The sequence below is a fragment of the Pinus tabuliformis genome, chromosome 2_2, assembly GCF_031772625.1.
Source record: "Pinus tabuliformis cultivar Carrire ecotype Pingquan chromosome 2_2, CPIR1, whole genome shotgun sequence".
Taxonomy (NCBI): Eukaryota; Viridiplantae; Streptophyta; class Pinopsida; order Pinales; family Pinaceae; genus Pinus; species Pinus tabuliformis.
The window spans coordinates 1,257,665,157-1,257,737,245 of NC_142300.1; the positions used below are offsets into that span (position 1 = coordinate 1,257,665,157).

Here is a 72,089-nt window from a genome sequence, read left to right on the forward strand (position 1 = left end):
CAGAGATGTGATCTTCATATGCAACATCTTTACATAATCTGAACCTTTGGCACAAAATATTGATAGACTTTGTATTTCTCTGAACTTTGACAGCAATGGCGGATTCTGAGAACATGTAGAGCAACTAATAAATATAAGCAGCAGCTGGGAATCAGATCGAAACGTCCCGGCCAGAATACCAGCAGAAGCTACTTGGAATGTGGCGTGGTGTGTATAAAGAAATACGAAAAAGATGTTGAGAGAAAAAAATGGCACTGATAGTTATAGATAAAATAAATGTAGGATTTATGAGATAAAGAACCACCCTCTATCACGCTCACATGCAGTTTTACCGCGTAAAATGACACGTTTTTTTCTTTTTCTTTTTTTTCCCTCCCATTTCTATTTTTAAATATGCGGGAGTGTCAAGAGTGAAGGTACAAAAGTCAAACCACTCTGGAGACTTTTGTCACCCGTGCTTGGCATGGCTGGTTTTTTTGGCCACATAATCGACAGCTATGTAAAATTGAAATTTTAATCGTTGGAATTGAAAGTAAATCTGCAAGGCAATATCTATGGGCTCCCTTAAGAAAGAATTGTTTCTTTCTCACCAATCTTTCATTATTGATGAAAGAATTATATTTATAAAAAAATATATAATATTTTGAGTTACAATTGCCACCAACCTTTTATCATTCATAAAAGAATAATATTTCTTAAAAAAATATAAGATTTCGAGTTATTCAATTTTAATTATTTAATGAAAGAATTATATTTATTAAAAAAATATAATATTTTGAGTTACTCAATTTAAAGAGGAAAAATTTTAATTATTTAAATTTATGTGATGTTTTAAATTTTTATATTATTTTTGTTTGTGAGGTAATGTGTTTTAAATGATTGACATGTTTAATTTGTGGTGTTATCTCAAAATCAGACCCTGATAGGCTGCTGGTCAGGTTGATTCTAAGTAACTATTTCAAACCTACTTTAGGCTGAGGCCTAGCCTCCTCAACCTGAGAGGGCTCTCTCTTGATGGATTAATGATTTTGATTAAAGATAAGATGGCTAACTCTTATAGAACAACTGTGCTGGAAACACATTAAACAACTATCCATTGGGCTTATGGAGTCAACAACACCTCAATATAATAGTGAACTTAACCTTACATAGAAGTCAGGGCATTCAGCATTTAGACATTCAGAACATCAACTCATATGGGACCACACAGTTTATAAATGTATACAGGAAATCAGAGCACATTCAGTGAATTCTGAGTGATTATACATCTATACCACTGTAAGAATTAAGAAAAGGACAACATCACATATTCTGAACATAAGAAATCCTTCATGAATCCTGAGAAGTAAAGTCAAAATTATATTACTGAAAATGAGTCTTACATAAGCCAAATACAAGCTTTCTTATAAAGTTTTCCAACCCTGATTACATTTCTGTTTCAGCTATATATAGAGCTCTTATTCTAACTGATCAAGATTCCTCCTCCAGCATGAGGGGAATTCGAAAACTACTTCTAATGAAACCTATTAACCCTTTAACTAACTAATAAATACAACAAAGTGTTGACTGGAGTTTTTTTTAGAGATCTAAATCAACTATGACTCTAACTCCATATTACCTGCATGATGGCTTTAATTAAGATGATTCCTCGTTCTTTGACATCTGGTTCCCTTCTAGTTTAGTTGTGATGGTCTTCAAGGCTCCATAGTTGTCTTCAATGACACATGTTTTCCAATGCCCTGAAAGATAGGAAACTACCCCTGTTTACTGGTCTTTAGTTTTCCCCAAAATATTCGAATGCAAATAAGCATGTCTTTTATCCTTTAATTACCCAAAATGGAGCAGACTGCCACGTCCTTAATGCGTTGTAAGCTTTTTCCCATGTACATGTGTGCAGGCAAAAGTTTCTTGTAAACTGTTTGATATATCCTGAACTGTGGTAAATGTGCTCACTTTACGGCAAAAATTTAAAGTTGGATTTGAATATATATTTTCTCCACCTGTCTTGACCTGGTTGACTGTTGATAGCTTCAGATGATGCCTTGTATGCCTTTTAGACGTTTCCCTTTCAAAATTCCCGCTTATAATTCAAAACTGCTTGATTTTCGTTGGAATCATCACTTTCAGCAGTTTCGTAGCGCGCTACGAAACTGCTGAGTTATTCAAAACAGCTTGTTTTTAACCTGAGACCTTTATTAGCCAAGTGCTTGATTTCCAAAAACTTCTTTAGATTTTCCACAGGTCGAATAGGAATTTATATTTCTTCAGAAAGATAAGATCAAGCAAACTTGTCAAAAATTTTGAAACAAAATCTTACTTGAAATGAAAACTCATTTAGCAGGTCCTTTAAGCTGGCTTAGCTGTGCCTTCAGATCTTCAATTTGTTTCTTCATAGCCTTATTCCCAGCTCTCAGTTGCATATTGATCCTTCTGATGTACTTGGCTTCTTTGATCGCTGGTACTGTCCAGGTGTGAAATTGTGAATGGCCATCAACCACTGAATTCAACTGGGCTTCTACAGTTTCATTCCCTTTCCATAGAGCTTTATAATACTTTGCGTGTATGACTGCATGTCTTCTAGCAGCTTTCTTCAATTTGGCGATCTCATGCTTGGCTGATTCTAATTGGCTCTTTATAGCTGCTATATTATCTTCTTGAGATGTGATGACTGTTTTGCCTGCGTTTTTCTGTGTCTCTTCCCCTGTTTCCTCTGTTCTTGGCAGTACTTCCTGTACTTGCTGGAATCTCCTTGTCATAGGTCTTCTAGGTTTAAAAACGAACTCTTCAGCTGGCTCATCAAATTTAAGCCTTTTTGAGGCCTTGGATTTCTTGGTGCTTTCTTGTTCTGACTGTATTAACTCGATTTGAACTGGTAGAGACTGCTCAAATTCAATAGCCTGTAATAAGTCATTTAAACTTGCCTTGGACACTGGACTTTCTTCGACTGCTATTGCTTTACCTTTTTCCTTATTCATCTGGCTTCTTGTTCTTATCCTTGAGACTACTTCAGATGTGCTTGTTTCAGGTACAGTCTTTTTACCATGAGCTTTTTCCTTAGTTGATTGCTGAGGTTGATCTTGGATGACGAGTGGCTTCACTTGTTTTCTTACTTGTGACTTTGGAACTCTTTTAGCTCTTACTTCTGTTTGGAGCTCAGCTATTGTAGAATCTCTAGCAGGTTGAGGAGTGAGGCCAGTCTGGCTTTTGAAGCCAGCCATAAAAATAAATGAATTCCAATCTCTGTCTACCTTTTGGAGCCCATCTAAAACCAGTAGTTTGATCAAACCATGATGAAACAAAGAGGTTTCACAATCCTCTTTCCTCAGCTGTACCTTATCACACATCTTACTCAAACTACGGAACAGATAAAAAGGTAAGTCTATGGAGACCTTCCCGGTGAAATGCAGAAGGAGTTTAAAATGGTAAGAGTAAACCTTGTTATACCTTCCTTTACAAGTCAGATATTTTTGTATGCAGGTGAGTAAGTGAGCATAATATTCTTTGACATAATTCCTGGGCACTGCCTTACTTAAATCTTCATTTACAAATTCATCCTTCAAAAACTCCTTACAAGGATTCATGTCAAATTTGAAGTTTTTAAACCATTCCTCTTGTCCTCGTGGGATCTCTGTCACAGTAGATATCACTTCTGGCGAAACCTACAATTCTAACATGGCTACTTTTGAATTCAAGCCTGTGAAGTTAAGTGCAAATTCTTTAGTTACCTGTGCGTGTCCTCCTTGTAACTTTTTGCAAAACTTCCAGCACCCGGCCTTTTTAAATGCTTTCTTCACCTCTTCATTTCTCAGCGTTATATCCAGGCCTTCAGGCTCAGTCCTTAGAGGTTTGCCGGATCTGTGCTTCTTTTTCTCCATTGATTCTTCCAAATCCTCGCAAGCAATAACTACCAGCTCCGGTTGGAATTGTGTTTCAGCTTCTATTTGAATTCAGCCTCGCTTGATTATCAGCCTCGCTTGAATATCAGCCTCGCTTGAATTTTAAATTTTTCCGTTTAAAATCTTTCAAGATGTAACCTTGCAGATTTGTCATTCATGCAAGACTTATGGCCATCATCAAGATTTATGCACGGTTGTCTTTCTTGGGAATGATAATTCGTGCGTATCAACAGATCTAGTGGTGGTGATAGTGGCAATGAGTGGTAAAATGTGGTAAGAGAGGTACATGAGCTGACATGAGAAGACACGGCCTATGACTCACCTAACGGACTTGACATTTCGGGAAAGATTCGCTGCGAAAGGTACGAATCCATGATTTCGCAGCGCGGTCAGTTTTAAATTTGAATGATGCGCTGCGAAACTGCCTAATCATGATTGCGCTGCGAAACTGCCTAATCATGATTTCGCTGCGAAATTACAAAAAGACACGGTGGCTGACATAAGATAACAGGTGGCTATAAAACAATGGTAGATGGAGGGGGACCAATGGGAGTTGAGAACAACTTGACTCAAAAACTCTTCAAAACTTCAGATTCTAAGGGAAGAAAATTAAAACAAAACTAAACTAGCACTGACCTTTGTCATCGGGCTAGGATGAAAAGTTACATATATCAATTTTAGTTCTAAGTGATAACATGTGGTTTGAATGATTTGTTTTTTTGGCAATGAGGGGTTTCGAACTAGTGGTATTTTCACTATAAAATCACTTTATCACTCTCCATTTTAGCTTATAAGATTTTTTATATTAAATGTTAAAAATATTAATATTTTATGAATTTTGATTTTTCTAGGTAACAAATATATTTAGGTTTAATTTCAAATATTGTTATGTATATACATATTTCTTTTATATTTCATATTGGGTTGTAAATATATATATGTGACAATTATATATATATATACATATATATATATAATGTCTTATTATTTTATTAAAAAAATTCAATTAAATATAAGTGATTAAATAGCTTGCGGTATAGGTTTTTTAATCATTTAATATAAAAAACAATTATAACATAAAATTGAATGATTATTTTTTTTATATTTTTTTTTATAAAATTAGTACTTGATATATTTGAGTTCTCGCTGATTTGGTTTCATTTTTAAATGTCATCTATATACATACACAATAATTTTAAAAACATCTCATTGCTCTCACCAAGTGTAAATTTTATGGGTTTAATAAGTAAACTTATGATATAATATGTATGTTCATAAAATTTTCAATATATATATATATAAATACTTTCCAAAATCTTTTCATTAAACTCTTTATACACATATTATGAAATTAAGAACAATTTTTTAAATAGAAAATATTTTTAATATATTTAAAATATTTTTAACTATGCTATATAAAAATGATTATTAACATCCACTAACAGCTAAATAGTCTTTTAAACCTAAGAGGTAAATGATTACCCATACCTTTTTATAATTTTCATGAAAATAGGGACATAGAGACTCATCAAGGAATAGCCTACATTTTACATTTCACATTTATAATTTCACATTTATAATTTTTGGACTTTTGGATTTTCATTGTGGTTCTTTTAGTTTTTCTGATTCTAAATTTTGATTGTTTCTTTTTCTAATTTTCTACATTGAAATTTTCATATACAAAAATGTGGAGAGTACAACACTAAAATATCATCACAATATATAATAGATAATACATTGTTTAAAAATTTAAAATTCTCAATATAAATCTGTATCATAACACATTTACAAATATATTTTTTTTATTCACCGTGAATCCAAAACTCTATGGGCAAAATTAAACATCTTAATTTTGATAACATAAAAATATTTTTTCACCTAATTTTAATACAAATAATTTTATTTTTTTCTTTTAACCATATATTTTTTCAGAGAGAAAAACATAATGATATTATATTAAGGGAATATAATAGGCAGATACATATAAAGCCATATGCTTCCGACCGACAGAATGGCCAGAAAGAGATGGGACTAATGCTGAATAGATCAGACGCGATACATTCCAGATGTGCAAAACAGAATAACATGAGCGCTATGACAGTCAACCAAAAAGGAGAGGGCCTTATGTAGAAAAGATCCAGCATAAACCACAAATATATACATTAATATAAATAATTATTTTAATTATTCAATAAATATACACAATTATGCAACAGCCATTCGGTAGAGTTGAAACCAAATGCCCCATTATCTCACGCATGGGCAGCAGCCATTCACTAGAATTGAGGCCAAATGCCTCACTCTCTTCCCCTTCATAATCAATCCGTGATGTTTTCAGAGAATGAATATTCAATAAAATTAATTAAATTAATTAATTAATGTTTTGAGGATTTGATTTGGATGGGTTATTATATAATTAACCTATTTATTATGAAATTAACTTAATTTAAGTTAAAATAGACACCTAAATGCTAATAAATAAATTCAATGAAAAACTATTTGACAATGACATCCACAACTAACTAATCTCTGTATAATAAAGTTCTCAGATAGTTTTTTCAATGTGAAAAGGTGGAACGAATGGGTTGCAACAAGGTTGAGGAAGGGTGGGAATGGGATGACAATTTTTTCAACGTAAATGAAGGGCGCCCATAGGAAGTCCCTTGCAGATGTACATTCAGATTGACAATAAACATAAATGCAGTGCTGGAAAAGGAATGACCGCGTGGACTGTCGCTTTCATATTACAACGATTATCATAATTTAACACAGCTATCAAGTAGCTGGCTTGTCTTTTCTTGAATCTTGTACAAAACGACAGCGGCATCTTATGCAGAAAAAACGCGTTAGAGTTTGTTCGGAGAAAGTTCTTCACCTCGCAAATCCCACATAATTATGCCCATTAGTGGCATTCCTTTAGTATTTATTGATGCACACCGCATCACAAACCTATTACCTTCTGCAGCAACTCCACCCCCCATATTCCTTCCCAACTCCTTTTATTTATTCCTTGTTCTGCATATCCTTTGAATCTACCATTGCTGTAAATCTTCAGGGAAGAAATAGATCGACTATCAAAAATTCCTGCCAGCGGATCAGATTAAATCAGAGACATTGAATATGAAGAGTAGAATGCCGTTTTCCAGTGTGGCCAGATTGGTGATTGCGATGATGAGAAAGGGATTTGCAGCGAAACAATTGCAAAAAATGATGCTGAGAATCCATGATCTGGAGAGGGCACTTTTCAGAAGATTGGAAACCACAAGAGTGGCTTATGATCGCGTGCTGTTAAATTATGATGATCATTGCGAGTTTTCTTGCAGTAGCAGTCCAGTGAAGGGTCATGAAAAGAGATCATGGGATGATCATTTCCATTTTCTTCTCTGCAGAGCTCTGCCCTGCGTTTGTCCCACTGCCCATGATGACCAAAATGGGAGCCACGAGAGTATTGATGATCATCAACAACAATTACAATGTTGTTGTGTTGATGAGACGCCCAAGGCCCCCATGGATGATCTCTGCTCTCCTCGAGTAGATAGACAAGCAGAGGAGTTTATTACAGCGTTTTACAGACAGATGCGGCTACAGCGTCAAGATTCTTTTCTGCAATACCAGGAAATGTTAGCAAGAGCCACCTAGCTCACCTTTTTGTTTTTGGCAGTGCCAGTCATGGATGGAATGCGTAATAAAACACTACAATTTTTGCAAGGGGTGCATTCTTATGATGGTCTTTTTTCTGGTTCAATTTTACCTCCAGTTTTCGTCCTCTCGATACTCTAGCTTGAAGAATCTCTTTGAAATTTTTATAAAAATGTTGATAATTTATAAAGTTTACATCAGTTGATTGGTATACAGGTGACACTTAATTTTATTAAATTTTAAGTTCAAGTCAATCTTATGAAAGGATTGAGAGTGGACGCCAAAGGAAAATGGCATAATCTCACATAATCTTGGTAAAAGTTATCTTGTTTTTTTGGACACCATCTAACATTAACACAATGACAATATCCAATATGAATGTATTGCCGTTGACAAATGATTTTAACAGTAATATTAATGCTAATCTAGATTTAAACACAAAAAACCAACAAAAGAAAGAGAAAAATGGTAGTTTGCTATTACCACGAACATAATTCAATGACAGTATCCTATATGAATATTTTGTTGTTGACAAGTGATTTCAACAGTCTAATATTTATGCTAATCCAGATTTAAACACAATCTGAACCTAAAAAAGAGAGAAAATGGGCAGTTTGCTATTACGATAGACCATCTAAACCGAAGAAAAAAGAAGAGAAAAATGGCAGTTCGCTATTACCATGGACTCCGTACTAAAAAAAAAAATCGCTGTTTGCTATTACCATGGACAGAATTAGTCTGTAAAAGTGAAAATGCAGAAAAATGGCCGTTTGCTATTACCATGGACAGAATTAGTCTGTAAAAGTGAAAATGGAGAATAATGGCCGTTGCTATTAACATGGACAGAATTAGTCTGTAAAAGTGAAAATGGTGATTTCGTACTCTTAATGTAATTTAAGTTTGCAATTTCAACGCTTCAGTGCAATTTAGGGAATTTGATGGGAATGATTTGGGTGTAGATTTATTTTATTTTATTTTATTTTTATTTTTATTTTTATTTTTATTATTTTTATTTATATTATTTATATGTTTTGAGTTTTTCCTATTAAAATTTGGTAATAATTTTTTTTTAATTGTAAATTTTATGATTTAAAAATAAATTGGATTTTATAAATTATATAAATTATATAATTTAAACTTGTGATTCTTTTTTTTTTATTTCTAATCAAATTTAAGAAAAAAGTTAAAGGCATGTAGATAATTGCGAAAATTTAATTATCTTTATCTCAATTACAAATTAAAAAAGAATCCATTTTTTTTTTTAAAGAAAAAAAAAAAACCAACTACTTTCTATTAAATAAAAAGATGTTTATACATATCATGCATATAACCTATGTGTCATTATAACCCCATATAACATATCACTGATATTTAGCATCATACAGAAAAATCTAAGAACAACAAGGCTAAAGGCACCAAAATTGTGTAAAAAAACAAGAAACAGGGAACACAACCAAAGAAGCCCATAGGGATCACCATATATAGCCCAATAGCAGGCAACCACTTAGTAAAATGTCAGTGTCAAAAGATACTCTGACTGACCAAATATAAACCAGAAGTTACTCTCATCGGCAAGGAAAACAACAACATTGTAAGATACTCTAACCGACAAAATGCCTAGAGATGCTTTTACATGCCTGTCATAACAAATCAGAGTAAGAAGTTACCAGCTCTGGACCTCTCTAGTCCAATTTCCATGTGGCTTCATAGCCCCCTCTTCCATAGCTAGTAAGTGCCTTCTTTATCCCTCCAGCATGTGGAGCTCCGCCTCGACCAACTCCAAATCCGCTCGTAGGTGCACCATCGAAAGCGTCAACCGTCGCCCCCCATTTGTCATCCATACTAAATTTGGGAACCCATTGGGAGCCCCGAGAGAGGCTTTGTAGTCTCCACTCAATCACATTTTAAAAGGCATGGTCAACGCATCATATCCTAAAACAAAACTACCAGAGGCACCAAAATTGAAACCCCCATCGCCAAAAGGATACGCCACCATAGGTCCATTTCCACAACCAGACACTTCGTTGGGACTCTGCCCATCATAGTCAATGCCCATTGGTCCCTTTAGGCCATAGCTAGCATAAAACACTCTCGCATTGACAACACTCGCAATTGCTCCCCCCCACAAGTTCTAGGGACGCAAAGCAAGCGAAAACCCAAGTCTAGCCGCCAAAAAGGGGGCTTGCCCACCCCATAACCTCCATTGAGAGGAGGCATCAAGACCCCAACAAATTCACCCATAACATATTTGCCACTAGGACCCACCACCATAAACCTCATGCATGTAGCCACCAGACGTGCCAACCACATAATTGCCAAGAGTCCGAGCATGTCCCATGGTCCCAAGAAATGTAACAAATAACAACAATTTAAGAGCAATTGACCTCCTAATATTCCAAAATATTCCAAAATTTACAGCGCTTATAAGTTCAACATTAAATTTGTACTTTCAATATTAAAAATGACATAAAATTTTATCGCAAAATTTGTACCATTTTTTTAAATAAATATAGGCTCAAAAGACTAAAAAAAATGTCCCTTCTCCCACAACCACTAAAAAAGACAACCAATATTTAATAAGCCATAGATCCATAAGTCCATTAATGCCATCGAGTTGTATATGCCAATCACTAAATAATATACTTATTCTAACAATTAACATGCCACATTAAAACTGGAAAATAAGTATCATCGTGAAGAGAGTGCATTGCAATTTTATTAGCAGTGAACCTTTTTGGCAATAGAAATGACTTAATGTTGCTTTTTAATTTCTTTTAAGTAGCATATTAATAGTTTGGTCGGGACTTGGGAGTCTAGACACGCTTTGGAAGAGTATTACTTAAAACCTTTACGGATGATATTTGAATTAAAAAGTTTCTCATTAACCAGTGATTATTTTTGTATTTATAAAAATGTAAGTAAGCCAAAAACGCGTGTATGTATTTCATTTAAATATATGAAATTTTTAATTTGTTTTTTTAATTAATTATTAATATAAAATTAGGTTGTACTTAAAGTTAAACGTTATTACCTATTAATATTATTAGTTAATATATTTATTAATATTAATAGTTAATATATATGGTAAAAATAATGAATTATATTACTTAAATATAATAAGGTTATTTTTTATAGCTAATGTTTAAATAGTTGATCATGTTCGAATTTAGTTAATTTTGTGTTTACCATATTTAACACTAGTTAATTTTATTCACTCATAGTTGTCTTCACTCAACACAATTTAACCATATTCAATTATAATCACCTATAGTTGACTTCAAACATTGTCAACCATAGTGAATAAGTTTATCCTTGGTGTGTCACAATCAACTATTATCAACCATTATGTTCCACCAAGATATCTATCATGCAACAAGAGGAATCAAATCCCCATGAAAATTTTCCTCATATTATTATTCCAAAATTATTAAATTTAATATTATTGATATAATAATAATAATAATAATCTTTTAATATTAATATTATATTTAATGATTATAACAAAATTTAGAATAAAACTATATAAAATTGATATTTTTAAATATTACAACTTTGATGTGCAAATATTTATGTCTTTAAAGATTTTAATATATCTATAAGATTGACCCCCTTAATCAGTATGTTTGGATTGACATCTCTGACTCTAATACCAATAGAATCTTCCTTGCAACTTGCTACTTTGCTCCCTTCAACTCTACTTCCTATAAGAAGAACAACCTAAATAAGGATTGTCCCTTCATTAACTTAGAGCGTGATATCCACAACCTAAGGAATGAGGGAAACATTCTCTTGCTTGGGGACTTTAATGCCCATACTGCCAATAACCAAGCCACTCTATTAAGTAATACCTCTAACCCTAACCCCTTATGGCTTGATGAGGATTGTGTTATGGCTAGTAGATTCCAAAGAAATTCTGAAGACATTACCGAGAACTTTTTTGGCACTGAGCTAATTAAGCTTTGATGTTCCTAAGACCTGATTATGTGTAATCGGATCAATAGGTGGCCTTCCTCTGGTCAGATGACTTGTATTGATGGGCGTGGTAGTAGTGTTGTGGACTATGTGATATATGATACCCAGGTTATCCACCGTATTGTTAATTTTGACCTCTTAAATGACCATGAGCCTGACTCTGACAATAAACCTCTCTCCTTAACCCTTAACTGTGATATGTACACCAACCACAGGCATACGAAAGATGAGAGTCCTAGACACATGTGTTTTGACAAAAGTAAAACAAATCTCTTCTTAAAATTTTTAATGAGGGATCTAGGTTCCTTAACATATAATGACAAGATTGATCACATATACACAACTTTACTACTATCCTCTCCACTACCATTAACAACTTCTTTTTATTTATGTAATAAACCCAATAGGGTCGAGTCATAGTCATAGTTAGTTAAAGAGTCAATAAATCTCACATTAATAATTATAAGTGGTTAACCCGCATTTAAGAAAGGGACCACAGTTAGTTGCAAACAACCCATAATCAATAAATAAAGTGGTTATGCCATGTTATGCAAAGGACCACTAGTCGTTAGGTTGTTGAAGGTCATTTAGCTATAAATAGTCGTAGTTAGAAGGGAAAGATCATCGAGTCTTATTTTGTAATCGAGCTCTGCTCTACTGGAGGTTGCCCCCTCGAAGAGGCAAGTGAACATTGCATTTATCTTTGAATAATAAAATACTTGTTGTTTTTTTCATTTTTTCTATGTTCTAAGTTGTATTTCTTCGCATATTTGATATTCTGGAATTTCTCGCAGGTCAAGAGCATAACAAGTGGTATCAGAGCACTTTCCAAGGCTGATGGTACCTCCACTTTTGTAGAATGTTTTTTAGGCTAGAGACGTGTTCTGGTGTATTTAAACCACGGGATCTGTCATTTTGCGCATAAACCTGCGGATTTGGGGAGGCATGCACGCAGGAAATACAAGAGGTGGTCACGTTTGTTGGACTCCCTTATATCCCTTGTGGGTGCCCCTTCAAGTAGGAGCACATTAGACAGAACCGCGCACAGACTGCACTTCCACGTACCCTCTGGGTATATCGGAAGCCCCCTAGGCTCACCTGAAACCTCACCTTAGATAAGCCGTCAGTCGTCTTGCTACTACAATACACTGAGAACAACACTCGGGGAGATTACTCGCACGTACGATAGGGTAGTCGAGTAGTACAACTAAGGGTACAGTTGATCCTCCTTAGTTAGTGCCCTGAAAGATTGGGTCGAGTACTATTGTTGGACCCTTATGTATATTGTGATCTGTAGCACCTTACACTCCTTTGTGACCACAGTTCCCTCGGCGTTCTGAAGATTTTCCATTGCCTTATCCGCCATATCAGATCCACTAGTTGGGGTTCTACCACAGTACAATTTAGATTTAGCAGTTGGGATTCTACTGCCGCAGTACAATTCAGATCTAGCAGTTGGGGTTCTGTCGCCGTAGTACAACCACATTCAACATTTGGGGTTTCGCGGGTAGATCTGACTCTTTGTGAAATGAGACTTGTTGCTACTATAGTCTGGGCCTGATTTTCGTAGGACATTGGACATGATCAAGTTTTCTGCAATTTGGCCACTACAGTATTGATCCATGGGAGTAAAACTCAGTTCGGAGTAAAAACAATAAAAATAAAAAAGTCGGAATCCTCCCCTGGATGCTTACAATAGACTTAGCCCATAAGATTTAGGACGATGAGCTGATCGCATTGGTACCATTCACTGGTCAGCCTCAATTTTCAGAATTTTTTCGAAGTGACTTCAAGTGACCAGGATCCTGTGTATGGTAGAAACTAGAGCTCAAGTCATGGCCAATGAGAAGATCGAGCGCCTTGAAACAAGGTTGGATTCGTTTAAGGAACACCTGGACAACATTTCAAAAATGCTTGAAGAATTCACCAAGAGCATGACGAGGTATCATCAAGAGGCATATAGTATTGATGAACACCTCAAAGGAGAATCTAACCATCATATTCACTTCCATGGAAATCACCAGCATTCCCACCCTCGACCACCCAAGCTGGACATGTATACATTTGATGTCTTGAATCCGGCACTATGGGTAGCACAAATGGAACAATATTTCACCCTAAATGATATCCATGATGATCAAACTAAACTACGTGTGGGAGCCCTTTACTTGGACCAAGAAAGATGGCAATGGTGGCAGTGGCATCATAAATGTTATCGTGGGAACATAACGTGGCACATGTTCTCAAAAGCCCTTTGTGATCGCTTTGATAAAGAATCTAATTTTTTGGGTCATCTCACTAAGATCCAATAGACAAGCACAGTAAAAGACTACATTGTAGCCTTTGAGACATTGGCTTTCAGAACGGAAGGTCTAGGAGATGAATTCTACTTGGAGTGTTTCATCAGTGGTCTCAAAGAAGCCATCCAAGCGCATGTCCGGATGCAACACCCACCTACATGGATAGACGCTTGCAAAAAACCTGCCGAGGTAGAACTTGCCTTCGCTGCCTAGTCTACTAGTCCAAATTTCGTAGCCAAGGGGTGTTCCACCCAGGCTCAGGGCCCTACCTAAACACTTAAGGTTCAAAAGGTGTCTCCAACAGAAATGGTTGAACGAAGAAAACAAGGATTGTGCTACTACTGTGATGACAAATACTCCTCGGGGCATAAATGCAAGGAACCAAAATTCTTTCGAATTGATGTTATTGATCACAACTCATATGAGGAAGCCCAACCCTTTGGGGGCCCAAATGACGAAGTTGAGGAAACCCAACAGGATAATTATCTCACAGCTACGCCAGATGAACTAGTTATCTCGCTACATGCTTTGGCAGGCATTTTTGCGCCACAAACTCTCAAAGTCAGAGGCTTTCTTAAACATCACCCTGTAGTGGTATTGATTGATAGTGGCAACACTCATAACTTTATCCCTAAGCGAGTCGCTGAACCTGTTCATTATTTTGTAAGGGCAGTCTCTAATTTCCAAGTCCTTATTGCTGATGGGGGGACAATGAAATGTGAAGGTTGCTGTGAAAAATATTAAACTTCAGATGGGAGACTACCACCTAAAGACCCACCTGTTTGTGATTAACATGGGTGCTTGTGACATTGTCTTGGGTGCTGAATGGCTTCGCACACTATGTCCAATCACAATGGATTTCCAGGAGTTATATATGAGCTTTAAACAGAATGACCACATTCATACACTACGTGTACTCCAGGCAGGTGCTCCTTCTATCATCAACTCGCATGGAATGGAAAAGTTGTTGAAAAAAGACCATCGTGGAGTCATCGCCCAGTTTAATACCATCCAAGCCATAGAATCCACTACTCTTCATATTCATCTTGAGATGCAACAGGTCTTAAACCGCTACCAACAGGTATTTGACAAACCTAAAGAGCTTCCACCCTCTAGAGGTGAACAAGACCATAACATTCTTTTGGTCCCAGGGGCCCACCTGCCTAATGTGCACCCATATTGATATCCTTTTGCCCAAAAAATGAAATTGAAAAAATCATCAAGGAACTCCTTGAAGTAGGTGTTATTCGTCCTAACATCATCCCTTATTCATCACCAATGGTCATGGTGATAAAGAAAGACGGGGAATGGTGCATGTGTTAGGACTTTAGAGCCCTTAACAAGCTCACTGTCAAAGAAAAATTTGCTATTCTAGTTGTTGATGATCTGCTTGATGAACTACATGGTGCTCAATTCTTTACAACCTAGATCTTTGCTCTAACTATCACCAAATACGCATGAAAGAAGTAGACATTCCCAAGACTGCTTTTCGAACTCATGAAGGCCATTATGAATTCTTGGTCATGTCATTTGGTCTCTGTAATGCTCCATATACTTTTCAAAGCCTCATGAATCACCTGTTGAAACCATACCTTCGAAAAGTTGTCCTCGTTTTCTTTGATGACATTCTCATCTATAACCTAACCTGGGAAAAACATCTTCATCATGTAGACCTGATCTTGCAACTGATCTGGAATCACAAATTATTTGTCAAATTGTCCAAGTGCTCTTTTGGCGTGGAAGAAGTCAAGTATTTGGGACACATTGTGGGTCGTGAAGGTGTCAGGGTTGATCCCAAAAAGATATAGGCAATGCAAGATTGGCCCCAACCAAAAACCTTGAAGAGTTTTAGGGGATTCTTGGGTCTCACTGGCTACTATCGCAAATTTGTCTGCAATTATGGTCGCATTGCTAGACCACTCACTAACCTTCTCAAGAAAAATTCATTCCTCTAGACTAATGCAGCACAACAGGCATTTGTGGCTCTCAAACAGGCCATGTGTTCTACTCCAATATTGGCACTACCCGACTTCACCAAATCTTTTGTGATTGAATGTGATGCTTCAGGTACTGGTATTGGTGTTGTCTTAATGCAGGAAGGTCGACCCTTGGCTTTCACCAACCAACAACTGAGTGGGAAACATCTGGGACAATCTACTTATGAGAAAGAGATGATGGCCATATTACACGCAGTAGATACCTAGCGACCATACTCATTGGGGCAACATTTCCAAATCTGCACAGTCCATGAAAGCCTCAAATATTTTTTGGAGCAACGTCTATCCTCACCGCAACAAAATAAATGGCTAGCCAAAATTTTGGGATATGATTATGAGATAATTTACAAGAAAGGGCGTGACAATGTAGTAGCGGATGCGTTACCGCGCCAATTTGAGGATGAAAGCACCCTGATATCAATATCTCTTCCCATTCCATATTGGATTGAAGAAGCCCGCAAGGAATGGTTTTCACACCCCTCTCTCTCCCAACTTATTAATAACTTGAGAGCAGATCCTAATTCCTCAGTTGGAAACTCTTGGAAGGATGAGATTCTTCGCTACAAGGATCGAGTAGTTATATCACTGACATCCACCCTCAAAACTCGCATTTTGGAAAAGTTGTACTCATCTTCCACTGCAGGGCATGAAGGCTTTCAGAAGACTTATGCTCGCACTTGTCATTCTTTCTTTTGGACACGCATGAAAAATGACATTCTTACTTTTGTAGCTGAATGTGATGTGTGTCAATGCCACAAAGGAGAAACAGTCAAGTTACCAGGAACCTTACAACCATTGCCAATCCCTGCCTCTGTTTGGATAGATGTTTCTATGGATTTCATTATTGGTCTCCTGAAGTCAAGCAACAAATCAGTCATCATGGTGGTTTTGGATAGACTTTCTAAATATGCTCATTTTTTCGCTCTACCCCACCCATTTACCCCTAATTTGGTGGCTCAAGCTTTCATGGACCAGATCTTCAAACTGCATGGCATGCCAACTTCCATTGTGTCTGATCGTGACCCAAATTTCACCAGCAAATTTTGGCAAGAACTTTTCAAGCTACAAGGCACCCAACTCCAAGTAAGTACTGCCTATCATCCCCAAACTGATGGTCAAACTGAAGCAATCAAGAAATGTTTGGAGACATGCCTAAGGTGTTTCACTTCAGAAAAGCAACATCAATGGGTACAGTGGCTACCTTTAGCTGAATGTTGGTATAATACTAACTATCATGAAGCCACCAATTTGAATCCATATGAAGTAGTGTATGACCAACTCCCACCTTCTGACCTATTTCTTATATCCCTGGATGTGCTAAGGTGCAAGCAGTAGATCAACTCCTATAGAATCATTCCACCATGCCAGCTCGTCTCAAAGATAATCTTCATCAAGCTCAGGATCGAATGAAGTAACATGCAGACCAACATCGTTCAGAGCACACATTTCAAGAAGGGGATCAAGTGTTCCTGCGGCTGCAACCACATAAGAAAACATCGCTCAAAGAAAAGGGCTGCCAGAAATTAGCTCCAAAATTTTACGGACCTTATCAAATACTTCAGTGCATTGGAGTAGTAGCTTACAAGATGGCCTTGCCACCAACTTCAAAAATCCATCTAGTCTTCCATGTATCATGCCTCAAGAAAGTGGTGGGGAACAATTGCAAAATTCAAACTAGTCTACCCGAATTGGATGAGGAAGGTTCACTCTAGCTCCAACCTGAACATGTCCTCGATACTCGAGAAAGACATCTGCGTGGCCGCATGATCAAGGAATTCCTTGTCAAGTGGAAAGGCACCTCTCCAGAAGATGCGACATGGGAACCAACCACTATTCTTCCGCAGTTTCTGCAGCTTCAACCTTGAGGACAAGGCTGCTTTTTATGTGGGAGGGCATGTTAGGGTCCAACCCTAACCCCTTTATTTATATAATAAACCCAATAAGGTCGAGTCATAGTCATAGTTAGTTAAAGAGTCAATAAAGCCCGTATTAATAATTGTAAGTGGTTGACCCACATTTAAGAAAGGGACCACAGTTAGTTACAAATGGCCTATAATTAATAAATAAAGTGGTTAACCCATGTTATGCAAATGACCACTAGTGGTTAGGTTGTTGAAGGTCATTTAGCTATAAATAGTCGTAGTTAGAAGGGAAAGATCACTGAGTCTTATTTTGTAATCGAGTTCTACTCTGCTGGAGGTTGCCCCCTCGAAGAGGCAAGTGAACATTGCATTTATCTCTGAATAATAAAATACTTGTTGTTTTTCTCATATTAGTCTATGTTCTGGGTTATATTTCTTCGCATATTTGGTATTCTGGAATTTCTCGCGGGTCAAGAGCATAACATGAGGTGTCATATAATAAGAACAATAGGACTTCCTACCCGTGATATGACAATGATTGTAAATTTTCTAGGAAATCGATTAGAGATTCTCCCAATGAAACTATTGAGGATGAAAAAATCAAGGTGTACAAAGCTCTTATCAAAAGGAAAAAAAAAGAGTATATAAACAAGAGGCACGATCATCTCCTTAACCTCTATAAAGTTGAGCCCAGAAAGTTTTGGAGGGACATTCTTGTCTGTAAATCAAAAGAAAATAATGCGATCCCCTTAAGGGAATGGGATGTTTGTCTTAGGAATCTCTATGACTCCTTGGACACCATGAGCTACATCAAAATCACTATTATAGAGGGAGATACCTTTTCTTTGGAGGACATGGAATCGGAGATTAACAAGCTTGCTAACGGGAAAGATAGGGATATTGAAGGGTACTAAGCTAAAATTCTCAAAATTGGGGAGGTCCATCCTCACCCCGCACTTGCACAATCTCCTCAACTTGATAGTTAAACATAGATCCCCTAAGCTGTGGATGCAAAGCCTTATCGTGCCTATATTTAAAAGTGGGGATAAAAGTGTTCCCTCTAACTATAGGACTATCATGATTAACCACATTTTAGCCAAGTTGTATGGGCTCATTCTGGAAAAGAAGATTAGCACTTGGCTTGAAATCCATGGTAAAAGAGCCACTAGGAAAGTTGGTTTTAGAAGGCATCACTCTACGATCAACCACCTTGTCACTCTTAGGACCATTGTTGAGGATTGTTGCAACAGTAAGACTGATCTCTTTTGTTGTTTTGTTGACTTTAGAAAAGCTTTTGACATGGTTCCTCGAGAGAAGTTATGGCAAAGGCTTGATGAAATAATGGTTCCTCTCGAGTTAAGGGTTGTTGTTATTAGATTATACGAGAATGTTATTGCCAAGCTTAAGACCACCAAGGGTTGGTCTACAGATATTAAATGCAACATCGGTGTTAAGCAAGGGTGTCCCCTATCCCCTACCCTTTTTGGCATTTACATTGACAAGCTTGAGGAATGCTTAGAAGTTGTTGGTTGTGAAGGACCCAAGCTCGTTGGCATAGTCATTACTCTTCTCCTTTATGTTGATGATATCGTTCTTCTTGCCAGGAGCCCCGAGAATCTCAATAAGCAACTTAACACCCTCTACAATTATTGTTCCAAGATGGGTATGATTGTTAATACTAACAAGACTAAAGTTATGATTATTAAATCCAAAAAGATTACCTATGATAATTTCATTTATGATAAAAATTACTTAGAGAATGTTTCTTCTTACAAATATTTAGGTATTGACATCCACCATCAACTCAACTGAAACTATAGCATTGAGAAAAGGATTATAGGAGTTTGGAAAGCTTACTATGAGCTTGAAAACAATTGTAAGACAACTGATCTTTGGGTTTGGAGTAAAAAAAAATTCCCCTTCGAGAATCTCGTCATCCCTGTTATTTTATATAGATGTGAGGTGTGGGGCTACAGTCTATCTAGAGATTCATGGAGAAAGATTGAAATGATCCAAAAGAAATTCATAACCTACAACCTCAAGATTAAAGGTAATACTCCCTACCCTATTCTCTTAATAGAGGTTAGCCTTTCCCCATTGAATGCATGACTATGTTTAGGTATTTGATGTATAAGAAGAATTTGTATAACATGGAAGCCAAGAGACTCCCAAAAATTGCTTCTAACTCTAGTCAAAACCACCTTTAACTCAAGCGAGGGTGGCACAAGGATGTAAAGTTTTGGTTCGATCATTGGGAGATAAAGGAGGAGATCATATTAGGGAATAAGGATAATATTAAAAACGTCATTACTTCCAAATTTAAGGATAAGTTGTGGAGTGATAAGGAATTAGAGGAGAAAAGAAAGTTAAGATACTATAAGGAAGTTATCAACCCCACACTTTCTAACCAAAAATACCTTTTTGTCTTAACCAGTGCTAAGAAGAGAATGAATATTGCAAGGATTCGAACTAATTGTCATGATCTCTAGAGTGAAACCGACATTGGTCTATTCCCAAGATGCCCTGGGACGAGGGAATATCCCTCCTTTACAATACTAAGAGAGTCGAAGGTGAAAAACACTTTCTCTTTGATTGTCCAGCCCTTACTCACATTTGCTCTCATTTCCAAAACATTTTCACCACGACCAACCTCCTCGGCTTGTTTAGTCAGAACAGTGACCTTGGAACGCTTCTTTCCCTCCTTTTTTATCACATAAATAATATTTTAAATAACCTCAATTAACCACTTCTTTCTTGAGGTCCGATAGACCATATCAGTCTTAGTGGACGTTAATCATTATCATCATCATCAGATATAGTTTTTCCTTTTAAATATTCATTTTACACATATTTAATTAAAAGAAATATTAAAAAAAATTGGAGCAAGATTTTCTATTCTGTATTGAATTGTATTGTATTTTTTTTATATAGTTATTTTCATTTTTGTTTTGGACCAATAATAATTTTTTATTTTTATCTTATTAGAGACATAATATTCTTACACATCTCTTTATACTGGATTGTACAATGCACTTCTAGAAGTAACAATGATCCAACAAAATCAACCAAAATTTCTATAGTGTAATATAATAAAATATAATAGTCAATCAATTTATCTGTAATCAATTATATTTAAACATAATAAACCATGATCCACTATAAATTCAACCATAACAATGTTCAGCCAATGTTCAAGCAGATTACATTGGATCAGTCCCTTGCAGCTGTACTCTAGATTGACAACGGATGTAAGTGACGTGTTATAAAAGAATGGCCGCGTGGACTGTCGCCATAAACGATTATCACTTCGGTTTAACATAGCTGTCGATTACCTGGCTTGTCTTTTCTTCACGTCTGCGTTCCCCAAAGACAACTCACGGCAGCGAATCTTGTACAAGACGACAACGGCATCTTACGCGTAAAAACCGCGTGAGAGCTTGATGGGAGAAGGTTCTTCACCTTCTAAATCCCATATTAACTCCATGTATGAGTCATGACCCTCACTCTCATTCTTTCGCTGTTTATTTATACACACCACACCACATCACAAACCTATTAGCTTCTGCCGCAACTCCACCCCTTCCCAACCAGATCCTCTGAATCCACCATTGCTGTGAATTTTGAGAGAAGTGGAACACATATCTAAAATTCCTGCCAACGGATCAGATTAAATCAGAGACATTGAATATGAAGAATAGAATGGGGTTTTCTAGTGTGGCCAAATTGGTGATTGTGATGATGAGAAAGGGATTTGCAGCGAAACAATTGCAAAAAATGATGCTGAGAATCCATGATCTCCAGAGGGTACTTTTCAGAAGATTGGCAACCACAAGAGTGCCTTATGATCGCGTGCTGTTAAATTATGATGATCATTGCGAGTTTTCTTGCAGTAAGCACTCCAGTGAAGGGTGATGAGAAGAGATCATGGGATGATCATTTCCATTTTCTTCCCTGCAGAGCTCTGCCCTGCGTTTGTCCCACTGCCCATGATGACCAAAATGGGAGCCACAAAGTTATGAGCATTGATGATCATCAACAACAATTACAGTTACAGTGTTGTTGTGTTGATGAGACGCCCAAATCCCCCATGGATGATCTCTGGTCTCCTCAAGTAGATAGAGAAGCAGAAGAGTTTATTACAGCGTTTTACACGCAGATGCGGCTACAACGTCAAGATTCTTATCTGCAATATCAGGAAATGTTAGCAAGAGCCACTTAGATCACTTTTTTTCGCAGGTCATTGATGGACAGCCTAATAAAACCCTACAATTTTTGCAATGGGCGCCCTCTTATGAAGGTCTTTTTTCTTGTTGAATTTTACCTCCAGTTTTCTTCCTCTCGATACTATAGCTTAAAAAATCTCTTTGACCATTTTTATAAAAATGATCGATAATTCATAAAGTTTACATCAGTTGATTGGTATACAGGTGAGACTTAATTTTATTAAATTTTAAGTTCAAATCAATCTTATGAAAGGATTGAGAGTGGATGCCAATGGCAAATGGCATAATCTCACAACATCTTGGTAAAAGTTTTCTGGTTGTTGGACACCATCCAACATTAACACAATGACAGTGTAATTCATATTGATGTTGACAAATGCATTTTAATAGTATTTTTTCTATATAATATCAATGCTAATTTACTGTTTCTGTAGGCAGATGCGGTTGATTGTGGCAGTGATCTTGTTTCTCGTCTGATTTCGAGTGGAGAGTTTGAGGGGGCGGGGAAGGAGTGGCTTTTTGTGCTGCTCTCTTCCTCATTTCGTGCCTCTCCTTTTGTATTGGGCGGTCAGATCTTGGGCTGTTTTCTGTTGCTTGTCTGCTTTGTGCTTTGGTGCCATTTCTGGACCTTATAGATGGGTTTGCCTTGTTTTGTGGGCATTATTGGGCTTTCGGGGCTATATTTGGTGATCTGTTTATGCAGATTTGTATGTGGCTTGGTCCACGTTTTTGCATATGCTTCTTGCATTTGCATTATGTAATCTCTTTTTTATATGAATATATTATGCTTTTTCTTCTGAAAAAAAATCAATGCTAATTTAGATTTAAACTCAATCTAAACCAAAATTTTTCCATCTAACATCAATGCTAATCCAGATTTAAACCCAGTCTAAACCAAAAAAAGAGAGAAAGAGAAAAATAGAAGTTAGTTATTAGCATGGACAGAATTCAAAGTTGTCCAAATAGTCTGTAATAATGAAAATGGTTACTTTGTACTCTTAATATAATTTAAACTTGCAATTTCAATTCCGTAATCCAATTTAGGGAATTTCATGGGAAAATTTTGGCTAATATATATATATATATATATATTAGAATTTAGCAATTTTTTTTGAAATTGTAGATTTTTTTTACTTAATTTTATAAATTATGCAAATTTTATGATTTGTGATTTTAATAAATTTTCTAAAATTTAGTAAAAAATCTATAGAAAAGCTAAATGAAAATTAAAAAGAAATTCAAAATATTCAAGAATCTAATAAATAGATCTTCTAAGATTTTAAATATTTCAAAATCTGCAATATTTATAGCAACAACTATCAATGCATTAATAAACTAAGGTAATATATGCCACTGTGAAATTTAACCAAATACATTATAAAAAATGAAATATATTACTACCCATTAATCAACAAATAACTCCATATATATTGTTCGCTAATGGTGATATGCTCAGCACTAAAATGTGTACCTTCAATATTAAATATTTAAAAGTGAAAATGGTATAGGATTTCATGGCAAAATTTGTACCATCTTTTTTTTCTTTTAAATATGCACCGAAAAGACAGGAAAAATAAATGTCCCTTCTCCCACGGCTATGAAAAGAGTGCAGTGCAGTTTTATTGGCTGTTGGTTAACTTTTATCGCAATCGAAATGACTTAATGTTGCGTTTTAATTTCTTTTATTAATATTTTGGTCGGGACTTGAGACGCTTTGGAAGAGTGTTTAGTTACTTCAAACCTGTTCGATTATATTTGAATTAAAAAGTTTCTCATTATTAACCAGTTATTATTTTTGTATTTATAAAACGTAAGATGAAAGCTAAAAACGCGTGTATTTATTTCATTTAAATATATAAAATGCTTAATTTGATAAGTTTTTAAAAATTAATTATTAATATAAATTATGTTGTATATTTACGACTAAAATTTGGTATATCAGGTATATCATAAAAATAAATTTGCAAACGAAAATAAATTCAATATCATAAAAACGGTTGGAAAAAGTCCCACATCAATTTATCATCATGGTTTATGGTGTTGGCCCAATCATTTGTAACATGTCCCAAATGTCACGTTCATTAAGTGGAAACTTGTTATTGAAGTGAGAGGTATATAGCAACACTTTCTTTTGGATCTTTCTGAAAAACCAAGGTGTTTTTTACCCATGGTACACTTAACACTATTTGAAAATAATGGAGAAACAGATGGTTGTTTATTGTAATTAGAGATTAGTTCTTGAATTTTAAGAATTAGTTCGAAGTATCTGTTGACTGTGTTGGACTCATCAATATGTCAGGGGATCTTTCTGGTAAGAAGTCTTAATTAGACCTCAGACTGTTTGATGTAGGAGTTCCAACAGTGGCTAGTATAGTGTCGCCTTAACCGTTGTTGCGTGCAAAGGTGAGCAAGATGTACTTGTTGGTAGCAAGGGTGTGACATGTGCAGCAAGTCAAGGAAGGTGCATGAAAGGCTCTAACAAACAGAATGGGGGTATGAGTGCGCCCCTTAGAAATCTGTGGTAGCACACAACATCAAAGGGAACACACGAGTAGCAAGACATCACAAGCTGGAAAGCAGGTTAGCCAATGATCCAAAGTGATGGTTATACCAATAACACATTTCGATAAGATTCATACAAACATATACAAAATAGTCCATACATACATGTGTAAATAACAACTACATATATCATTAGAGTAACCAAGATAGTTGAACTACAATAACAACATATGCATGAAACATGTTTGCTCTGTTATATTAAGAAAGTGAAAGATCCAATCATACATACAACCATGACCAACCACTAGTCCCAACAGCGGAACGTTACAGTCATTGTCGCATGCTCCTCCAAAGAGATATACTAGCTCTGCACCGTGGAGAAGCCAAGGCTCATTACAATACACTCCAAGCTTTATCTAAGATACATCTATAAGAAGCTTGGCTCCCAAAAAGCCTGTAAAATGAGTCATGAGGTTCTATAAATAGCAAAGGGTGGAGTGAACCTTGACATTCCCCTTTGTGACTCTTCACCTACCCTCGTGATTCTTCAAGTACTACATGACTGTTACATTCTACTATCGACACTTGGTATTTCAATTACAACATGTTACATTACAATATGCACATGTACCCATGTGAGACAAAATGGGCTTGAGTAAGCCATGCAAGACATCACTAAGATTCAGATAGCTGTGGAAAGACCAACTCTGTGACATCCTCGCGATGATCGATGGTGGAGAATTGATGCCAAGCTTGGTAGTCCGTGATGGTGTCCATGTACTCTGTGGTGACATCCTTCTGAAAGTGAACTCTTGTCTCCATTGCATCCGAATACACTGATTTGGCACCTATATCCAACTCGTCTAATAACATGCACATCATAGCCTTGAGTTCAGCCAGACCAACAACATACTGATGCAGTGTTTGCGCTGATCTCCAAGTCTGCACTCGTGTCTACGCATATCAACTCATCAAAGTACATGTCCAGCTCTAGTCGGACTTGGTTCTTTGTCTTCGCCTCGGTGAGTGTGCCAATGGATGGGATCGCATGCGTGCGCACAATGACATCCATGCTTTTGAACACCCATGCATGTGAAGCCTGCAAACTGGTGATGAACTGCGGGAGTTCCTCGTAGTTCCGGATCTGACTCTAGATGCATGCCTTCAACTCTACCGCCTTTGGCTTCATCATCTTTGGAAAATGCAATGGGGTTCCCTTGTACCTCATTGTCCATGTTTGCATGTGATCGATAGTAGTGTGCAGATCTGACAAGATGCGTGCTCTCCTAGCACATCGTTGTTGCCAACCATTGAGATGGACAACTGATTTATGCACGGTGATGAATCTGGAATACATCGTTTGCATGACTGTCTCGAGAGACGATACTTCATTCAGTATCTCTCTCCTCAACTCTGCTCTGGCGGATGTTGTAACCTTCTCCTCCTTGCTTGGCCGCTTGTAGCTCCTTAGCCATGCACTCGTTCTCTGCTGTCAAGAATCTAACACTTGAGTTGGTGGCTTCAGCATATGCTTTGGTAGCATCGGCCAATGCTACTGGATGCTTGCGCACATTGGATACGATCACTCGTTCTTCAAACTATGCAGGATATATATGGACATCCGGAGTGGGCACTTTATGCGACTGCACAACTCTGTGTTGTGACTCGTCGAAATATATGTTGTGAATCTCCGCCTCTGGATTATTTTCAAGGATCTCAGTGTCTCCTTGATCGCTTGGGACTTTCTTTGCTTCCGGATCTGGTGAAGCCGGTGGGGTGACCTCTTGGTTCTGAGGCATGAGGTCAATATCCTAATCTGACTCTAGTTGAACCATATCTGTGTCCATCTGCTCTAGCATCTGTTCAATCTCTTGAGCTAAGTCTTGCTCCTGCAACTACTCACCCTGTCTGCTTTGTGCCAGCTGTTCAGATGAGTCTATAACCTATATGGGCGCAGTTTCATCAATCTGTGCATGTTGTGCCTCCTGCTGTACATGTTCCTGTTGCGCTTCCTTCTCTCTTTTGTGCAACTCTTGTTCTTCCCTAAGTTGCTGCTTCAACTCCTACAATTCCTTTTCTGTTTCCTCCATCTTCTGTTTCTCTCTTTTCCTTTGCGCGATCCTTCTGTCATATTGTTGCCTCTTTGCCTCAATCTCCAAAGCTTCTTTCAACACAAGTGGATTTTCTTTGAACTTGTAGCTTTGCTCTGTCTCTGCACTGTCAACAACCTTCCTCTTGCCTTTGTCACGTGTAGGTCTGCTACTGCTGATGATGTTGTTCTCTAAGATGTTGCTTCCTTCTGCTTTTCTAACTACTCTTTAGCTATGTCGACCGGTTCATTGAACCTAGAGAAGTGATAACAGTATCTCCATGGGTCTTCCTCAGGCCAATGACATGCCCTGTGGATCCAAGGATGTTGCACTCTCGTATAGTGGTCCTTCACTAAGCAATGCGGGTCATACAGATTGAAACTTCTGGTGCTGAAGGTGAATCTTTTGAATTCCTCCGTCTTGGCCTCAGCATGCTTGAGATTCTGTATCTCATACAACTTGATTCAAAAAGTAAGGGTAGGCAAAGGTGCTTTTTTCTTCCTGTGCAATCTTGGTGACAACCCTGTCGAGGTGTGACACGACACTTCTTGCATGATGAGCTTGTCCATGGCAAACTTTGGTAAAACATGCGGCGCCTTCTCTGTGTTGTACATCCGTATGAAGGTGCTAAAGGGTGAGGCATACCAATCTGCTATGTCAATTAATGCCTCCATCATTACCTGCGACATGCAAGGTGGATCGTGCTCAAATATCACTTTGTACACCGGGGTGACGAAGTGGTTAGATAACTCTATAATAACTCCATGGAAGCTGCATTTGGAGAACAATATGCAATAAGTGTGTATAGAGGTTTCTAAAGGTGTCCATGCCCAACCCAAGCCTAGGAATTGCTGAAAAGCACAGACTGCATCTAGTATGTAAGCGAACATGTATATCTTTGCTTGCTAACCCTAGGACTGATGTCAGGCTTCTATTACCTTTTCCTTCAACCTGAGAGCCAACATGTTGGACCAGTTGCAAGGTCTTCCTTTGCTCGCTAGTTGATCCAACATGATCAACCAACTCTGCGGGAAGGTTTTTGTGCTCTCTTGGCCATACAAGCGGCATGAAAAGATGACCAAGAGCTGATATGTCTTCCCCATTATCTTCGTCTAGTAAAACTGGCTGGGTGTGTTCATGAACTTGGCTGGTTCTTTCACCCATCTCTTCAAGATATCTCTTGAGTTTGCACTGCTGTTAGGTCTGCTGAAGGGTTTCTCCATTGTGACCACCGCCTGTGGCAAGTGATACATCTCCTGAAAGTCATTCGCCCTGAAGGTAGAAAGCTATGTTCCACTTGCACTGCTTAACACCATTGTCTTTGGATCAGTATGCGAGACAATCCAATGGATCATGTCCGCGCATGGAAACGCAGGATACCTGCATGCAATACGGTACGAGCCAGACTTATGCATGTTGACATAGACCTTGCGGTCTTCCAGATCTTCCTCAAATGTGCCTAAGAAAGTGTTATTAATGTCTTGCTAGTTCATATTGATGTCCTTGTCTATGAACAACTTGGTGTCTTCATAGATGGGCAAGCTCATAGACAATTGCTCAACTGCATTGCCAGTTGCACTCTCAAAGATGTACTTTGACCTTGCTCTCTTGGAGGCCATTGTACCTGAACTGCTGAGAGACGGAAGAACACTCCCATTTTGATCTAGATGAGGTGGCATTGACTTGGTTTTCATCATCATTAGTGCTAATGCTGAATTGCTCTTTATCTTGTATAGAGAAATTATTGATGCAAGCTTCCAGATCCTCTATTTCTGGATCAAGATCAATCTTGTGAAGACTTGTATCAATATTTTCTTGTTCTTCCTCTTCTTTTTCTTCTTCTTGTTTGGATGAATCTCCAAACAGAAAACTCGAAAAACTTCCCTTTACAGGTTCTTCAGGTTCTTTAGCTTTTGCAGGGTTCGGTGTAGGGCTAAAGAAACTAGGATTAGCAAAAAGAGAGTATGGATGAGTAGAGGTAGGAGGTGGAAAGTTTATGGAACTTGGGGCTTTTATGAGGCTTTCCACAGATGGAGTAAGTGAATAAGGAATTGCAGTCTTGGGCTCAGAAAAGAGAGTTGCAGATTTATATGCTTCTGCACTTGGTTTCTTCTTTAAAGACTCGATTCCTTTAGATACCTCCCAAACTTGTTTTTTAACAATGTCAAGACTGGTGGAGACCTTGACAATCTCTTTACCATGAGCGATTGCTGCTTCATGGATCTTCTTTTCTATTTTCAGAGAAAGCTTATCTAGACTTTGGGCAATTGTTTGGTCATTTTCTGCTAAAGTCTTTACGCTTTCATTTAAGCAAACAGTGTTGTAGTCTTGTTTTTGCAAGACTCTATCAAGCATGAGTTTCATCTCTGTGCATGCTTTCTCAATAGAATCAAATCTGGTTTTCAGATACTTTTCAAGACTAGATAAAGCCAGATTTGTCCAATTTGTGGCAGCTATTGAATCTTTTGTTGCCAAAGAAGGATCATCAGCATGAGATGGAAGCAGTTTGTACAATTTTCCTTCTTGGCTTCTTATGACAAAATTTTTCCAAGGTGGGAATTCTGTATCAGTTTCGACAATTGATCCATCAAGGAGTTCCCACTTGTGTTTATTTGGAGTTCCAGTTCTAATCATATTTACATGGAACTGAGAACAAATATTTCTTACTAATTCTTCTCCTTTCATCCTTACAGATATCAGAGTCCTGGGAGTGTTTGCTTTGCTTAGCATACTCTGGATCTTAGGCTCAAAAACAGGGGCTTTTAAAGGAGGAAGAATTACGACAGGATTTTCTTGCAATTTTTCTTCTACAAATTTATCTTGATCCTTGACTCTTTTTTGTTTTGCTTGGTTTCTGAACTGTTTTGCCAAAGAGTCTTCTATTATATTTGCAGAAGGATAATACCATTCATAGAATGATATCCATTGATTTTGCGCCTTCATCCATTCCTTCCATTTATCACTGTTCTGTTTGTTGAATGCAGGACGGTCTTTCTTTTCCAGGAGCCATAGCTCTTGCATATATAAATGTTCTTTCTCATGGGTGTAAATATCCCAGTTGAACATTTTTTTCTTCCAGGCATCTTCTGGATCATACGGGCCAATCCCTTTGAATATCTTTAAGAAGGAAATTATCTCAGAATCAGAAGGGATTTCGACAAACTCTGGGATAGGGTCAATAGGATTCTTCCTATATGAAGGAATGACTGATGAACATGTGTAACCAAGACCATGTGAAGAAGAACCAGAAACAGTATGTACAAGGAGTTCTTCTTGTGGATTGAAAAAAGATACTTTTTTGTAACTTTGTTCCGAAGAGTCATCAGAAGGCGGAACAAACTTGATCATGTTTATGCGGTGATTACCAGATGGATCTCCATGGGGAGTAGGAGGATCAGAAGAGAACTGAAAAAATGTCTTGGAGCAGTGGGGATGATCACAGACCGAACTGAAAGGCTGAGATGAGCTTGGTTGTGAGAAAAGTCTTTTTATAGACTCATACACTGCTTGGTCAATTACAAACTGCGGTGGGACTGTGGCTTGAGCAGGATGTAATTGGTTGACAGAAACTGTTGTAGGCACTGAAGTGATAGAAGGTCCACCACGCTGAGCTGTGTTTACTCTGGGGAATCTGGTGATAACCTTACCATCTGTTTCGGTAATGATAGACTGGGCGGCAGCAACAGTTTTCTTTGTGGGTTTTCCCCAATTAGTAACCCAATCATCTGGCGGACAAAGATCTTTACGGGAGACATATACAGGGGCAACTGGATTACAGGCAGAGTCATACTGTACAAGGGTTACTCTACCAGAATCTTTACCAGGAGAATGCAAAACTGCAGGAATAGTAGTATTATAAAACCAGACACAGGTAATATAAAAAACTGTCAAATTTTTTGATTTTCCATGAAAATTTTCATAACCTTTGGTTTGAATACCAAGGGTCAAACATTTTAAAATATTTGGGTCATCAAGGGCAACAGAGAAATCAGGGAAGACATCATATTGAATCGGACCATCTGAGAGACTGGTCTCGATTCCTCCAATCATAGCTTGTGTAAAAGTACTCCATCGATTATCAAATAGGGCTGAAAAAACAAAGGCTTGCTGGCCTTTTCTGTGCAAAGCATTCAGACCTATCCTCACCATCCCGAGATGGGCGTACTGATATCCTGATTTCAAAGCAGCTTGGATATGTTTTTGTTCAAGCAGAGGGATTGTCATCATGACATTTAAACTTAACTCTGTCTTGATTGATTTTTCTTTTATTTTTATCTGACTAAGGGCTCTAAAATTAAAAGGACCAAGATTCTTATATACATCTGTAGGTGAAACAGAAGGGAGTTTCCAATCTACTGTAGGACTATCTTCTTCTTCATTTATACAGGATTCATTTCTAGAACTTTCTTCATTATGGCATACATCATACATTCCTGATCTTAATTCTTGTTCATTTTGCATAGCATCAAAATATTTTGAACCAAACTTTCCCATGGATGCAGAAGAACTTGCAGAGTCCATTGCTTCAGATTTAAAGAAAGATAAATACCCGGTATTAAACTTGCAGTATGATAGCAGGAAGAGATTGCGGCTTCCCCTTGCTGGCTAAATTGCGGCTTCCTCGCGTACCGAAGTACGAATTCTCGTCCAACGTCTTCAACACCTTCAACGCCAATCCTCGGCAACAATAGGCTACAAACGCTATTTAGGACTCAAGCGAATTCGCGATCCACTCAAACAATATAGCACTAACAAGATCCACTCAAACAATAACTTGGCTCTGATACCATTTTACAGGATCAATATACTCAGAACACAGGTATGCGGAAATATCTTTCTTTATTGATTAAGAAATTGGTAATTACAATGATGGACACTTGCAAGACTGAGTTTTCTTCCTCAGATTGACTGCAACAACATTTAATGAATATATCTCAGCACAAGGCTTAAGAAATTCATAGGCTACCTGGCATGCGTGCAGGCTGAGTCTCAAAAACTTATCAGACTTACAGACTCATAGAACAACATATGATTCGGCCACTTTAGGTTCACACTAGCATCAAGTACTAATGCGCAGGCTTCTCAAACCATTTATAGACTAGAACTTATCTCGTGGTGCAAGCAGATCAGACTAAGAGTCCGCAGATGCAGAGCAGGAGAAAGTTCGACTCAGACCTCTAAACTCTCAAACTCCCAATTTCCGGATGAGCCTTACCTTCTAGTTCGAAATATTTATAGAACTAGCCAAGGGGGACAAGCATCCGTGAACTGCTGAAAGCAGAATGTACAAACTGATGACTCAAAAGAAAGATGCTGATCGGGTCTGATCAGATCGCCGAAAGCTAGATTCGGGCATGGGGGTACTGTCCCATGTTATCTCATCCCTTCTCCTTTTACGGATAGCCAGAGGCATATGGGGACCGAATCTAGTACACATAGTATTTACACAGAGGATATTCATCAAAAGAGAACCCTCGAAAGATTGAAAAGACTTAAAGTTGAGATATGCAAATCTCATTTGTACAAATATTACAGAGTGGAGATTCCAAGACAAGGGAACCCACGAAAGCTTGTCCAACACCATAGTCGGTTGGAAAGACGACACTTAAAAGGTATAGTAATCAATCTGAGGATGGGTGTAGTACTGATAATTCCATCTTTCAATCATATAGTTTGAATAATATTGGACCCATACTTCTTTCTCCGATTCCCAGGTTGCTGTACTGTGTGGGTCAGGTAGGTCCAGATAATTTAAATTCATGAATGGATTTGAATTTGGATCTACTTGTCTATGGAATTCGGCATAATTTGTACTTGTGGCAATTGATCTGGATTTATAATGATTCATTACAAACCATCGGACATGGCCACATCTTCTGACACCTCTTAAGAAATCTATATCTTCTAGGTCCAATAGATCCCTTATTGTTTTGTAAAGAACTTCTGTCACGAGCATACTTTGTGGACTAAACCCCGGAATCTTGAGTAGCGTAAAAGAATATGGTTTAAGTATAAGGGGTGACAAACCATATATCTTCCACCATTCCATGAACCATTCTGGGAGAGGATCATCTTCTTCCATATCTTCAACTGGAACTCCTTCAAATAAGAAAGAAAACTGCAGGGAGTAAAATAGATTAGTAGAAAAATTCTGGAGATTCATTCCTGCATAAAAGGCCTCTCTTTGGCGTTCTTCATCATAATTGGATCTGTTGAGATGATTATCAAATCTTCTAAATGTTATATGGCAACTTGTGATTCGATTATCATCCTCATTATCCCTTTCAACTCTGTAAGCTATGCTTCCGATGTGTCTCAAATAATCCAGGGCCTCTAAGGCTTCATCATTTAATTCATCTTGCAGAGGATCTGTCCAAAGATAAGGAAAACCTGTTCTGTACCTGACTTCTTTTATTGGCCGCCAATCATCATCATGATCTAGCAAAGCTTTTCCCAAATCATATGAAATCCATCCAGCTGAAGTTTCTATTTCAACAGTTTCATCATGTCTTCTTATATAATTACAATCCAGAGCAAGGATGGAATGCTCTGATAGAAATTCCCTGCTTAGCATGTCTGCAAAACTATTTTTATCCCCTTTTACAAACTCAATATCAAAATTATACTGGTTGAGTTGCATAACCCAGCGAACCATTGCTGCATCCTCAAATTCACACTTATGAATTGCATATTTGAGCGCTTGACAATCTGTTTTGATTGTGAATTTGGTGTAAATCACAAAATCTTTGAATTTCTCAATCCCAAGGCAAACAGCCCGGAGTTCCTTTTTCAGACTGGACCAGTTCAACTGGTTCTTGGCCCAGAGTCCAGAGGCATACTGGCATACCTCTATCTCTTTCTTTTCTTTGGGATTTTTCTGACATAGTACTGCACCCCAACCAGCTTGACTTGCATCTGTCATTATTATCTTTTCCCATTCTTCTCTGATGGGAGATAGAGGCTGGATATTTCTGACTCTATCTTTTATCCTTTTAACAGCCTGTGTACATTCAGTGGTCCAGGGTATGGGATCTTTCTGGAGCCTTTTATTCAAAAGTTTCCTCTCTTGGGCACAATGACTTAGAAACTTTGAAATATAATTTAGACTTCCTAAAAACCTTTGTAACTGATTCTTGTCAGTTATCTCATCTGGGAAATGATCAACAAAATTAAGACTTCTTTGAATCACAGTATAAGAGCCATACTGGATATTGTATCCCAAGAAGTCTATCATGGTTTTGAAAAGCTTCATCTTTGATGCAGATAACACTATGCCCATTTCTTTGACTCTTTTCAGGAAGATTTTTAGATGTTTGATATGATCTTGTATGTTATCAGAATGTATCAATAGATCATCAATATATTTCTTTAAAAATTCATCCATACCTTCGAAGGTTTCATCCATTATCCTTTGAAATGCTGAGGGCGCATTGATGAGACCAAAAGGCATGATGTTCCACTCATAATGCCCTTGTGGAACGGAGAAAGCTGTCTTCCATTTGTCTGCTTCCTTGATGCCAACCTGCCAAAATCCTGACTTCAAGTCGAATTTAGAGAATACTTTTGATTTTGATATTTGGGCCAGTATAGAGGATGGTTTTGGCAAGGGATAAGCATCATAATCGAGAATGCTATTAAGAGGTTTGTAATTGACTACCAATCTGGGTTTTCCTCTAGCAATCTCTGCATGTTTATTTACATAGAATGCAAAACAAGCAATTGGGCTCTTGCTTTTCCTTATTAGACCTTTCTTTAGAAGATCTTTAATTTCTTCCCTGCATAGTTTCATTTGTTCTTCATTCATTGGCATAGCCTTAGATCTTCTGAGCTTGCCACTGAAATCTGCTTTTAGTGGGAGCTCAACCTCATGCTTGTGAATGTGCCAAAAGGCATTAGGGTCATCAGAACAACATTCTTTAAATTTAGCAGTGAGGTCTGCTATTTCTTTTGAATATTTTCCATTATCCAAAAGTTCTTCAGTTTTGAGTGTTTCTTTCTTCATCTCCATTTTTGCCAATAAATTCTCCATCCTTTCTATTCTTTTTAATCTGTTTGGAGAATTTGAATTGATAAAAGGAAAAAATATTTCTCGATCATCCAAGCTTATAAAATATCCATACCTCTGAGACTGTGTATCAAGCTTGGCTCCATGCTTAGTGAAGTTCTGGAAAAATGGTGTGCCAAGATACATAGCACAATCTATTCCTGGGACTATTGGACATACAAGATGTACTCCAGTGTCTTCTGTCAAGAATACATCTACTTCTGCTTCTGATTTAGTGCGGATGTCTCCGCTTGTTGTAACCACCTTGGGGCAGGCAGTTGGTCTTCTGAGATGCGTACTGACTACTGTGTCACTAACAATGTTAAGTCTAGAACCAGTATCCATCAAAACTTTCCAATATTCATACTGTGTTCCAATCCTGACTTTCATCTTTACACAGTACATGACATCTTGATTCACTATATTGCAACTCAGATTTAATCTATCACCCTCACCTTCTGGTTTTTCCATTTCTTCAGAAATGGAGTCTGGTGGAGTGTCCAATTTTCCATTTTTCCTGAGATTGGAGGATTACTGGAAGAGGAGGCTATATTCGCATTCATCATTCTTAGTGACAGATTATTATGGTTTTCAATGCATAGCCTTTTATTTTCTTTTACTGTCTTTCTCAGTTCTTTTATGGCTTGGTGAATACTGGGCAAAGTTTGGGGTAGATCTTCACCAAAGTCCTCATTTTTGAATTGCCTGATTAATGCTTCTACTGAGAAAAGAGATGCAGGAGGTACATATCCTTTATTTGGAGAATTCTTCGAGCTGGAGGGTACCTGTTTCAAATGATCCATTAATAATGATTTATACATGTCTTTCAGCTGTGGATCTGATGCAGCCATCATTTGTGCAAAGAGATTCCTACTTGTCTCTTCATGATCTGTTGTCTTCATCATCCTGATTGCATTGCAATTGCATACATCAGGATCACTACAATCACAGTCTCTGCATTCTGTACAATAGGGATCTCTGCAGAGTTCTTCATCAGATGATTCATCAGAATGAACAAAATTTAAATCATTATCTGTTTCTGAATCAGAGGATAAAATTTCATCACATCTGTTATCACCAAAATAGGACCCTGATAGGCTGCTGATCAGACTATCTCGGTGTAACTATTTCAAACCAATCTTTTGACTAAGGCTTAGCCTCCTTAGCCTGAGAGGGCTCTCTCAAAGGGTTATTGATTTTGACTATTAATAAGATGGTTAACTCTTGTGGAATAACATTGACAAATATGAAGGTTGGACAAATATTAAACTAATTTCCATTGGGCCTATGGAGTCAATCATACTTCAGTAAATAATGATACTGCCTTTACATAGAAGTCAGGGCATTTAGCATTTAGATGTTCAGAACACAACTCATATAAAATCACAGTTCATACATGCATACAGGAAGTCAGAGCACAATCAGTGAATTCTGAGTGATTATACATATATGCAACTGTAAAAGACATTAAGGAAAGAATAAAATCACACATTCTAAACATGGAAATCCCTCATGAATCCTGAGAAGAAAAACAACCAACTTATATTACTGAATTCTGTCTTTACATAAGCCAAAACAGTCCTCTGTTATAAAATTTTCCAACCCCTATTACATTTCTGTTACAGCTATATATAGAACTCTTATTCTAACTGATCGATATTCCTCCTCCAGCATGAGGGGAATTCGATTCTGCCTATGATGACACCTACTAACATTTGAAACTAACTAATAAATACAACTGACTGTTGACTGGAGTTTTAAGAGATCTAAATCAAGTAGGACTCTAACACCGTGTTATGCATGATGGCTTTAATTACAATGGTTCTCGTTCTTTGACATCTGCTCTCCTTCTGGCGGTGGCTGTGATGGGTCTTCAAGGTTCCATGTTTTCCAATCCCCTGAAACATAGGAAACTGCCACCTGTGTACCGGTCTTTAGTTTGCCTTAACTGACAGCTCCCCTTTGGACTGAAACCCATTCAAGCATTTAAAGTTTATGGCGTTTTCTTGAGTTTTCTTGGCTTTCATCAACAGAATCACACTGATCCTTACAAACCTCACGCCATTCAACATTAGCCCGGAATTATTTCTAAGTTTCTGCAGGGCTTTTCTACTGAGTATATCGTGCTGTCCGCAGCATTTCTAGCATCGATTAATGCCTTCTTTTCCTGATCTTTTTGCGCAAGATACGCCCCAAACGTTGTGCTTCTTGACGCCGAGAACCAGCATGAGACGATATTTGTATAATCACATTAGCTTCAGGAATATCAATTTAGTTATCTCCCACCTTTGAAAGGAAAACGGTATTAACATCAGGGCTGTGCTTGAATGTATACAGGATCCTTGTTCTTTCACTATGACTGGTAGCACCATAAATCATAGGCTTCCTGAGCTTCATACAACAGATCAGTATTCATTCTTAAAAGCCAAAACCAAAATAGCCACCGAGCCATTTTTCCCCTCACAGGGATTACTGAAGGAAATACACCCTTTGAATTTGGTATTTCTTGAATTCAGAGTATGCCTATAATTCCAAAAGCACCCTGAATGGTTGACAGACACAATGTCAGTTCTGGTCTTTTTCTCAGTTTTGAAGCTGAAGAGTAATCCTGCACAGATTTATAATGTGACCTGAAAATGGGCTTTTACATGGAGAATGGTCTACTTTTTTTTATTTTAGACTTCAAATGTTCAGTCGATTATGCTGTTATAGTCGCTCGAATGACTCATGTATGATGATAGGCATCAATCTGAAGATATAGGCACCCATGATACCGCAAGGCAAATATTTGCCTCCAGATGTTATTATTATCCAGCATCTATTGATCAAATCTTGCAAATCTCGAAAACACATGCTCGAGCATTTACACTCCTATCCAAGGTTTACTGCTCTACTCTGCAAACATATGGCAAACATATAGCTGTTCTTCTCAGTTGAAATCCCATTGTTTGAATCCTGAGGCCTATCCCTCTTCCTTGGTTCTGTTCTTTAACAAAGTTTCTTTGTAAGAAATCACCATACGGCTGTTAAGTAGTCCAGATCCCACATAAATGGGGCAAAATAGATCTAAAAATATGCCTGTTTAATATTGAAACAGAAAAATGGCTTGCTTTGCAGAGCACAAGATCATTCCAAGGACTTTGTACAGAAATAATTCCCTCGAGTTTATCACTCATGGCATCCTCGTGCATTACTAGTAATAATATGGGATGACTTTGCAACCTTAAAACATCATCATCTCAGAAGCAGCAGTTACTGCTGGACAAAGCTGAACCCATTTACGACCAACAATGTCCAAGAACACAAAGCGCTGCCAATCTTTCCTAAGAACCGGAGATGTCGGGATCCCTGTTAGACCAATGAAATTCTATTTCAAGTATTCGAGAAGTACCATCTCGGTTATTATCAGGGACAAGAGTATACTGGCCACTGATTGTTCCAAGCATTACCACTTTGTCAATCTGAATGGTTACTTTACCCAAAGAACCCTTTCCAAAAGTGTTCTTGCTCTTGCAAGCTATGTGCAGTTTCTGACCCTTAGGAGGCATGTCAAAGGCCCATCCAAACCCCTGTTTCCATTCTGGAGATGCATATTCAGTAAGTGCAAAAAGATTGTCTGCGAAAACAATGATCTTATCTCCACGTTGTTGTTCATGGAAACGGATGAGAAACTCACAGGCCCTAAACTTGTTTGGATTCATCACATACAAGGCCTGTTTTTTTTTTTAGAATTTTCCTTCTTCAGATACTCTGCAAAAAACTCCCTTGTCATGGGGCACCACACTTCAGCACATTGTACATTAGTAATATATCCTCCCTTCACCAAATCCAACCAATTGGCTTCATATAACTTGGGCCCAATCAAGAAGTTCAAATCAGTAATGCGCTCATCCTCTCGGACAAGTGTAGCTGTAAGCCCAAGTTTACAATGAGACTTTGTAATGCTAATGACTTTACGAAACATATGTGCTGGAACCACATGTACCTCATCCATAAGAAGAAGAACCCATTCCCTGTTCCTAATCTCTTCAATGATTTTTTCAGACTCTTCAGAACGTTTGCCTCCAAAAGCCACCATATTGTATGTAGTGACAACAACACCAACATTGCCCCGAAACCTTTCTTTACTATCTGAAGTAAAACGGCATATCTGGTCATCCCGTATAGTAGACCACAGATTGAACTGGAATGCCCACTGATCTACTGAGACTGCGTTTGTTGCTAAGCAAAGGCAGCTTTTTCGTATGCGACAAGCAGCAGAAACACCAATCAGGGCAATCTTCCCTGTCTTCATAGTTTCTACTGCCTTATCAAGACTAGCACTGAAATATGGTTTCGGCATCATCATGGACATCTATTCTGGATGAAATATGATTCCTGAGAGCATTTTCTTGCCCTGCTGGAAAATCCCCATTAGCAGAAGCTTGAGTTGCCAACCGTTGTCGTATCCTCGACAACCAATGTGCCAAAAGTCCACGGAGAGTCTCCTGTGCAAGATTTATCTTCTGTTCCTCTGGTGCATCTGGAACATTTAAGTCAACTGCATACATTTCAGCAGTAAAGCATTGGGGTGTATCTAAATGCACAGACATGCTTCCAAGTCTGGTATCCATTGTGAACCAGGCAGGAATACTGACCATTTCAAATAATTCCTCACTGCTTCCTTGAAATCACTGTCGCTGCCATGTGTCTTTTTGATCTCTTCCTAGCAGCAGTCTAGAAATAGCTGCACAATGTTAACTGTGCCTTGGGAGATAGTATATCATGAAGAAGAGAGTATATCTTTACAGCAGGAGCAAGAGCTGGATGTTTAATACTCCATATTGACCTTGAACGCTGAATCTTTTAACTGCTCAGAAGTATTAGGAGATTTCCCTTCAGATTCAGAACTGATGACAAGCATACACGCAGGAGCTTGAGAGCATGCCTCGTGTAAAATGCATCCACCCCAGAGCTATTTTGCATGACAGTTGCTATGGATTCGAACAAATCCCCAATTTTGTAGCGCAGCCTAAAACATGTTGCGCTGCGAAACTACAAAAAGGCTTTATGCGCATCAAACTAATGTGAGCGGTTTTGAAATTTTGGCATTAGAATTTTCAGTGATAACAACATCTACTAGGTAAATCAAAGAAATTTATTCTCCCTTTCTTATTTCTGTAAGGTACTTTTTTCTTTGATTTGTCTTTCTTCCTTTCTGGGCAGTCTGGAGCTGTATGTCCTTTCTGATTACAGTTATAGCAGATAATTTCTTTCCCTTTTTCTTTGGAAAACATTTCTGTATGCTTATATGGTTTTCTTTTGAAATGTTTCTTTTCTTTGGCTTGGGAAGACGGGGAATTCTTTTTTGTAAATCTGTGAGTTCTGCGCTTTTTCCCCCCAGAATTACCAGCCTTTCCAAGGTGCCATTGCTTACAAAGCTGTTGGTAACCATGTGGTTTCTTTGGATTTGTTGCTGCTCTGGCAATTTTCATTTGAGAGCAAAGTTCTACAATGATTGCTTTAACCGCTTGTCTGATGATACCAAACTTATAGTCTCCAACTTTTCCTGGTAATTTATTTACAATTGCAGAGGAGACCCACTGAGGAAGAGAGGCCACAAAGATTTCTTTCCATTTGGGCTCAAGAATAAGATCTGGAGATAAAGTATGTAAGCGGTGCAGAAATTCATTAAAGTACTCATCAAAATGTTGCATATTATGCAACTTCATTGCCAACAAAGTAATAGTAGTGATGTCATTGGTAATTTGAGGAAAACCAATAAAATTCACAGTGATACCATATATGAGTTTTCCAATCATATTGTTGACAGGCATATGAGTGACTGGATCCATATATGTAGTGCCATCTTCATTAAGTACTACAGATTGTTCCCAAGATGGGAGAAGATTAGGCTCTTTCAGAGTTTCAGCTTTCAACCATGAATCCAGTGTGCCTTCAAAACCCCCAATAATTCTTCTAGTGGCATTTATGGGGCCAATGTCATCTGCTAAATATGTTCTGTAACAAACAAGCATGGAATGCAAAACAGACATAACTTCTGCCTCAGTGCAGTTATCTATATTCCATGAATATGTCGAATTTGCAGACCAATCTTTGTGGTATTCAGATTTCATGAGATCTCTACGATCTGGAGCAGGATTCTAGGATTCCAGGATTTCATGTGACACCTGGAGACATAGCAACACTCATGGAAATAAATCTGTCAGTTGAAAACCAAAAGCGACTTGAGGACTGACATGCAACATACCTGGGTGACTGATTGGGAAGATTGCACAATTTTCGCCGGGAGGTTGGGAGACTTACTGCCAAAATTGCTCAAGGCACAGTCCGAGCTGTTAGGAGGCTGATTGATCCAGGGGGATCTCGTCAGATCAGTTGCACAGGTTCATCATTATTGTTTAGTGTCGTCGTCAGCATTCAGTGTTGTCGTCAGCATTCATCAGCGACAGTGTTGTTTATGGTTCAGGTTGTTCAGGTGATGACTATGGTTTTTCATGGTGTTCAGTTGATTTGGTTTTGTACCTGGCTTTTGACATGTGGTTTTCGTTAGTTCTGTGAGGATTTAGTCATCGATGTGTGTTTGCCATCTGCCTCGCAAGCTTTGGTGTCGATGTGGGTTTGTCGTCGAGTAAGGTTTGGTTGTCGTCATCATGAGACGAATGTCACAAATGTCACTTTGTGAAAATTTGATATAAATGGTTTCTTTTCGATGCAAGGACAAAAGCATAACCTAAAGACCTAAAATCCTAATACACATAAACCTAAGTCCTAAACCCTAACCTAATGTATTACCTTTATACATTAAAATATGTATTAAAACTACATTTCAATACATTAAAAAGCCTAAACCTAATCCTATACCTAATGGACCATACTACAACTCTATGTATGAAAACAAACCCTAAGTAATACCACTCAGACTATATAACATATTAAAACATTGCAAATTTCAACCATATCAGTCCTAACCGCGGTTAAGAGACTGCAGCGGGACCGCGGCTCATGTGAGCGGAGTCAACCGGCAGGGTTAGCAGTTAACCGTCGCATCAACCTTAATTGCAGACCTAGACTGCGGGCCTTCACCATGCAGAGAGTTAACCTTGATAGTGGTAATCTAAACAGGCAATGGTAAGGCGGAGTTTAGCCTTACCGTAACGCAGTTCTTTCCGTGACGGGTTGACATGTGAATGGAGGTGGATAACCAACGGAGCACCGTAAGCCGAGACCGCCGGGGGCAAGCACGGAGGTGGCAGCCTGCAGCTGGTCACATGTAACGGCTGCCCTCCTCCGCTCAGTCAGCAAGCCACCAACAATTTCAGTTTTAATATATGGTTTTATTTGGGTTTTATTACAGTTTTGTTGCAACAACTAATGCGATGACCAAACAACCCAATCCTAAGTGTCATTTCATGACTAGACCGAGACCTAAACAAGCCCCAGATTGCAGCTCGTTCATCCCAAATTCAGCCTGAGGAGGTTTGAGTGTACTTGCAGGCTTTTAAAAAGGCAGTTTTCTCATTGAAGTGCATTAGAGTGGTTTTGGGTTTTTGTATGCAGGTTCTAGAGGTTATAGTCAATTTTATTTTTAGTGTAACAGGAGCATCCGGAGTCAGAATTGGGAACCGTGATAGGCGTTGGAAAGCTGGTTCAGAGAGCTATCCTTTGAAAGTGACTAGAAGTGCCTGAATGCAAATTCAGTTCAGTAAAATTGCTGTGTAATCAATAGTTTGGTCGAGACTTGGGAGTCTAGACACGCTTTGGAAGAGTGTTACTTAAAACATTTACGGATGATATTTGAATTAAAAGGTTTCTCATTAACCAGTGATTATTTTTGTATTTATAAAAATGTAAGTAAGCGAAAAACGCGTGTATGTATTTCATTTAAATATATGAAATTTTTAATTTGTTTTTTTAATTAATTATTAATATAAATTTAGGTTGTAAAACGTTATTACTATTAATATTATTAGTTAATATATTTATTAATATTATTAGTTAATATATATGGTAAAAATAATGAATTATATTAGTCAAATATAATAAAGTTATTTTTTATAGCCAATGTTTAAATAGTTGATCATGTTCGAATTCAGTTAACCTTGTGTTTACCATATTTAACACTAGTTAACTTTATTCACTCATAGTTGTCTTCACTCAACACAATTCAACCATATTCAATTATAATCACCTATAGTTGACTTCAAACATTGTCAACCTTAGTGAATAAGTTTATCCTTGGTGTGTCACAATCAACTATTATTAACCATTATGTTCCACCAAGATATCTATCATGCAACGAGAGGAATCAAATCCCCATGCAAACTTTTCCTCATATTATTAATCCAAAATTATTAAATTTAATATTATTAATATAATAATAATAATAATATTTTAATATTAATATTAGATTTAATGATTATAACAAAATTTAGAATAAAACTATATCAAATTGATATTTTTAAATATTACAACTTTGACGTGGAAATATTTATGTCTTTAAAGATTTTAATATATCTATAAGATTGACCCCCTTAATCAGTATGTTTGTATTGACATCTCTGACTCTAATACCAATAGAATCTTCCTTGCAACTTGCTACTTTGCTCCCTTCAACTCTACTTCCTATAAGAAGAACAACCTAAATAAGGATTGTCCCTTGATTAACTTAGAGCGTGATATCCACAACCTAAGGAATGAGGGAAACATTCTCTTGTTTGGGGACTTTAATACCCCTATTGCCAATAACCAAGCCACTCCATTAAGTAATACTTCTAACTCTGACCCCTTATGGCTTGATGAGGATTGTGTTATGGCTAGTAGATTCCAAAGAAATTCTGAAGACATTACCGATAACCGTTTTGGCACTGAGCTAATTAAGCTTTGATGTTCCCAAGACTTGATTATTTGTAGTGGGATCAATAGGTGGCCTTCCTCTGGTCAGATGACTTGTATTCATTGGCGTGGTAGTAGTGTTGTGGACTATGTGATATATGATACCCAGGTTCTCCACCGTATTGTTAATTTTGACCTCTTAAATGACCATGAGCCTGACTCTGATAATAAACCTCTCTCCTTAACCCTTAACCTTGATATGTACACCAACCACAAGCATACGAAAGATGAGAGTCCTAGACACATGCGTTTTGACAAAAGTGAAACAAATCTCTTCTTAAAATTTTTAATGAGGGATCTAGGTTCCTTAACATATAATGACAAGATTGATCACATATACGCAACTTTACTACTATCCTTTCCACTACCATTAACAACTTCTCTAATGAGGTGTTAGGGTCCAACCCTAACCCCTTTATTTATGTAATAAACCCAATAGGGTCGAGTCATAGTCATAGTTAGTTAAAGAGTCAATAAATCCCGCATTAATAATTATACAAGAAAGGGACCACAATTAGTTGCAAACAACCCATAATCAATAAATAAAGTGGTTATCCCATGTTATGCAAAGGACCACTAGTCACTAGGTTGTTGAAGGTCATTTAGCTATAAATAGTCGTAGTTAGAAGGGAAAGATCATTGAGTCTTATTTTGTAATCGAGCTCTGCTCTACTGGAGGTTGCCCCCTCGAAGAGGCAAGTGAACATTGCATTTATCTCTGAATAATAAAATACTTGTTGTTTTTTTCATTTTTTTTCTGTGTTCTAGGTTGTATTTCTTCGCATATTTGGTATTTTGGAATTTCTCGCAGGTCAAGAGCATAACAAGTGGTATGAGAGCACTTTCCAAGGCCGGTGGTACCTCCATTTTTGTAGATTTTTTTTTAGGCTAGAGACGTGTTCCGATGTATTTAAACCACGAGATTTGTTGTTGAGCACATAAACCTGCGGATTTGGGGAGGTATGCACGTAGGAAATATAAGAGGTGGTCACGTTTGTTGGACTCCCTTATAACCCTTGTGGGTACCCCTTCAAGTAGGAGCACATTAGACATAACCGTGCACAGACTACACATCCACGTACCGTCTAGGTATATCGGAAGCCCCCTAGGCTCACCTGAAACCTCGCCTTAGATAAGCTGTCAGCCGTCTTGCTGCTACAGTACACTAATAACAACACTCGGGGAGATTACTCGCGCGTACGATAGGGTAGTCAAGTAGTACAGCTAAGGGTACGGTTGATCCTCCTTAGTTAGTGCCCTGAAAGATTGGGCCGAGTACTATTGTTGGACCCTTATGTATATTGTGATCTGTAGCACCTTACACTCCTTTATGACCACAGTTCCCTCGGCCTTCTGAAGATTGTCCATTACCTTATCTGCCAGATCAGATCCACTAGTTGGGGTTCTATCACCGCATTACAATTCAGATTTAGCAGCTGGGGTTCTACCGCTGCAGTACAATTCAGATCTAGCAGTTGGGGTTCTATCGCCGCCGCACAAATCAAATCCACGAGTTGGGTTCTGTCGCCGTAGTAAAAATCACATTCAACATTTGGGGTTTCGCGGGAAGATCTGACTCTTTGCACAGTGAGGCTTGTTGCTGCTATAGTCTGGGCTCGATTTTCTCAGGACATTGGACAGGATCAATTTTTCTGCAATTTGGCCACTACAGTATTGATCCATGGGAGTAAAACTCCGTTTGGAGTAAAAACAATAAAAATAAAAATGTCGGAATCCTCCCCTGGATGCTTATAAGAGACTTAGCCCATAAGATTCAGGACGACGAGCTGATCGCAGTGGTACCATTCACTGGTCAGCCTCAATTTTCAGGCGGTAACAATTTTTTTTTCGGAGTGACTTCAAGTGACCGGGATCTGTGTATGGTAGAAACTAGAGCTCAGGTCATGGCCAATGAGAAGATCGAGTGCCTTGAAACAAGGTTGGATTCGTTCAAGGAACACCTGGACAACATTTCAAAAACGCTTGAACAATTCACCAAGAGTATGACAAGGTATCATCAAGAGGCACATAGTATTGATGAACACCTTGAAGGAGAATCTAACCATCATATTCACTTCCATGGAAATCACCAACATTCCCACCCTCGACCACCCAAGCTGGACATGTATACATTTGCTATCTTGAATCCGGCATTATGGGTAGCACAAATGGAACAATATTTCACCCTAAAAGATATCCATGATGATCAAACTAAACTACGTGTGGGAGCCCTTTACTTGGACCAAGAAAGATGGCAATGGTGGCAGTGGCATTGGAAACCTTATCCTGGGAACATAACGTGGCACGTGTTCTCAAAAGCCCTTTGTGATTGCTTTGATAAAGAATCTAATTTTTTGGGTCATCTCACTAAGATCCAATAGACAAGCACAGTAAAAGACTACATTGCAGCCTTTGAGACATTGGCCTTTAGAATGGAAGGTCTATGAGATGAATTCTACTTGGAGTGTTTCATCAGTGGTCTCAAAGAAGCCATCCAAGTGCATGTCCGGATGCACCACCCACCTACATGGATAGACGCTTGAAAAAAGGCCGTCGAGGTAGAACTTGCCTTAGCTACCCAGTCTACTAGTCCAAATTTCATAGCTAAGGGGTGTTCCACCCAGGCTCAGGGCCCTACCTAAACACTTAAGGTTCAAAAGGTGTCTCAAACAGAAATGGTTGAACGAAGAAAACAAGGATTGTGCTACTACTGTGATGACAAATACTCCCTGGGGCTTAAATGCAAGGAACCAAAATTCTTTCAAATTGATGTTATTGATCACAACTCAAATGAGGAAGCCCCACCCTTTGGGGGACCAAATGATGAAGTTGAGGAAACCCAGCAGGACAATGATCTCACAGCTATGCCAGATGAACTAGTTATCTCGCTACATGCTTTGGCGGGCATTTCTATGCCACAAACTCTCAAAGTCAGAGGCTTTCTTAAACATCACCCTATTGTGGTATTGATTGATAGTGGCAGCACTCATGACTTTATCCATAAGTGAGTCGCCGAAGCTGTTCATTGTTTTGTAAGGGCAGTCTCTAATTTCCAAGTCCCTATTGCTGATGGGAGGACAATGAAATGTGAAGGTTGCTGTGAAAAATATTAAACTTCAGATGGGAGACTACCACCTAAAGAACCACCTGTTTGTGATTAACATGGGTGCTTTTGACATTGTCTTGGGTGCTGAATGGCTTCGCACACTAGGCCAAACTGTTTAATCTCGGCAGATCAGTAGTTAGGTAGAGAATAGTAGGGTGCTCATCAGTTTAATCTGAGCCCTTGGATTGTTATAAGGATAGAATTAGATATTTTACTTTTGTAAAATAAAAAGAAAAGAAAAGGGTTTGCTAGCTGAAATGCACCCATTAAGTGAAGAAAAAATGATAGGATAAGCAAAGGGTAAGTAGAAGAAAAGTTGTAGAAGTATGATAATTCATTGGACAAATGTACATTTATCATGTTTTACCATATGTTTCTATGTCCATGATGCAATTACACAAAGCAAATGAAGGTCTACAAGATCAATTAATTAACTTCCCATTCATCCCCATTCATCCCTATATTCACTAATTTCCCTTTCCCACCTTCATACAATTCATATTCATTCGTTTTCCATAAAAACCCCTTTTCCTAAGGTTAAAATCCCTTTTTACCTAGGAAAAGTGAAAACCCATGTAAAATCCTTTTTTACCCAAAAAACCCACAAAAAGGAGGTGTTTACCCTAAGTATTGATGTATATATGCGAAAAAAATAACCCATGAAAAGAATAATATTTAGTATAGATCCCCTTTTTGCGTATATTTTCCCTTTCCGCTCATATTTTCATATTAACACTAATCTATAGTATTAAACCCCTAAAAGTCCCTTTTCCCGTATATTATTAATTCCCTTTATTAAATACCTCGAAACCATAAGTTTTATAATAAAACTATGTATTTCATAAGATATCTCATCGGCGGATCGCAAGCCTTTCAAAATAAATGTACTCCCTCCGCATTGCGATATGTGATGCATGATAGACCTGGACCCGACACAAATATATATCATAATGTATTGCCATTTCGCATCCACCTCCATCGCAAGTCCCAGCTGTAACATATACCCTCCGCATTGCGATATGCGATGCGCGACGGACTCGACGCAATATATATCATAATTCAATGCCATTTCGCATCCGCCTCCATCACAAGTCCTGGCTAACATATACCCTCCGCCATTGCGATCTCTGATAAGCGATGGGAACCCGGACCTGATGCCATTTACCGCCCAAGTTCTTATTATTTCAAGTCCGCCATATCCTGTTTTGCGAAGGTTTTCTTTGTTAAAATGTTTTTTTATGATTTTAACGAAGAACCAACCTAAACCTTTGTTTAACTATAAAAACCTGCTAATCTCAATTTAACCCATAATAAAGCCATCTGCCGCCATAATTAATCATTGGGACCCTTCGTGCTGCTCTTTGGTTCATCACCGTTCGATCAAATCCATTCAAATCCGACGACCCTCAACAATTTCGGGTTAGCTCTCTGTACGGGCATTACTCACCCGAAAAGTGGTATTCTACCCACCTCCCCTTGCTACGTGTCAGGCTTAGATTATTTCAGGTGACCCTTTCCCAAAACCACCCATGCCTTATAAGCGATGTGATGAAAACCAAAACCGCCTCTTGCATAACGACAAAATAACCACTGTTCATTTTGCACCATAATTCAAATAGAAGATTGTTTTTCCGTTTAAACACAAAAATCACCATTTTGCTATGTTTTGCCTGTTTTCACAATAAAACCTCCATAAGCCGCTGTGACCAATAAAACCATCATTTTACCTTCCGATACGCTCTGGACTCCTTCCAATATCCTCTCAAGCTCAATAAAGCCATTGATGTCCTCCTCTGTCACCTTGTTTTTCTTAACAATTTCTGTGTTTTGTAGGGAAAAATCTTCTGTTCCAGGCTTACAAAGAAAAAGCCTGCATACAATTTGAAGACAAATATGAAGATCTTACTGTTGAAAAACACAATTAAAAAAAAAAAACCTGAAATGCACAGTAAAGTTAAAAAGAAACAGTAAAGGTTACTCTGCAGGGTTAGAGGATATTCATAGAGTTTAAAGAGTATCAAATGAAGGAATCAACTAGCATAAAGGATACAGACAATTAGACAGCTTAAAGGGAAAAATATCAAACAACAAAGCCATCACAACCTGAATAAAAGGGATAGCAAGAAGCAGTTCAACAATTGCCCCTATCTTCTTGCATGAAGATCTTTCCTTTCCTAGAATAAATCTTACTCAGTTTTAGAATATTTTCTTAGTTTCATTATTGTATAAATAACTCTCTTCTCGAGTTTTTAATGGTTCGAAGTTCAAGGTTCATAGTTCATTACTTGCTAAGTTGTGACTGTTTATTCTACTTTGAACCTGGTTGCACCTTTGAAGGAAGCTTTCATAGACACTTGATGTACTCGGTTTTTTTGGAACCTTAATACAAAGCAGAGGATTCTGAATTTGGTTTTACACAATTTGTGTTATCCTGTAAGTTTTTCCAGTTATCAATCATTATGTTTTTCTTCATATGCTTATGACTTATAGAGATATCTAGGTAGGAATGATTGTGTCTCAATTTATTCCTATAAGCTCCTGAAGTGGTCATCTATTAAGAGAATGGATTAATGAATTGTCTGTTTAGCTAAACCCCTCTAATCAATAAATCATCAGCATTTTTTGTAAGCTTAAGTACACTGCCTTGAACCTTTGGAACGTAGTTTAGAAGGTTTTCACACTTATGATTGTTCTATTTTACAGTCTGGAAACTGCGATAATCATATTATTTTATGTCTTCTTCTCACCACTATTTTGATCTATATCACTGTGTAAAGCTTTACGACAACCCGTTGCTGAGATATTAATATTATCCAAAGGATTAAGTATTTGTATTCTACAACTGTCTTCATTCATTGGTCTTCCAAAACTAAAACCAAAAACCCCAAAACAATTATTTTAGATGCTCTGGCATTGGTAGCTGACCTACTACTATCTCAAAGGTACAACATCAGACTGGCGCCGTTTTCGGGGATCCGAATTTCGTTTAAGTTTCCCTTGGGACAACGATATTCATTCATTATTTTCCTTTAAAGGCGATTAAAGGTTTAGAAAGGTTAAAATCATTCACCTAGGTGACTCTACACTCCCAAGCTGGCACCTTTTAAACATACCAGATCTCGTTCAGAAACTGACATAGTTAGTCCTTTGTCAGATCCTGAAAGGCTTCTGAGAAAATCCAGTTCTAAAAAGGGACACCAACCATCTTTTTCTTCCTCTTCAGTCCTACAGCCTGAAGAATTAGAATCATTTGACCCTTATAGTAATATCCCATCTGATCCTGATTACTCCCATTTATCACCTAGAGTTTTTGAACTTCTAAATAGAGGAGTTGATTTTAAGTCAGCCTACCTTATTCATTCATTAGAATCTCATCCAATACCCACACTACCACCAGGATCACCTAAAACTGAATTTGAGTTGGGTGTTGATCTACTAGAATATAAACCCACAGATTTCATATCCCCTACCACCTATCCATTTCCTTCCATTTTTGATTGACCTGAAGCTTCTTCTTCTAAAAAATCTGAGGAGACCTTCTCTATATATACCAACTGATCTGATAATGAGATCTAAGATAATTAATAAGGTATTACAGACTTATGTGCATGGATTAGTCTATGTCATTATATGCAATGGATCGATAAGATTGCGAAATGCACAGACAATGAAGCAGTAACAAAACATAATAGATAACACATGACACAACAAATTTAATAAGGAGTTCACCCAATACTCATGGGCTACATCTCCTGGTCTAGCCTTCAGTGGTGGCCTCTCTATTATGTCTTCAAGCGGAGTTTCATTTACAACAGTGAGCTCAGTTTGAGCCTCACACACAAACAGATTACAATAACAAGAGCTTCACTTGAATCCCTCAAGCTTCCTCTGAGTACACAAACTCCCACACAGCTCTCAGTCTGCTCTAAACTCTGTCTCGCATTGGCTTTTCAATACTGCCTCCCGTTTGCTCTCTGTCTGTGGCTTTTTAAAGCCAGTTGTGCTGCCTGTTCGTTTCATATCCTCGGCTCTCAGTCTCCCTGGCCTCTGAATGATTAGAATCCCCTTGCCAGTGTTTTTCAATCATTGTTTAATGTATGGAGGGGAGGTGGCCACCTATCCATAACGCCAGAGTGCCCAGGTCTCTGAAATTCTTAAGACAGTTGCGCTCTGTTAAAACACAGGGAAATGTATTTGAAATGGAGAAATCCACCAAAAACTCATATATCGGACTTTAAAAGTCCTTAAATATGTGTCATTTCTCTATCGGGTCCGTTCATAGATCGACAATCGCATATCGAAATGGCTCGATTCCTTTGTATTTCGGAAATACACAAAAAGCGCGAAGATACATTGAAATGGCGCTATATGGACTTGAAATCCTATAAAACATTGCCGATAATCCTATCAGGTCCAGATCATCGGGTCTGTTATGGCCTAAATCTACCTTAGGATGAGAAAGGCAGGTCTAGGGTAACATCAAACCAATCTTAACTTGGTAGCTAGCCCTACCAGGCCGGGAGAGGGCTCTCTCCTTGTCAATCTCAGGAAAATATGATCAATAAAACTTGAGATGACTGATATAAAGACTAATTTTAGGCTAGGTATATAATCAGAGGAGTTTGATTGAATTTAATGTTGGTTTGCTAGCTCAAATGTGAAAGGAAAATTTGGGTTCGGGGAATGGACACAGTCTTGCAGAGGTTTCTGTGGGGCGAGGTAGGCAAATGGTTTAGTACTTTGAAATAAGTGAGATGGAGAGTCTTAATACTGGTGAGGAGTTGGAGAGGGCATGAAAGTCTCAGAGATCCTCTTCAAACAGTTGAAAACATGAAATAACTAAACAAACCCTAGGTAGAGCACTGCAACATCAATGAATTCTACCTTTATCCTTGATTCATTTAGTTAAGCTGAACAAAAAGAGATGATGGCATACATAAACACATGTAAAATTGCATTACAGAAGGAAAAACAATACCAAATCAAGTTTCCACAAGAATCCCACAAAATGCTGCAAACCCTGGTCTATTCCTTTGCCAAACTGCAGAGATGAATGTACAATAATGCTCAAAGCATTCACAAGAGTCCAAACTTTTCCAATGATTGAAAAACTACTAGATATAGGCAAAAAACAACTCATGCTAGGCTTTAGGGGTCAAATTCATGAGTTTAGGAGCTGTTTCAACAAGATCTAAACTAAGAACTGAAAAGTAGGCAGTGGAACAGCTTGCCTCTAAAACCTAGGAAACTGATTCATTCAGTTTCAAACTACCTTTTCATGATGTATCTACCTCCATGAGTGAAATTTTAACATATTTACATAAAATTCCATCAAGTTACATCAAATTACATCATGATTTTGACCATGAGAGAGAGAAAAGTCAAACTGAGAAAAAACTAGGCGAAAAAACAGAGTTTTTTGGCAAAAAAGGTCAATTTTCCATCATGTGCATTGCGCCTCTGTCCTTGTGCGTCGTGCCTTTTTGTAGTTGATTTTGGAGGCCTTCCCATGCACCAAATTTGCTCCAAGTGGGCTTGTTAGAAAGATCTATCTGTCTACTTTCCAGAACAGGTGGAATTTTTGAATTTGGTGTCCATTTGCCCCTCCAAAAGTGAGTTCTCCCAACACTGCTTCCTGTGTGGCCAAAAAGGGGCAGAAAGGACATTTTCGAGGTGTTTTTGACCCTTTTGGAAGCTCAAAACTTGACAAAATTTCTTGGCCATTTGTGGGCATTCATATTTTTGCATGAGGAATTCAAAAAATTCTGAGTTTTCCTCCAAAGGAGGTCCCTAGCAAAAGCGCGCGCAAGGTGGCGCGGCGCACCAGGCAGAAAAACCTGTGTTTTGCTCCAAAAAGTTCAAAATTGACAAAAAGTGTGCCAAATTTCTTGAAATTTAGGCTGAGTAACTTGCATCAAGTGCTATGCTGGGCTAAGGAAGCTTCAGCCAAGATCTTGAGCTTAGCTTGCTCTTTATTGCTCCTCAAAGTCTTCATCAACTTGGCTTTTAGGCTCCTTATTCTCGCTTTGCAAATCTTGTTTCTTGCCAAATAATGAAAAGCCATGCGCCGCAACATGTCCTTCTCCTTGTTAGCCTTGTCTAGCAGCCTCTCCAAGTGCATGTTCATCTTCTCTAACCAAGACTCCTTGTCATTCTCTATCTCTTGTTCAATGGAAGTCAAAGTGACATGGTCCTCTTCATCATTTTGCTTCTTCAGTTTCAACATTTCTAGCTCCATTAGGCTTTGATTATCCTCCAACTATTTGTTTTCTTTCTTATTTGTCATCTATATCATCCTCGTGCATCTTCTCTTTGCCTTTGCTTTGCTGCTTATGTTTCTCCATAGAACTATCATTGAGTGTCTCTTCCTCATAGTGCTTGTCTTAGGAAAATGCTGAGATGAAGGTATGGTGGAAAATGATGATGAAAGAGGGATGAAAGAGGACAATGGTGATAAGTATGAAGAGATTTTACTCTTGGAAAATGAAATTTGGGAAAGAAGGGAATAGTTTTGGGAGATTAGGGTTTAGTGAGGGATTTAGGGTTTTATGAGGGAATTAGTTACTTTAGGGGAGTAAGATATGGGAAAATAGGATAAATAGAGTGTATTAGGGTAATAAAAGAGTGAAAAGGGGTTTTGATGATGGATATAGTGGTTTTTAGGGAGTGATAGGGTTTGGGGATGCCAATTAGGGTTTGGGAGTAGTGGGATTAGGTATTAGGGTTTAGGGGATAAGGGGGTAGGATGATTATAGGTGAGAGAGGGGTAAGGGAAATGAAATGAGGGGAGTGTAGTGAAGAGGAAAATGAAAAATGGTGCAGGGGACAACAGCAAAATGCAAACCCTAGGCAGTTTTTCAATGAAACTGTGCAACAAACTAGGGTTTTCCTTTTCACCTATTTTCACACCATCAAAGATGACTAAAACCCTTGCAATGGCACTATGGAATGCTTCACTTACTTGTGGAATAAAGTTTGCAAGATTTGGGAGCTTTGCAAGATGATTTGAGTGAAATTTGGGCTAAGCAGGCAGGTGCACTGTGACTTTTTGCAGACTTGTTTTGGAGGCCTTACTGGTGTCCAAATTGGATGTGGGATAGCTCGTTGGAAATATTATTGAGTCTAATTTCCAACACAACTTGAATTGTTCAATTTGGAGTTTATTTGCCCTGTCAAAAGTCAAATCTCCCAGGACTGGTCAAAATGTGCAAAATGAGGCTGCCTAAAGGCAGAGTGCTGTTGCAGTCAACTTTTGAAGGTTTTCTCAACCCCAAATGGAGCCCATGATATCTCATTGGAAAGCTCTTTGTGTCTAGTTATCATTTAACTCATCAATAAAGTCATTTGGCCAACCAAGTTATGAGAAATCGTGTTTTTCCCAAGGTCACTTTAGAGGTGCATCAATTCTCCTGAGGCAACTGTATTCTTGACATTTCTCTAAAACCATGACACCTGTGTAAAAAGTGAAGGAGGTTTTTCTTCCTTGGCCTATTTTAGATAAAAAAAATCTCTCATTTTTCCCAAATTCATCTTTTCTTGCTCAGAAACATCATTGGAGTAAAACCTATCCTGATGTGTGGAACAGGGGATTTGTCGAAATGAAGTGAAATGAAGGGGATAAGGGGCTTGTAAATTCTTGAGAAAATTTTGGGAAGTAGGGAGGGATGTTAGGAAGCAGGGGAAAGTGGAATTTCAAAGATTGAGTGAGGGGAAGGGGTCAAAAATGGAAAAACACAGGCCTAGCCTAGAAAATTGCCAAGTTGTAGCAAGAAACTAGGGTTTGTGCGAAAATGAGGAATTTGAGGGATCTCAGTCATGGGAAGTGTTTAATAAGGTACATTAAGGATAGGGGAAGGTGTATGAACATCAGGATACAAATTTTGTTGATGATTTGACCATCCAAGAGAAATTACTGTCAAAACCCTAGGAGAGGGAAATGAACCTTACCTAGGCACAACTGAAGCATGAAAAAGGTGTAAAATGACCCATTGGAACCTGACATGATGATGAAAACCATCTGAATGATGGTATACTCAGCTGAATGGTGACATGGACTGAAATTTGGACAACTTTGAAAGGAGTGAAAATAAACCCTAGACCTAATACCTAGTGACCAAATTTTGCTTGAAGACTCAATGAAATGACAAAATTTGACCTTGACACCTTAAAATCACTTTGTAAGAGCATGTTTGATCACTGGAGGGAGGTTTCAAAGACTAACACTAACAGGGTCACTCTGATCGCTCATCGCAATGCCCTCGAACCGTTATAAGCGCTCCTGCGATCCCCCGATAGCGATCCTGCGAGTTAATATGGGCCGTTGATCTACGCGCTTGATCGACGGTCCATATTAACTCCGCCAATTGCTGTCACCATATATGTATACAAAGCGCCAATATCGTTGTTTGCGATCACTACTTGATCTGAAAATGGAATGTACTTGTTTAAGGGTGCAAGGTATCCATTTCCAATAATTTCAACTGTGAGCTAGACACTCCAAATGACCTCTAAAAATGTATAAACTTCTTATTTCTTATACAGAGATAGACTGTAGGGGCATTCACTGGACATGTCACCTCTAAAGAGAGGATGAGTTCCAGAGGCTACCTGGCCCTTTACAGGCTCTGCCTAAAGAAATAACAAAGTAAACACTTAGAAGTCTTTGACATACACATACTTGAAATTTGTTGGCTTGCGGAATAAGACAAATAACTTTCTGCAGCTGAACAGGTGATTATGTGTGTATGCAAGTTATATTTATTTGCTGTTTAATAATTTATATAAGTTTTGTTTAGCATATCATCTTCAGCAAATAAAGACATCAAAATGATAAAGCAGTTCACCCCCCCTTCTGGGCTACATCTGTTGGACCAAACCTCTCCAACTAGGCTTGTCCTCTTGTATTAAATTGCTACAAGGGCTAATACAAGAATATGGGTGTCTCAAAGGACAGATCTGACTGTAAATACATAATCAGAAGATAGGAATTAGCCAAACATGCTCTTTCCCAAACACTAACAGTGAATTTTGTACCTTATACAGTACTTTCCCCCAATTGGCCCTGGTGGCCCTTTAAAATTTAATGGAGAATTTCGAGGTGAATATGACCTCAATTGGTTCTGAAACCTCTGCCATTAGACTCAGAAGGTCGAAAATAGCAGACATAGGCTTTTGAATCACCAAAAACGGATGAACATAGCCCCCAAACAGCTCATGCACTGAAATGGCCCTCGTGGCCCTGAAAGCTTCCCTGAAGCTAAACAGTGAAAAGAATGCCTCAAAAGGAAAAACGAGCTGCAGAAATGGATTCAGAAGGCTGGAAAACTTCAGGAATGACCTTCGTTCCACATTCACTAGTTGCACAATTCCCAATGCAGCTCCCAAACTGATTTGGCCCTAGTGGCTCCTGGAACTTTCACGGCTCCAAAACCTCTGAAAATGACCTCAGATGGCTGTAAGACCTACACCAATGGCTTCAGAAGGTCGAAAATACCCAAAATCAAAAAAAAATTCATCCAAAACCGACTTTCCTAGCCAAAGTTATGGCCATTTAAAGTTTCTCCAGTTTTTCCCTAGAAAAACTCCAGCTAACTTTAATTAACTCTAGATAGCTCCGCCAATTATGGCGGGTCCGCCAAATTTGGCGCTCCTGCCAAAATTCCGCCAACTTAACTGCAGTTACATTTAATGTTTGGTGGTTGCCTCGGATTTCGTGCCAGGCGGAATATTCATTTTTTATTTTTTTTTGAAAAATTAAAATTTCTAATGTTATGGACAAATTCTTCTTTTTGCCATAACTTCCTCATACGGCGACCGTTTTTCGAACCGTTTGCGGCGCTGGAATCGGGAAGATGAGAACTTTCCATTCATTCAACTTTGAACCAGTTCTAAGCACTTTAAATTTTGAGCATTTTCCGACACTTAGGACATGAGCACCTGATCACTACTCTTGAGTTTATCCTGCCGATCTCTGCCGAAGGTAACCGCCGATTGCGATCACCGATTCGATCTGGACCGTTGATCAGCTAGATTGGACGACTACTGTGCATAACTGGTTTTGCCTCCAATTACTCTGTTTTTTTCATTGACTTCACGGGTTTTGGGCTGCCTGATAGTGTTTTTCCGCTCTATTAAGGGTGTCCCTCCTTCAATGTTTTCGATCCTTTAAAGGATTTTTGGCTTTGGCATGATTTTTAATAGATTCATGAAGACTTAGAGGGCATTCCTGGATCCATTTGGATCACGTATTCCCACTGAAAAAGGATTTAGGACCACCAAAAGTTAGGTTTCAAGCATCAATCAAGTGAGGATACTACTGCCTCACTTGTCCAATCTCTATCCATTTTGCACTGCTGGGTTTTGAACCTTTGGGTCCAACTCTTAGGTACTCAACATATCCTCTGCGCGTTGTCCTTACCTTCCTGTCTAGAACTGTATCTTCCTACAGCTCATTGAGGTATTCAGGCAACAAATCATCAATGGAAGGCAATTGATTTTTCTCTTTAGGATCTTCAATTAAAGAAGGTTCAAACAGTCTTAAATTTTCTGCATTTACTACTGAGTAGATGTGCATGTATGCTGGCAGATCAAGGCGGAAAGAATTCCCACCAATTTTCTCAAGTACCTTAAAAGGCCCATACCTTATTGGCTTAAGCTTCTTTCCGTCACATTGCATTGTGTCCTTGTTGATATACAACCAGAATTGATCACCAACTTGGAAGTTGTGCTCGACCCGGTGTTTATCATGCCTTGCCTTGTATTTGGCCTGGCTCTTTTCCAGCTGTTCTTGCACTACCTAGTGAATTTCTTGGATATGTTCAATGAATTTGGTTGTCTTATCCACATCATTGTGTCCAGCAATTGCTATATCTTTTTCAAAGACAAAATCTAAGGGAGACTTTGGTATGAAACCAAAACAGGTCTCAAAAGGAGATTTTTGTGTAGAAGAATGTTTAGCACGGTTGTAAGCATATTGCACATAACATAAATGTTCATCCCAAAGCTTGGGATGCTTGATGCAATAACCCCTGAGCAACTAGATAACTATCTGGTTGACTACCTCTGTTTGGCCATCTGTCTGTGGATGAAAGGTTGTGCTTTTCTTCAGTCCAGTGTCCATTAATTCCCACAGATTTAACCAAAACTTCCCAACAAATTGGGAGTCTCGATCAGATATTATGGAAGTGGGTAACCCAAAATGCACCCAGACATGTTGAAAGAACAATTTCGCTCTTTGTTCAGCTGTAATATGCTTAGTACAAGGTATTAAAATACATATTTTGCTGAACCTGTACACAATAACATATAAATAGTCATGTCCCTTTCTAGATTTTGGCAATCCCCCGATAGAGTCCATGGTGACACTTTCCCAAGGACGGGAAGGGACTTGCAGTGGAGTGTACAAGCCTAATTTTCTATTGCTGGCCTTGCTTTTAGCACACATGGTACACCCTCTTACATGTCTAGAAACTGTTTCATTCATTTTTCGCCAATAACAGTATCTGTGCAGTTGTGCAACTATTTTGCTTACACCAAAATGACCTGATATCAGGGAAGTATGTGCCTCCCTAATTATGTTAATTCTCTCTGTTTGTGGAATGCATATCTTTCCCAAATGATACAAGAGTCGGTCCTTAATATAGTAATCCAATTCTTCTACCTTTTTGCCATTACTTAAAGCTGCATATACAATTTTGAAATCTATATCTTGAGCATATTGTTCAATGTAGCTTTCATGCATTACTGAGTTATGCTTAAGTATAGTAGATGCATTTATGATTGGTCTGGACAACATATCTGCAACTTTATTGTGTATGCCCTTTTTATATCTGATGACTAAATGAAATTGCTGCAGGAAACCCATCCACCTGTAGTGTCTTGATTGTTGCAACTTAGTTTGTGAGTGAAAGTACTGAAGTGGCTAATGATCAATATGTATTACTGTTTCTTTTCCCATTAAGTAATGTTTCCACTTCTTCACACTCTGAACTAATGCATACAATTCTTTATCATATATAGGATAATTAACTACTACAGAATTAAAAGTCTCAGAATGGTAGCATATGGGTTTACCATGTTGAATCAACACTGCTCCCATGGCATAGTCACTGGCAACTGTTTCGATCTCAAATGGTTGTTGAAGATTTGGCAATGCTAGTACTGGTGCTGTACTAATTTTTTCTTTCAAGGTGTCAAAGGCTTTCTGCTGTTTACCTCCCCACTGAAAGACCTTGTGCAATCCTGTCAAAGCATGTAAGGGAGATGCAATTAAGGAAAAGTTAGCAATAAACTTTCTCCAATATTGTGTTGCCCCTAGGAAGCTTCTAAATTCTGTAGTAGACTTGGGCTTAGGCCAGTTTACAATGACTGCAACCTTAGAGGGATCTATCTTCAGTTCACCACCCCCTACAATATGACCCAAATAATTCAAAGATGTTTTACCAAATTCACATTTTGATAATTTAACGTGGAGATTTTCTTGCTTCAAAACATCTAGAGTTTGTTTTACATGCTTTAAATGTTCTTCCCATGTTTTACTGAATACAAGAATGTCATCCAAATATACAATTACAAAATCATCAATGAAAGGCCTGAGTACATCATTCATTACTCTCATGAAAGTGGCAGGAGCAATTGTTAAGCCAAAAGGGATAACTAGCCATTCATACAACCCTTGCTTTGTTTTGAAAGTAGTCTTCCATGCATCTTGCTCTGCTACTCTGACCTGATGGTAACCACTACGTAGGTCCAACTTGGAAAAGTAAACAGCCTCTTTCAGCTGATCCAATAGATCATCAATGTGAGGAAGGGGATAACGATTCTTTATCGTTATTTTATTTAGTGCTCGATAGTCAATGCATATCCTCCACGAACTGTCCTTCTTTCTCACTAACACGATTGGAGATCTGCATGGTGATGTGCTTGGTCTTATGAACCCTTTCTCGAGCAGCTTCTGTACCTGCTTCTTGATTTCTACATTCTCCAAAGTGGATAAGTACATTCCGATGTTAGGTAGTGGAGCATCTTGCTGCAAATTAATATCATGTACAATTTCCATTTTTGGTGGCAGACCTTTAGGTTCTTGAAATAATATATCATATTCTAAAACAACCTTTTCTAAATCAGCTTGATGTTTAGCATCACAACCTTCAAATACATTAGTTTTTTCAGGTTTCTTTTCCTTTACAACCATCAGTAAAAATTCCTCGCATAAATTTACAATCATTTTCATCTGCCCTGAGTTTATGAGAGTATAATTATTTTTGAGTTTGTGAGCTCTTACAGTATATTCTATTCCATCTTTAACAAGTTGATACTTATTTTCTGCTCTATAGAAAATTGCTTTTCTATCATACAAGTAAGGACTTCCTAAAACAATTCCACATATATCCAAGGGAATTACATCTAACTCAACCTCATCTACAAATGCTGAACCAATGGCAAACCTAAGTTTACATTGTCTAGTCACTTGTAGCTTTGCTTTATCACATAACCAACCCAATGGATATGGCTTCTTGTGAGGTGTGGTTAGTAATCCCAGTTTCTTTACAATTGCTTCAGAAATTAAGTTTACTTGTGAGCCACTATCAAACAAAGTATCAATCTTTTGATGCTTGGAAATAACTCTAATATGGAAAAGCTCATGTCTTCTCCTCTCATTTTCTTCACTATCAATAGTTTGGGCAGAATTACTAGTAGATGCTTCAGAATTTTTATATTTTATACATATGGCTGTAATTGTTGTTTCATCACCCGAGTCTGATCCCAAATCTTTTTGAACAACAACAACAACCTTCTTCTTCTTGCCATCGAACTTCTTGGGTTTCAGCTCCGGATGCAAAGACCAGCAATGTTCATCATCATGTCCATCCTTCTTGCAGTGAGTGCATGAAGGTTTGGCCTTTTGTACAACATTGGCCTTCCTCTCTTTCCATTTCTGCTTCCTCTTTTCCTTGTTCTTGCTTGTAGTGGGTTTTGATGATCCCCCAATCTCTGGGTTCACATTCTTGCCTCTAGCCTCTAGATGGGTAGCTTGAACAGATACCTCATCTATGCTAGTAGGGTTAAACATGAGAATGGTATGTCTCAAATAACTATGTAGACCACCTATATACTTCAGCAAAGTTTCAGGTGAGTCTAAAGAAATGCCTAGAATCAAAGCTCTTTTTCTAAATTCTTGAGTGTAACTTTGTACACTTTGCCCTTTTAATTGGCGAAGAGTTTGCCAACTCATCATAGCTTGCTGCATATAAGCTAGTGGATAGAATTGTTTTTTAATTGCAGAAACAAATTCACTTCAGACATAAAGAATTTTACCATGCTTCTTCAAGTCAGCTTGCGTCCTGCCTTCCCACCATACCAAGGCAGTTCCTCCAAGGTGTAGGCTGGCCAACTGAATTTTACTGCTGTCTGAGTTAATATTTTGCACCCTGCAATACACATCAATTTGCCTAATCTAGTTATCTAACTTCTCTGCATTTAGCTCTCCATCATATATTGACAAATCAAATTTAACATCTAATTTAATCAAAGATGTTTTCTTATTTTTATTTTCAGGGCTATCAGGAGGGGTGGGTAGAGGAACTTCTTTTCCTTTCCCTTTGCCTTCAGAATGGCCATCTATAAGAGATTATTCTATTCCCTTGTCTTGTTTGGAAGTGGAAGAATCTTCATTTCGAACTTTCTTAAATTCTCTATACATTTCTTCTACCATGGCTGTCATGGTCATGAAACTGTCCATGAACTAAGGCTCTGATTCCAAGGGAACTTCTTCTGACATTTTCCTCTTAGGATAGACTCTACCAATTTCTGGGTTAGTTTCAACCAATCCTCCTTCTCCTAATTTAAGCTTTGATCTAGTTAGCATTCACAAATAGTCCAGCACAAGCTTGTCTAACCTTAGCAACCTAAAGCTCTGATACCACTTGATCTGATAATGAGATCTAAGATAATTAATAAGGTATTACAGAATTATGTGCATGGATTAGTCTATGCAATTATATGCAATGGATCGATAAGATTGCGAAATGCACAAACAATGAAGCAGTAACAAAACATAATAGATAACACATGACACAACAAATTTAATAAGGAGTTCACCCAATACTCCTCGGCTACATCTCCTGGTCCAGCCTTCAGTGGTGGCCTCTCTATTATGTCTTCAAGCAGAGTTTTGTTTACAATAGTGAGCTCAGTTTGAGCCTCACACACAAACAGATTATAATAACAAGAGCTTCATTTGAATCCCTCAAGCTTCCTCTGAGTACACACACTCCCACACAGCTCTCAATTTGTCTCACATTGGATTTTCAATACTGCCTCCTGTTTTCTCTCTGTCTGTGGCTTTTTAAAGCCAACTGTGCTGCCTGTTCATTTCATATCCTCGACTCTCAGTCTCCCTAGCCTCTGAACGCTTAGAATCCCCCTGCCAGCATTTCTCAATCATTGTTTAACGTATGGAGGGGAGGTGGCCACCTATCCATAACGCCAGAGTGCCCGGGTCTCTGAAATTCTTAAGACAGTCGCGCTCTATTAAAACATAGGGAAATGTATTTGAAATGGAGAATCCACCAAAACTCATATATTAGACTTTGAAAGTCCTTAAATATGTTTCATTTCTCTATCGGGTCTGTTCATAGATCGACAATCACATATCGGAATGGCTTGATTCCTTTGTATTTCAGAAATACACAAAAAGTGCGAAGATACATTGAAATGGCCCTATTACGGACTTGAAATCCTATAAAACATTGCTGATAATCCTATCGGGTCTGGATCATTGGTTCGCTCTGATCGATCATTGCAATGTCCATGGGCCATTATAAGCACTCCTGCGATCCCCCGATAGTGATCCTCCGAGTTAATATGGGCCGTTGATCTACACGCTTGATCGATGGTCCATATTAACTCCGCCAATCGTCGTCGCCATATATGTATACAAAGTGCCGATATCGTTGTTCGCTATTGCTACTCTTGAGTTTATCTTGTCGATCTCTGACGAAGGTAACCGCCGATTGCGATAGCCGATCTGATTTGGACCATTAATTGGCCAGATCGGACGGCTACTGAGCATCACTGGTTCCACCTCCAATTACTCTGTTTTTTCATTGAATTCATGGGTTTTGGGCTTCCCAATAATGTTTTTCTGCTCTATTAAGGGTGTCCCTCCTTCAATGTTTTTGATCCTTTAAAGGATTTTTGGCTTTGGCATGATTTGTAATAGATTCATGAAGACTTAGAGGGCATTCCTGGATCCATTTGGATCACCAATCCTCTCTTTGAAACAAAATAATGTATTCCTTTACAGGTCCCAAAGCTAGTTCTTAAGACTCCTTTGAAGTCTTTCAGGAGATCTCCTCCTCCTTCACCTCCAACTAGTTTATCAACCCCTAAATCACCATCTTCTTCCTCTACTTCTTCTTCATCCTCTACATCCACACAAACACCTCATACTCCACCTGGACAACCTCATATACCTCAAGCACCTCATACACCACCTGCTGTCATGGCTTTCCGACCTATTGTACAGGCTAGATATGCTGCCTTAGTCTTACCTAATAACCTTGATGCATTCCCAGCTGGATACTTAAAATACCTTCCCAAGTACAATGGAGAAACTGGTCCCTCAGCTGAGGACCATCTTCAAGCTTTCCTAGACTTTGTAGACAACATGAATATTGAACAAGAAAATGTTTATATGAGATTGTTTGTACAATCACTTGAAGGAAATGTGAGGATTTGGTTTAGGCAGTTACTAGCAGCTTCCATTAGAAATTGGGAAGAGCTTACAACCATATTTAAAAATCAATGGGGTGTGAAAAAGGATCCTCTTTATTTCCTCACAGAATTTGAAGAGCTTAAAAGGAACTTCGGTGAACCAGTATCAGATTTTATCAAAAGATTTAATAAACTCTATCACAAAATGCCTGCTAATTGTAAGCTCCCTGTAGTAGCAGCTAAGTTTAGATTTTCTAAACCTTTTGATAATGACTTTGTTGTTATGCTATGAGAGAGAACTTCAAGAACTCTTGAAGATATGCAAAAAAACGCTATAGAAGTAGAAGCAAATAGGGCAGCCTCCACTTCTTTAAAACTTAAGGAAGAAAAGTACCAAATAAAACTCAAATCTGTTCAAGAAGCCTCTAGTTCCTCTAAGACTAAATCAGAAGACTCAAAAATAGATGAAATAACATCTCTTCCTAGAAACCTATCAAATAGGATTTCAAAGATTGAGACCCAAGCTAAGACAATACAACAAATAGTTACTAGACCTCAAAACCAAAATCAAGGTCAGTATAAAAGAAATCCACCACTACAAATTCTTCAGAGACCTAGCAATGATCAACAGGTTCCTACTCCTCTATTGTTATATGACCAACAACTTGATGATAATACTATGACAATTACTAAAGATATTAATAGTATGGATTCTTCTTCCAATCAAATAGCCATCATTCCTATCTCACAACAAAATCAGGTTCAAGAAGATCAAGAAGCTTCACAAGTCTCTAAATATCATGCTTTCTTTGAATTTTTAATTGCAGAATTAAACAAGAGGTATGATCTTAGGCCTAGGCCTAGTCTTGGGAGACCTCCAAAGGAAACTCCAATAATTGAACCACGTACCAAAACTGCTGAAGCTCAAACAACTCTTATTCAGCCCTTAGATTAGTCAATTGATACTACCCAAACTGGTAAAAACATTTTGACTACATTTAATGTTGAAAAAGAATTAGAGAGGGTTAAGATCCCAATTCCATTGTCAGAACTTTCTAAAAACCCTGGTTACAAAAGCCAAGTCACAAAATGGATACAAAATACCTCAATTGATGCTGAAGGTGATGTCATAAGTCTGCAAGATGAAAAACCAACAGTAGTTTTTGGCCCTAGTTTAGACATGATAGATGAGATAGTGCCTCCTTTCTATGTAACTCTTAAAAAAAATGATTCCATGTTGTATAATTGTATGCTTGATTCAGGAGCATCACACAACCTTATGCCAAAATCTATCATGGACCATTTGAAACTCAACATAACTAGATCTTACCATGACCTGTACACCTTTGATTCTAAAAAGGTGTCTTGTTTGGGATTGATTAAGGATCTAGTGGTTACCCTTGCCCAAATTCCAGTGAAAAGTGTAGTACTTGATATTGTTGTCATAGATATCCCTCCCAAGTTTGGAATGCTCCTTTCTAGGTCTTGTTGTGCCAAATTAGGGGGAACTTTGCAGATGGATATGTCATATGCTACTATTCCTGTTTATGGAGGAGAGAAATTAAGATTATATAGAGAGGTAAGATTTATACATACTGTTTGTAAGACTGACCAGCCAAGGAACCATCCAATTTATGCAATAGATCAAGACTTTGGTTGTTTTCAACTCACTTCAAACCAACATAAAACTCAAGTCAAAATTGAAGAGGTAGTTGAAAGTCCTGAACCAAACCAAACTGATATTTGGAAACTATTCTTTGATGGCTCTTGCACAAAAGATGGGGCAGGAGCTGGAGTAGTTTTAATTTCACCTGAAAAAGAAAATATAACCCAATCATGTAAATTAGATTTTGAAGTTACCAATAATGTTGCTGAATATGAAGCTTTCCTTTTAGGATTGCAATTAGCCAAAAGCTTAAAAGTTCAAAACTTAAGTGTTTTTACTGATTCAGAACTTATTGTTAAGCAAGTAAGAAATGCTTGCTAGACCAAGCACCCTAGACTTAGGTCCTACCGAAATGAAGTATGGGATTCAGTTGAAAACTTCTTTGATGCTTTTAATTTGACTCATATTCCCAGAGATCAAAATATTCATGTAGATGCCTTAGTTGTCTCTGCCAGTTCTTTTAAAATTCCTGATCATACTAATGTACTCTATTAGATCCAAGCCAAATATAGGCCATCTATCCCAGATAATCTGAAACATTGGAAAATATTTGAAGATGATAAACATTTGAAATCATTTCTGCAGGTAATAGATGATTTTTCATTTCTACAAATTGATGAAGAAAGAACTGAAATAAATGAAAATGCAGATGGAAATGATACTTCAGATTTTAAAACCTAAATTGCTAATCATGACATTATTCAATTATCAAATAATTTTATTCCAAAAGGACTCATTCCTTTAGAAAGATTGTTTGATCAAAATGATGTCCTTCGAAACCCTCAGTCCATTTCTTCAGAAGATGACATAGAAGAGATTAACATTGGAACTAATGAAGATATCAAAAACATCAAAATATGTGCATCTCTAGACCTTGAGATCAAAGCTTAATATCTTAAGTTACTGCAAAATTATAAGGATGTTTTTGCTTGGACTTATGTTGATCTAAAGACCTATGATACTTCATTAATACAACATAAGATTCCTTTGAAGCCAGAAGCAAAACCTTATCAACAGAAACTTAGAAGGATAAATCCAGCCCTTCTACCAACTGTAGAAAGGGAGATTAAGAAAATGCTAGATGCTCAGATCATCCTCCCTCTTAGATATTCTAATTGGGTTGCAAATCTAGTTCCTGTTAGAAAGAAAAATGGAGAAATAAGACTTTGTGTGGATTTTAGAAATTTGAACAAAGCATCATTAAAAGATAATTATCCTTTGCCCAAAATGGATTAGTTACTTCAAATGGTTTCAGGAGCACAAAGACTTTCTATGTTTGATGGTTTTTCAGGTTACAATCAGGTGAATGTTGATACAACAAACAGAGAGAAGACAACCTTTACTACACCCTGGGGTACATTCATGTATGCTAGGATACCATTTGGCTTAACCAATGTTGGAGCAACATTTCAAAGAGCTATGGACATAGATTTTATGGATTAAGTAAATAAATTTGTGGTTATTTATCTTGATGACATAACTATTTTTTCTAAATCTGATCAGAAACATCTAAAGCACTTGATGAAGGTTTTTGACAGGTGTAGAAAATTTGGAATATCATTGAACCCTAAGAAGTCCTTGTTTGCTGTCAAAGAAGGAAAACTGTTGGGCCATATAATTTCAAAGGAGGAAGTATTAATTGATCCCAAATGAGTATCTACCATTGAAACATTGACCGTACCTAGAAACAAGAAGGAGATTCAATCTTTTCTAGGCAATATTAATTTTCTAAGGAGGTTTATTCCAAATTATGCAGAAATTGTAAAAGATATAACTGACATGCTCCGAAAGGACCATGAAGTCAAATGGACTCCCTCTTCTAGGCATGCATTTGAACAAATAAAAAGGGCTATCTCTGAAGCTCCCACCTTAGCCAACCCTGATTATACTGAGCCATTTAGTATTTTCTTTTTTGCCTCTGAAACAACCCTTGCTGCCATTCTATAATAGAAAAATGAAGATTTCCATGACCAACCCATAGCCTTTTTCAGCAAGGTTATGAGAGATGTTGAAATTAAGTATGACATCATTGAGAAGCAAGCCTATACCCTCATTCAAGCCCTGAAGTCATTCAGGATGTATGTTTTACATTCACCTATTATTGCTTATGTTCCTAATAGTGCTGTGAAAATTGTCCTAACCCAACCAGACATTGATGGGAAAAGAGGTAGATGGATCACTCAAATTCTGGAGTTTGATCTAACTATCAAGACTACCAATTTAGTAAAAGGTCAAGGATTAGCCAAGCTTCTAGCTGAATCCAACTGCAAATTTCTTGGAATCAATTTTGTTTTCGAAATACAAGGGAAGAATACACAAGAACCTTCCTTTCATGCAAAAGGGGAGAATCCACAAGAACCTTCCTTTCATGCAGAAGGGGAGAATCCATAAGAACCTCTACCTTCCGAGCAGATCAATCTTATACACATTGATGAAAAATTCTTGTTATCAAACTGGTATCAAGATATTGGAAATTTCTTGATCCATTTTGAGTGTCTAGCATCATTCTCCAAAACCCAGTGTAAAACTCTTAAGTTAAAATTAGTCAAGTACTGCATTATAAATGCAAATTTATACTGGAAAGATCCAATGAATATTTTGTTATTATGTTTAATAGAATCAGAAACTGAAGGAATCATTGATCAATTTCATACAGGATTTTGTGGGGGACATTATGCTTGGATAGAAACAACATACAAGATTCTTAGGGGAGGATTTTATTGGCCCACATTATTCTTACAAGTAGGGGCAAAGGTCAGATGTTGTGTTCCTTGTCAAATATTTGCTGGTAAACAAAAATTAGCAGCTCTTCCACTCGTTCCATCAATAGTTTTAGCACCTTTTTTTCAATGGGGATTAGATTTTGTTGGAGAGATTCACCCCACTTCAAGTAATCAGCATATATGGATCCTCACTGCAACATAATACTTTACTAAATGGGTGGAAGCAATTCTAGTCAGGAATGCTACTGTTTCAGTAGTAATTAAGTTTATTGAGGAGAATATCTTATCTAGATTTGGTTGCCCAACTCAAATTGTCACAGACAATGCAACAACCTTTTCTAGTGTTAAAATAATTGACTTTTGCCAAAAATATCAGATTCTGTTACATCATTCAACTCCATACTACCCTCAAGGTAATGGCCTTGTAGAGTCATCAAACAAAAGCCTGGTAAAGGTAATAAAAACTACTTTAGCTGATCATAAGAAGAGCTGGGATTCAAATTTGATTTATGCAGTATGGGCAAACAGAATTACTCCAAAGAGATCAATTAGCAAATCTCCATTTCAATTAGTCTATGGGAAAGATGCAATTTTCCCTACCAATTTGGCCTTCCCTGTTTTAAAATTTCTGCAGGATTCAACAGATGAACCTGATGATTTTTCAAGAAGAATAAATGAGATTATTGAACTTAATGAAAATAGAGATAAGTTCAATACAAATTGATGAAATATCAGAACAGGATGAAGACCCTGTTTGATAGAAGAGCCAGGGAGGGGGACTTTAAAGAAGGTGATCTAGTTCTAAGATGGGATGCCAGGAGAGAAGAGAAAGGAAAGCATGACAAATTTGACAATCTATGGTTTGGACCTTTAGCAATTGCTGAAGTGAAGGGTAACAACACTTTTGTGCTGCAGAATCTTGAGGGGCTATATTCCACTTATCCTGTAAATGGAAGGTTTCTCAAACACTACATTCAGTACTAAGAAGTTGAAATAGTTTTCATTGTAAATACTCCAGTTTTCTTTTACTTTTCAAGATGTCAGTGTGATTTTTCTTACAGCAAGGACTCCATAGCTCGAGGAGAAGGCACATGGATCTGCAGGTTCTCTGCATTCTACAGGAGAAAGCAGTCCCCAGATGGAGCCAATGTTGTAGAATTTTTTGGTTTTGATAAGATAGAATATTTGAAAAAATGTTAAGTTAGGATATGGACATAACAATAGTGAATAAAATGTTTTTGAAAATATCTTGATGATGATGTCCATATCAAAGAAAATGTTAGGTTAGATGTCCTAAAAAATCAAGACAAAAAGAAAATGTTAGGTTAGAAAGAAAAGAAAACAAATAAACTCTGAGAGTGGGAAAATCTAAATGCCACTACTATGGTTTCTGCAAAATAATGGTTGTGTGCAGCTTGTCATAAATGCCACAACCCATGACAGTCAAATAGTTTAATCTTGACCGCTTCATGCTTTAAATTTGATGTTATAGTTAGAAAATAAAGATCTGGCCAAACTGTTTAATTGTTAGGCCCCTATACTACTAGTGTAACCCCTTATTGTTATTAGTATAACCCACTTATTATATTGATGTACCCATGTAGTGCCCATATTGTTACTATTGTGCCCCATAGAAGCCCACTATTGTTATTATTGTGCCCTTACATTATTATTGTTATGTCGGCTCTGATTATGTTATGACCCCTTAGACTCCTATATATAGAAAGGAGGTCTTTTCATTTGTATCATCTAAGAATTGTTCATTTATGTAATGTAAAGGAGGTTGCCCCCTCGAAGAGGCTGAATTCTAAGGCGTTGATCTATCTTTTCTATCTTTTCTTGAGCTGGTTTCATAACATTTGGTATTAGAGCTTTGGATTCTAGGGTTTCGCTGCTCCAAACAGGTCATCATGGCATTTTCGCTATAACTTTTTTTCTGTGACGTTTCAGAAGTCGCAAAAAAAAACCCATTTGAGAAGAAATCGCGTTGAACCTTGGGTCTGAATTTCAGAGCTTTTTGCGTGATATTTGCGGAGATATGATCTGAGGAAGTTGGTCTTTTTGCAGACTCCTGAATTACATTCAAAACAAGTGACCTGGGGAAAATCGTCATAACTTTCTCTCTGGGAATCAGATTGAAATTTCGTAAGAAGGTACAGAAAGAGGACGGACTGCAGTTTCTTGTATATCTTTTTTCGGAACCAAATATCGAAAATTGTACACGTGGCACTTCATACAACTTCGCTCTTCTGGAAAGGTCTATAATCAGGTCATCTTGGGAGATTGTGCATAACTCTTTCTTGGAGAATCCAATTTGGATTAGAATAGTGGCATTGGAAAGAGGACACAAAGAGCTACTACAGGTCACAAATTCAGAACTAGATGATTGGAAAGTACAGAGATACATCAGAGGCAATATCAAGCTCCTACAAAGTGAAAAAAGGTGTGTAGATTTTTTTAAATTTTTGCTTAAGCTTGGTTTGAAAATTTATTTTGAAGGAATTCAAAGGGCATAGTAGAGCATTATTATCGGTAACTGATGCCCCGAGGAAAGAAAATGCAAACACCTAGTAAGGAACCTGAAAGCTCTAGCATGACTCATGAAGAAGAGGAAGAAATGCTACATGATATATCAAAATTACAAGAACAAGTGCAACAAATGTCACGCTCACAAAAGTTAACAGAAGCTAAGATAAATGGCGTGGAAGCTAAGATGAATGGCATGGAAGCTAAGATGGAAAATTTGAAGATAGATTTGAACACAAATTTGAAGACAAGCATGGCAGATTTGAAGACAGATTTGACAAATTTTCTACAAGAAATACTTACTAATGGTGAAAAGGTAGTAAAGGAAACTCATGATGAGAACAAAAGAAATGTTAATCATGATTCCATAGACGCTAATGTTGGATCGAAGAATCACCATATTCCAAAAATCGATATGAGGAAGTTTGATGGCAAGGATCACACCACATGGATATTACAGATGGAGCAATTCTTCGATCTCAATAATGTGCAAAACGCACAAAAGGTACGTATGGCAACTGTATATTTGGAACCAAATCAGTTTGTATGGTATCAATGGCTTTGTTCTCGTAAACAATTTATCACTTGGGCAATTTTTACGGAAGAATTGATAGCACATTATGAGGATACAAAAAGCAACACTTTTTTTAGCCAATTGATAAGTCTCAAACAAAAGGGTTCAATAATGGAGCACATTGAGGAGTTCCAAAAATTGAACATAAGGGTAAAAGATATTCCAGAGGAGCATAGGATTGATGTGTTCATAGGGTCTTTAAAGGATAATATACAACATGATGTTCGCCCTTGGGAACCTGATTCATTAGAGAAGGCATTCAGGTTAGCAAGAAAAATGGAAAGCAAAATTATGGCAACTAGGAAGCATACCACTCACAACTATAAAGACGGAAGTGTTGTTGCCCCTAGTCTTCCACAACCTACAAGGTTGACACCACAACAATTGGAAGAAAAAAGAGCAAAAGGGCTTTGTTACAGTTGTGATAGAAAATACACAAAAGGTCATAAGTGTGCTGAGAAGAAATTATTCTACATAGATTGTGAAGAGGAAGAAGAAAAGGAGCAAGAAAGGTCAAAAGAAGAGGGTATACTCCAGGAACAAAGCCTAGATGAAGAACAAATAAATTCGACCATATCTTGTAATGCATTGGCGGGAATTACCACTCCTCAAACCATCAATATAGAAGGACAAATCAAGAAGAAAAAGGTAATAGTGTTGATTGATTCAGGAAGCACCCACAATTTTATTCATTGTAGGGTAGCAAAAGAATTGAATTGCTTCCTATATCCAGCACCAGAGTGTCAAGTGATGATTGCAAATGGAGGAACAATAAATTGCTCTAGAAAGTGCCATAATATCAAGCTATCCATGGGAGAATATGTATTGACTAGCCCAATGCTTTCCATTCCAATGGGAGGTGCTGATGTTGTACTAGGAGTCCAATGGCTACAATCCTTGGGTACAATAGCTTTTAATTTTCAAGAACTTTTCATCAAATTTTCTACAGAAGGAAAGGAAGTTGAATTAAGGGGTATTGCAGGGAAACCAGGAAAGATAATCAGCTCTAATGGCATGACAAAGCTTCTAAAAAAGGAGCAAAGAGGTGTAATTGCACAATTATGTTCGCTAGATGTTTCCACATTGGAATCATCTATTTCTCTAGATCTCCAAAAAGTCCTGGACAATCATTCCAAGGTATTTGAGACTCCCAAAGGTCTCCCACCTATGCGTGATCATGATCATGCTATTCATCTGATTCCAGGAAGTGTTCCTCCAAACATCAGGCCGTACAGATATCCCTATGTCCAAAAAAGTGAAATTGAACGTATGGTTGCAGAAATGCTAGAGGCTGGTATAATTCAACCAAGTCAAAGTTCTTTCTCAGCTCCAGTAGTATTGGTGCACAAGAAGGATGG

General features: G+C 37.8%; 2 protein-coding genes and 1 pseudogene across 2 annotated transcripts; 2 read left to right on the forward strand and 1 right to left on the reverse strand.

The window, feature by feature from the left end:
- The first annotated feature begins 6,838 nt into the window (after nucleotides 1-6,838).
- LOC149198045 (uncharacterized) lies at nucleotides 6,839-7,604 on the forward strand. Its single transcript, XM_089404047.1, has one exon. The coding sequence runs from the start codon at nucleotides 7,017-7,019 to the stop codon at nucleotides 7,533-7,535; it is 519 nt and encodes a 172-aa protein (XP_089260173.1). The 5' UTR covers nucleotides 6,839-7,016; the 3' UTR covers nucleotides 7,536-7,604.
- Nucleotides 7,605-21,167: 13,563 nt separating this feature from the next.
- LOC149198046 (uncharacterized) lies at nucleotides 21,168-22,090 on the forward strand (annotated as a pseudogene).
- Nucleotides 22,091-37,848: 15,758 nt separating this feature from the next.
- On the reverse strand, nucleotides 37,849-38,226 carry LOC149198047 (protein CELLULOSE SYNTHASE INTERACTIVE 3-like). The gene has a single exon (XM_089408904.1). The coding sequence runs from the start codon at nucleotides 38,224-38,226 to the stop codon at nucleotides 37,849-37,851; it is 378 nt and encodes a 125-aa protein (XP_089265030.1).
- Nucleotides 38,227-72,089: the final 33,863 nt, after the last annotated feature.

Excerpts from the sequence above, each read along its gene's own strand:
- LOC149198045 (XM_089404047.1), top strand. The coding sequence starts at position 7,017 with ATGAAGAGTAGAATGCCGTTTTCCAGTGTGGCCAGATTGGTGATTGCG.
- LOC149198047 (XM_089408904.1), bottom strand. The coding sequence starts at position 38,226 with ATGAATCCAAACAAGTTTAGGGCCTGTGAGTTTCTCATCCGTTTCCAT.